At 38.8% G+C, this 71,206-nt stretch overlaps 4 protein-coding genes across 6 annotated transcripts in view; all 4 read left to right on the top strand.

Moving 5' to 3' along the window:
• CFL2 (cofilin 2) overlaps positions 1–1,585 on the top strand; it is a 5,739-nt gene extending 4,154 nt beyond the window's left edge. Inside the window, exon 4 of the mRNA XM_058849436.1 lies at positions 1–1,585. This exon is cut by the window's left edge and continues 1,991 nt beyond it. The gene's annotated coding sequence lies outside the window, so the exon portion shown is untranslated.
• Positions 1,586–21,629: 20,044 nt separating this feature from the next.
• SNX6 (sorting nexin 6) lies at positions 21,630–51,409 on the top strand. Of its 2 annotated transcripts, none has more exons than XM_058838852.1 (14): positions 21,630–21,690; positions 21,851–21,898; positions 27,386–27,490; positions 29,233–29,343; positions 30,903–31,024; positions 33,004–33,127; positions 34,371–34,466; positions 35,711–35,816; positions 38,243–38,318; positions 39,599–39,638; positions 40,773–40,859; positions 41,744–41,903; positions 42,947–43,032; positions 49,587–51,409. In XM_058838852.1, the coding sequence occupies exons 1-14, from the start codon at positions 21,685–21,687 to the stop codon at positions 49,638–49,640; spliced, it is 1,221 nt and encodes a 406-aa protein (XP_058694835.1). In that variant the 5' UTR covers positions 21,630–21,684; the 3' UTR covers positions 49,641–51,409. The 2 variants fall into 2 exon arrangements, with proteins under 2 accessions (XP_058694835.1, XP_058694827.1); XM_058838844.1 differs by having other exon boundaries at positions 21,639–21,690; positions 21,848–21,898.
• Positions 51,410–51,610: 201 nt separating this feature from the next.
• Positions 51,611–56,704, top strand: EAPP (E2F associated phosphoprotein). Its single transcript, XM_058838863.1, has 6 exons — positions 51,611–51,767; positions 52,238–52,419; positions 53,050–53,148; positions 53,489–53,612; positions 54,432–54,554; positions 56,087–56,704. The coding sequence occupies exons 1-6, from the start codon at positions 51,694–51,696 to the stop codon at positions 56,349–56,351; spliced, it is 867 nt and encodes a 288-aa protein (XP_058694846.1). The 5' UTR covers positions 51,611–51,693; the 3' UTR covers positions 56,352–56,704.
• A 4,740-nt stretch (positions 56,705–61,444) lies between these two features.
• Positions 61,445–65,833, top strand: SPTSSA (serine palmitoyltransferase small subunit A). 2 transcript variants are annotated; one of them, XM_058861462.1, is made up of 2 exons: positions 61,445–61,810; positions 63,259–64,577. In XM_058861462.1, exons 1-2 carry the CDS (start codon positions 61,670–61,672, stop codon positions 63,358–63,360), a joined length of 243 nt encoding a protein of 80 aa, XP_058717445.1. In that variant the 5' UTR covers positions 61,445–61,669; the 3' UTR covers positions 63,361–64,577. The 2 variants fall into 2 exon arrangements, with proteins under 2 accessions (XP_058717445.1, XP_058717451.1); XM_058861468.1 differs by lacking the exon at positions 63,259–64,577 and adding an exon at positions 64,584–65,833 and having other exon boundaries at positions 61,590–61,772.
• Positions 65,834–71,206: the final 5,373 nt, after the last annotated feature.

The following is a 71,206-nucleotide window of genomic DNA, read 5'->3' as shown; positions in this document are numbered from 1 at the left end:
GTTCTATGTAGACTAAACTTTAGTAGAATTTAAGTAAAAAGGCATGACCACTGACTTACTAAGTGTATTAATGAGTCTTGGTTTTGTTCTACAAAACTCTCCTTTCAGGTACCTTTTAAGATTGCGAAGTAACTGATGGTATGCATGTTGTCTAGATTAAAAAAAAAAAAACCACAACTTTTTATTCCTCAAAATAGTCTATTTCTGATCATTCATGTTGTATGCAAAGCCCACTTTAATGTAAAGATATTTGTGCTTTATGTTTAACTTGAGTTCAGTACAGTATGATGAAATTATCTTTTAACTGATTTTTCACAAGGAATAAATTGTTTCTTTAGAAAAAGCCAAAATGGAAAATGTAAAATTTTAATAAACCAGTTGAATTTTCATTCTAGACAGTTAACTTTTTTTTAAGGAGTATCGTGTTTCAATTTGTTGTTTCTCTCTGCTGCAGTCTGAAAAAATGTCTGTGGCTTCTTAGTTGAATATTATAGGTTCCTTTTTTTTTTTAAACTAGCTTAGGTGTATATTCACTCAGTCCAGCTAGCTATGAAATTGAAGCACAAACTGTCTTTATGTAAGATTTCTACCAAATTAAAGTTTTGGATCCAAAAGGATCAGCCTGCCTTCAGTTTGTTCTGTAAATGAATGACTGACTGACTGACATGAGGTCCAATTCAGATGGCTTGCTTTTAAAAAAACCAGACAAACAAAAAAAAAAAAGAAAAAAAAAAAACAATAAAGTGCTACAGAACTGTTACTGTTTGAATTATGAAACAAATGAGAGACAGCTGGCATCTGTTCCAAAATGGTTTGTCAGCTGTTGTTTTCTGTCATTATGCAAAATGGTGAGGGCCTCATTGTGATCGAGAAGTGGAGGAAAATCCTCTCAAGTTGAATATCTTCTGTGTATCTCTGTGTAGATGTGACTTTTGGATATCTTGGCTTCAGTTATTTTATTGATAAAGAAATGCTAAATAAATTTTTCATGAGAGTAGCTTGTGCAGAAATGGCATTTTTCTTCCAAAAAAATATTTCAAAGCCAGCAGTTTTGTTTGATTTGGTAAATCCTGGAAGAGGTATAGATAGATGGGTTTGATTTCTCTGAAAAGGGACATCAATCCAAGACTAGAGTGTGTGAGGTTTACACTTGTGGCGATTTTAGAAGTGCAAAGCTTAAATTTATATGGACTTGAGTGTAAAAATCACTCATAGTCAGATCATGAAGTGTAATTTGAGTATGCTCAGTTAAAACCCAAAGTGTTTTGCTAAGTGGAAGAGTTTTCCATTAGCTCTACCATTCCCTCAGAGCAAGTGATGGAATACAGCAATTGCCACAATTTGATAATAAGCTTTACTCTCTTATGCCAATTCCAGTATAAACCAAATTTTCATGTCTGCCTATTTTTTATAAACTTCTGTAAGTTCCCTTTAGTTTGTGGTGGCAAGTTAATGATTGTAGAGTGAAAACACGGCACTAATGGTGGATCAAAGATCATCCATGTAGCACCTGTCTGAGTATTGAATTTCTTTGAAATATTTCTGATTTTGAAAACCTGGTATAAATAAAATTAATTTAAATGTCTTCCGTTGTTGAGTTTGTTTGTGTGCTAGACAGCACCTACAGTAATTATTTTCTTCTTGTCTTTGTTCTGGGAGCAGCCCAGATACTGTGAAAGGAGAAGTTGTGGAATACCTGGATTTTTGTAACAGGTTTCATCTGCTGCCCATTCAGTTCAATATCCAACTGCAGCAAAAGCCAGCAGCAGTGGCTCTGGAGATGGATATAAAGAAATTTTTTGTGGGTTAGTTCTAGATAACCTTTTTCTTTTGTTGGATTCCAGCTTGTGTCTAGAAAATTAGATGGCTTTTATATAGCAAATGTAAAAAACTTATGTTCACACTGGTGACTTATTTCTAATACAGGGAAGAAAGTGAACTGATGTGGTGTGAAAAAATTGACCCCCTGAAGAAAGACCAAAATATTACCATTTTGGTATCAATGGCATCTCTCTTGTTAATATAAGATTTCTTGGATCTAGGAATATGTTATCTGGAAAAGTTAATTTTGTAAACAGCTGTCAAGAAACAGCTTCATTGGATTCTTGGGAGAAGGCAGGCTTTTACAGTGTACATTAAAAAACCCTTTACTGTTTACCTAACATAAGCCTTCTCTATTGCTGTGGGAAACATACATAAAAACATGCATTAAAAAAGAATGAAAGGTCTCATTCTGAAGTTTTTAAATAAAAATTACTGTTTAGTTTAAAAATGTTCTGCTTTTACTAAATTCATATCCATTGCTTGACCCTATTTTGGACATTTCTCTGCCTCACCTCCCATGTGGTTAAAACAATCCCTATACATCTTACTCTTCCTTGCATTACTTACCTATGCATTCTACTAGTAACCTCTGAAAAATAAATATAACATTAAAAATTAAAGTTTAATAGGAAGTTCAAACAGGTGACCTAATTTAATGATTTCATAGATTTTTATTTTTTTTTTTACATTGTAAAGCTTAGAGAAAAAATGTGCTAATTGGAGGTACTGAAAGTAATTTTGATATTCCTAAGATTCTGTGATTGTCTTTTTAATAACTCATTGTAGGTTAATGTTTCTGTTACCAGCTTTGCTTCATACTTAGAAAACTAATGATTGGAAAATAAACTTGAAGGTGCTGCTGATTATTTTTAGAAGTTTCTAAATGTCAGTGTGGATTATAAAATAATACACAAACTTCGATTTCCCACTGCTAGCCTAATTTTTATTGTGTGTACAGGCTTAGAAATGTATGTGTAATCATGCCTCTCCTCTTCCACCTCTTTATTTTTAAAAACAGCTGTGTCACTGCAAATCCCTACCATCTGCCCACTGTCTTCTGTGGAGGTTTACAGACAATCTCCACTTGTACCTTTTAGTATCTATTTTTTCCCTCTCTTGTTTGTGATTGTAGGAGTTTGATTTAGAAAAACTAACCACAGTAATATTGTGCTCCTTGGAACCTTTTCTATTATGCAGAAAGTTGAAAGCATCAGTTAATCTCTGGTGAGCACAGCTGCAGGGTGTACATTGGCTTGAAAAAAGAGATGTGATTTTGAGAACCAGTTTAGAGAGCCTTATTTATGTCTGCTTCCTCTTAGTGGCAGCACTGCTTTCATCTGTGACCTTCTATTAAAGCTGATGTGAGCGCTGAGCTTTTCTTCCATTTTGGCTGTTTCAACAGAAAATGGAATGTGCTTGTAGCAAACAAGGTGCAGAGAAGGTTTAGAAGCAGCAGTTTTTCATAGAGACCTGTACATCTGGTTGGGGGGGAAAGGGTTACAGCAAAGGATTTGTTTCCTTTTAATTTCAGGAGAAGCTTGCAGCTGTAATGACTGGGCTTATGTTATCTTTTTCTCTGCCTGAACATACTGATTCCACAGTCTCAACTGTCTCAATGCTTTCATGCAATGAAATGTGAACACACAGCTCTTTATCAGTGAAATGAGGTTTACTCCTACAAAAACCCTGCTACAACAGTGCTCTTGGTTAGCCATGTCATATGGAGAGATGCACCTAAGCTGCATCTGAACAATCCTTAAAAATTGTGTGGGTTTTGATTGCACCAAATACAAAATTAAGCTATCACACAGGGACTGAGGATGAACGGGTGTAGTTCTTTATTAGGTGACTGCAAGTGACAAATATAATTCATGGTCATGTTTTTGAATCTTAGCCCTGTTATTTAAGCATGACTTAAGGATGAAACACTTCCCAGTCCACAGAATTTATTGCCTGCATAAATTCTTTTAAGCAGCAGTAGCATAATTTTAGCTCTTCACTGAATATGCTGATGCAGAATCTGTCACCTGAGGGTTTTTAGTCGTCTGCTTAACAAAATCCTTTTGTAGCGCTGCGTTATTGCTCTGCATCCACACTTCAAATTCAGTTCCCAGAACTCTCCTTCCAAGTAACCAGAATTCCTAAACAATATTTATTCTGTGTGACTAAAGTAGAAAGGCATCTAGTAGAACACCCATAGGAAACAAATGCATGGTATTAGCCTGCGTGGCCACTGAACATGTTTGGCCCTGCATGCCATCTCTGACTGTTGGGTTATTCTGATGAAAGGTCAGATCATTCAGGTTTGTGTTGAATAGCTCAACACAAAAAAATTGTGGAAACAGGAAAGAAAGTTTTCATTTTGCTCAGATAAAGACTTTACAAGATGGTGTGATAACTTTTTGAATTTTTCTTTTTACTCTCCTTAGAAAAACACCTGGCTTTGATTTTAGCCAGTTTTATCAAATTAGTTCGACAGGTGCATTGATTGGAAGTATCTTCAGGACAAGCTATATTTTGATATATAACCTTTTGATAATTCTGGTAGTTGCTTTGATCTCATTATTTTAATTCAGTCACTTCAACTCCATTACAATTTAAACTGCCTAGTGTTCAGCACTGCCAATGTAATCTCACAACATAGCTTGAGGAACATTTAAAAGTCATTATCAAACTTAGTAATAATACAAATCAATTTTATTTATTTGTTTTATTGGACTAGTCTCAGTTTTGCAAGAATGATGACAATTCTCTTAAAGTTAGGTGGTCTTCCAGGGAGTTCCTGACTGAACACCTGCCATAGGTCTTTGTGATAAGATGGAAGAAGTGTTGAAACATTCATATTAGAGCAGCTTGCTTTGCTTTCTTGCATATCTGGATGAATTCCCTCTCCTGGGAGATGTTGAGGTCACTGTGGTGTCAATATTTAAAGTATTTCACCTTCTATTTCTGAATAGAATGAACAGACTGATATTTCAACTTCTTTCTTAGGGTAATACAGTCAAGGATCTTATCTGTGACTTTCATTTTTTTCCTGATTACCAGAAGGGAGAAAAGAATGTGTCTCATCTCACGGTGTAGCATAAAGCCAAAACGCACCACTGCAATTACATACAGGCATCATAATTGCTTTCAGCTATTGTACCTTTTTTCAGGTATTGTACCTGCAGGTACAAAATGCGACCTTCTCAAATGACTTGTGCCTGGTCTTGGAAAACTCCAGAAAAGAGCTGTGGTAAGAGAAAATACAAAGTTGAGATACTTCTAGTAATTGCTTTGTGCACACCAGATTCAAGAAGCATGTGCCTGGCTCTGTGTTTATCCGCAGTTATTTTGTGCACGAAGTAATAATGACACATAAATATATATTTAACACTAATAGTAATTCAGAATCTTATGTTAATTTAACAGCTGTCTTCTGTAGAAAATAGTGAGGGTAAGATTTTACCTTGTTTGGTTTTTTCGAGGTTTTTTTTTTTAGCAATGGTATTAATAACCAGTATTTCTTCTGTAATAGCAAACTGTGGAAATGTGAGAAGAGTTATTTCTCTTTGCATCAGCATGTTACATTGCGTGCAAATACACATCCTCTCAGTTTCTTCTCAAAATAGGGTTTGGATCACATTCAACGGACAAGAATATAGGATTTTTGTAAGTCACATTTTACAGTATTAATGTGAACATGCCCATAGTTTTTTTTTTTTGAGCTATAGGATAAAAACTTTTAATTACAAAAGAGCATATTTTGGGAGAAAAAAATAATAACTTTTAAAAGCTTATATTTTCTTCTTTATTTTTTATTCCTGAAGTTACTCATTAGGATCTATTTTTTCCTTTTTGTTAGTTTTTTGGTTTTGGTCTCACTTTCCCCACACTCCATCATGTTTCAGCTTAATACTGGATTAAATAGTTATCCAAGGAAGAAGGTGTCATATACATAACATATACATTTTCTGTAGGAAAGAGTAAACTGTTTGCTTGACCCAGTTTTATGGAACTATTTCTTTCTACAGAGATGGGATCACAGTCAAGGAAGAGGGACAAATGGTTTTGCTGAGAGTATTTAGGAGCACTCAGTGGGAATGAGATTATTATTGTAGTGCTTAATCCTGAAATAATCATACACCACCTCATCAGCATTGCATCAGCATCTGAGAGACATAAATATTCCAGCTACTTTGTGCTATTAGTCCAAGATCATTTTCTATTATTATAAACTTGGAGGTCTCCAGATATAGAATATTTCTACCTGCGATCAATGTTTTGATGTTTTCACAAACATCTGTTGTGTCTTTTAAAAGGAGTTGAAAGTAGAAATGTATTTCTGAAGAAATACATCTTTTATGGGTCTGAAAATTAAAGTGAAGGTTACAGAAGCAATCACTTCCATTAATCTTTTTTGGGGGAATTCCTATAATGTTATCAGGCTTGCTTTTCCATCTGCTGGGCACATTATGAAAGAATGCACAGAAAGGCTGTTATGGTAACATAGTATCTGTTATCACCAACATTAAATGAATTTAATGGTAGTAAAGTTACAAGTCATGCTGTATGCAAAAGGAATAAAAAATATTCTCAGATTAGAATTTGTCATTTTCATAAACAGTAAAATTTAGTTCCCTTTGAACAGGTGTAAGTGTTCTTCTGTGTCTTTGTTTCTCTGAAGATGAAAATGAAAAACCCGAGCCTTTTCCCTGCCTTTGATTTGCTCTGTGTCCTATCTCCTCCAAAGCATTCTCCCTGAGTTACTGCTCACCTGCTTCCTCTAATCTTCCTATTTACCTCACTTACCTCCATTTCACTTCCTTTCATCACTTTTTTTCCCCCTGCTAGTTCTGATTTCCCGTTCCTTCATATTTAGAAGTGTCCTTTAGTCTTCATCATAAACAGAGAGCAAACAAGAAAAAAACCCCACAAACCAAACCACTTTTGATCTATTTTGTTTTTAATAACATTTAATAAATTTCTTTTATTAAAAACATGAATCCTTATGAAGAAATTATTCAAAGAGTAAACCTGACTACAGTTTACCAAAGTGTCAAGCAGTTTGAAATAATCTCTTGAGATGTTTGAACAGTTCCATTCTGTCCACCAGATTTAACTCAGAAATCCAGACTCCACCATTTAGATGGAAAATTGCCATATTGGGTTATTTTATGCTCTCCTCAGTGCCAGAAGCATGAAGTCTCCTTTTTTTTGCAATCATTAAAGCATCTGATTTCAGCTGTTAACTTCCATGGAAGTGGTTAAGTACTTACAGTGTGAGGAAATGCTACGGATACATGAATTTATGATACATTGCAAACTGAAGCTGTAGAAATAGTGTGAAATAAACTGTGTATCAACACAGAAGCTTGAAGTTAATTGCATGGCTCACTGGTTCATTGCCAAATGCACTGTTTCCTAGGAAAAATCTAGAAAATATCAGTATTTTAAAATGTACAGAAAACTGCTGCAAGAATTAGTAATATTACAATATTACACATTTAAAAGGTTAGATTCAATAAATCTTGAAGTAACCTTCTGTATAATCAGAAATTATATTAATACAATACCTTTTAAGAGTTTTCATCTGCTTCCTTTTTTGGAACCTTGTATTAGGCTTATTCATCTCCTTGGGCTTTTCTCTGCAGTCAGAAGCACTAGAAATTGACAGCATTGCAGTAAGAATTTATTTCCTTTTCCTGATCTTAAAAAGAAATAAAAAAATATCTGATGAAGAGATATATGAAGCAGAGCCATCTGAGGGTGCTATTTGACAACCTAATGAAGGCTCTTATGACAGAAGTGGGATAAGAGGGGAATTCCTGCAGATCCTGAGCTAAATGCTCTCTCTCATTTCTGCCTGATCAGGCAGTGAACTTGTGAATCTACTTCTCACTTACTTTGGAAAAGTGTTGTTGGTTTTTTTTATTTTTTTTTTGTTTGGGTTTTGTTTTTTTGGTTTTTGTTTTTTGTTTTTTTGCTTGTTTATGGAGGCACAATGCCTGAAATGTTTCAGATGTTTCTGAGAATTGCTTTGGTCAGCACCTGGTATGCAGGGTGTCCATGGAGGAGCTAAACTTAGTATTCATTGAGGTGCTGGAGTGGGTCCAGAGACAGGCCGTGGAGCTGGGGAAGGGTCTGGAGCACAAGTCTGATGGGCAGCTGCTGAGCCTGGAGAAAAGGAGGCTCAGGGGAGATATTATCACTCTCTACAGCTCTCTGAAGGAGGAGTTTGCAGCCAGGTGGGGGTGGGTCTCTTCTCCCAAGTAACAGGGCTAGAGGGAATGACTGTTTCAGATTGCACAAAGGGAGGTTTAGATTGGACATCACGAAAATTTTCTTCACCAAAAGGGTTGTCAACCATTTGAACACACTGCCCAGGGGAGTGGTGGGGTCACCATCCCTGGAAGAATTTGAAAGATGTGTAGATTTGGTACTTGGGGATGTGGTTTAATGGTTTAGTGGTGGACTTGACATTGCTGAGTTAACAACGGGAATAAGTGATTTTAATCCCTTCCAACTCAGTATATTCAATGATTCTATGATTTTATAGATGATTTTATGATTCATGACAGCCACCATGCTGCTGCATGTTGCTCAGTGTATTTCCAGGTGATGCTGGGCTCCTGTGTTATGTATATCCTGTACAGTAAATCCAGCACTTTCAGGAAGAATTGAACATTCTCTGTCCGTATATCACACAGCTGATGTGTATACTCACAATGTATTTAACAAAGATCAAAACTGTCAGATGTTTGGGTCTCTGATAGGTAATGAATGATTCTGACTTCATCATGTTGTGTCTTAGCTGGCAAACCTAGGGTCAAAATCTGGAAATCCCAATGATCACTGGCATCTTAGCTTCTTCTTATGCACATACTTTAAACTGTGTATTCTTCAGCACTCTGACTCCTGTAGAGCAGCAGTGAAATTCAGTCCATCAACTCTCAGCTGCTGATCATGCAGCACACGACACATAAAAGCATTTTGGTTTTTAATTTAAGGTAAAATTCAGAGTTACACTACATCAGATATGTATGCCTGACTCTAGCTCTTGCTTCCTCTCTTCACTCCTTTCAACAGTGTTCTGACCACCCTTCCCCCGTGAAGATCCACAATATGAATTGACTGAATTCCTCAGATTCTGAAGTTGTGACTACAAGCTTTCAGAGGCTGGGAATCCTGCCATGCCATAGTGTTCTGAAGGGTGTAGGCAGGCATGCTCCTTGTACAGCACAGTCATTGAGCCTTGAATATCTAAGGGCCAACACTTCTATAGAGTTTGGGTTTTGCTTTGTTCACTTAATTAGTGAGAAAAACTTTGTTTTTTCAGCTTCATTTTCCTGTTAGCATTCCAGATGAATTGTATCTAGTGGTGTTTTAAGTGGGAAAGTAAATTAGGAATTTAATGTCGACTAGTTAGAAAACAAAAATAACAGGCAAAATAGCTCACTTGGAGTGTTTGGAATTCAACCAGTGCAAAAATAAATAAAGTTGGAGGGAGTTTTTGTCAGGATTGATGTAATCCAAGCACTATTAGGTGTAGGTCCATTAAAATCAGCAGAAGTTAGAAATGCTTATTAGAAGTTCATTACTGGAATCATTAGAAGACTATGGTGTGATATTAATGGCAGCAGGGAAATGCACTGGGTGTACAATAGTTGAAGCCAAACATTTTACCAGCATTACGCATATTTCAGAGCATGCAACACAGATTTGCAGTTTTAAGCAACAAAGACAAAGAATCCAGATTGAAAAGCGATGGGTCTCAATATATACAAGTAATGCAGGCATGGTTCTTTTAATCAAAAGGTTATTCTAAATATGTATTATTAATTAAACCTAATAGCACTCACTTTTTCAATGTATCAAAAGCGATGATAAATGCTATTGTCATGTGGTCATTTATATCTATTATGGCCTTTTCTGGATCAGCACCTATGTACTGTCTCTGTTTTCTTTGTATACCCACAGAAGCACTCCTAATTTTTGTGAATTTAAGTTCAGAGAACAGTATTAACATCAGGGGCCATTTGTAAGGCAGAATCTGGACTCTCCTGTCCCAGTCTCCCCAGTGGCCCAATGTAGTCAGGGTACTTTAAATGTGACTAGCACAAACTGAGAGCACTAGATTAAGCAGAAACAATGCACAGCGCAGTCTTATTGCCATATTAATTAACAAATGGGTGAGCTCCCTCCATTTTTTATACAAAACTGTAAGAAAAAACATTAGGAAATCATCCCATTATGGAAGAAACCTGAATTAATCTCTCTTGTGACTAGTTATAGTTCTAATTCACATGTTAGTGCCCTAACTGGGTCTGAGAACTCCAGTCTCTGTTTGCACTGCAGGTTAGGGGTTTTACTGGTGCTCCTGTGTGAAAGCCTGGTCTGTTGGCCAAGACTTACCCTTTGACACTGCCAAGGTACAAATCAGTGCTTTAACGCACCCTCACACTGAATGCAGCGTAACTTTGCACCTTGAAGGACAGTGGTTACTGGTCAGGGTCTTGTTTGCCTCTATACAGATATTCTATGTTTATTAGTGATTATGGAGCAGACATCTAGAAATCAGACCCAGTGATGTCTGTGTCATATATCTCATCCTGTCTAGCTCACTTTGCACTTTGTAGATTCAACTCTTAGAGATCATAACATGAACATCTCCACATCCACATGCCTTACTCATGTTATTTGTCTGTTTAGTACTTCTCTTTATTAAGCTGGGTAGGTTTTTTTTGAAGAATCAGATTCAGTTGTCAGAACAATTCTTTATTTGTTTTGATGGCTTAACACCATGAAAAATGATGGCTTAAAACCATGAGTTTAATTTAATTCCTTCAGGAATCATCTCCTGATCACTGTCTTTGATCAGAGGTAAATGTATTTTTCTCAGCCTAAGCTCCAATGATGAGATGCCAAGAAATATTTCCATGCACTCACAATCTGGAAAGTGAGATAGGCATCCCTCTAAGTTACTGCTATAAAAATCAGTTACTGCTGTAAATTCAGCACTCCACATGTTGCCAGGCTGGCAGAGTGGACTCACTGAACAGGTCAAAGCTTCTTGGTTCACTTCTCACATGGGAATTGCTTGGTCTTGTGTGTTGCTGAAGTATAGGACTCCATACAGCCAAAGGTACACAAGTTCACAAGGTACCCATATTCCAGCTGTATGGAGTTCCACAGCACCCGAAATGTCAGCCAGTCTCACCACAGAGCCCCATGCCTACAGACATGGTACAGGTCATGATTCCATACAGCACATGTGAAAGCTTGCACATTGTTTTTCTATGCAAATCTGCATGACAGAGAATAGAGAACCTAATCCCATCCGATGGGGCTTTCATTCCAATTACTGGCTATTGTTTACAATCAAGCCATATTTCCCCTCTTCCTCCCCACTCCCTCCCCACTCCCTCAAATGTAACAAGTGCAACTTAATTTATTTTTTTCATAGTACTATGATGGAGACCATGTTTCAGAATCCTGCATTGATGCCTTATTTTAATACTAGCCAAAATATATTCTTGGGCATTTTGTTTTGTACTTGTATTGTTCTTTATTCAGAAGAGCCTTCCCTTGCCCCCCCCCCCTTTTTTTTTAATCTTCTGATGTTATATTATCTTTTATATGTTCACACCAAGATATTTCTTTCTTCATCCCTTTCACTGTTCTAGCAGCACCTCTTGGTACCTGGTCCAGTCTGAATCTATCTTTTCTGGACACATTCGACCAGGCTTTAACACTACAGATTATGGAGATACTAATGCACTGCTTTCTCTGCATCAGAAGATCCTCTGCCTTCTTCCATAGAAGTCTGATTATATCACATGACTAGTAAATCTAATTCTTTTTTCTCCTCTGCTCTCACAGAAATTTCTTTTAACCAATTATGATCATCACTTTGCATTATTTCCTAAAATTTCCATCCTATTTCTGTTACTGCAGTCCTCGAGGTTGTGAAGGTCTTCCTGTGTGAGACTTCAATCCTCTATCAGAAGTACCCTCCAGTTTTTTGTTTTAGCAGTTTTCACTTGCTCATTTACTATTTTTTGTGCCAAGATCATTAATGAGAAGATTAAATAAGATTGTTCCCAAAGTGAATCTAGGAAACTCCATTAATAATTCCCCTTTCTCCTGACAGAAGACTCCTCTTCAGTCAGTTTCTTATATGCTTTACAGTTCATATGTTAGTCTTGATTCTCATCTTAATTAATATTATAAAAAATACCTTTAGGAGTACAGCAAGATTAGGTCTAGAATCTATCTTTGTAAAGAACACAAAATCATTTTATCAAACAAATATATCCAACAAGTCTAGAATAACTTATCCATAAGTCGTGTACTTTCATCCTACTTCTGATTCTTCTTTATCTTTTAACCAGGGAGAGCTCTGTGAAAGTGACCAACCAAAGACAAGAACAAAGGATATATAAAGTGGAGGAGTCACTTGAAGGGCACTGAGTGCTGCTTGGTGATGGGTTGGGCATCAGCCAGTGGGTAGTTAGCGATTATATAGTGCATCACTGTTTTTTTTTTTTAATTTGAGTTCTACTTATTTCTGTTATCTACCTTTTCATTGCAATTATTACTATTATTATTCCTCTTATTATTATTTAATTTAAAGTATTAAATTGCTCTTATCTTGACTGTAGTGGGTTTAGCAGTGGCTAAAATCACCAGCGCACCTACTAGAATTATTTACTCATTTTCTGCTGTGAGATATGAATTAGGAGGGCAAAGCAGGCTCAAAACTTAGATGGTATAAAGAAAACTTTATTAACAGAACTATAAAAATAGTAAGAAGCAGAACAAAACGTTCAGAACACTTCTCTTCCTATCCCCACAACCTCTTTTCTTTCCCAACTGACAATGTAGAAACAAAACCTGGGATTTTCAATCAGTTAACACCTCTATATTAGTCTTTCATCAGTTCTTGTAGGGAGAGGAGTTTCTCTCACCAGGCCATGGAGACTTCTCCACAAGAAACAGTTCTTTCATGGCTTTTAATTTCCACAAATAGCAGCCGCCCAGAAAATTTGCAGTCGTGAAGTTTCTCCCATCTTTCACAGCCTTCCCACAGCTGCATTCATGGGCCATGTCAACTTATGGGGTACTATTTTAAGGATGAGCTGTTCAAAAGCAAAGGTTCTCTTCATGTACCTCTGGGATCATCTTCATCTCTGGGAAAAGGGGTCTTCTTCTCCCCCTGGGGGCAAAGGGTCTTCATCACTCTCATCTCTCATCTCTCTGTTCAAGCTTCTCATGGGATCACAGCTACTTCAATATCTGCTTTGCTTCATTATGGATGCCTCTGCTGACATCTACAGTTTGAACATTCCATCCCCCCATACTTTTTAATGAATTAAAGGGGATATTCTAGTGCATCACAGTCCATCTCCATGGCCTTACCAAAAGAATTCCAGCCAAGACTAAGGTATCTCCTCATTCTCCTCCCATCTGAGACTTCACTCCTTTCCCTGGTGTCTTCCTGTTGTTTCTCTACGTGTCTTCACTCTGTCCTTTTCTCTCACTCGAGAGAGGATCAATGTTTTGCTAGTTTAATCTGTGCAGTGAAAGTGTTATTATCTCGCCAGGCCTGCGGGTAGTCATAGGATCTCTAGCGGGCTGATGAAAGTTCTTCGGGGCCGCGCTGGGGTGACTCTAGGATCTCCGGCAGCTTCTGCTGAAAATCTGGGAGCAGCAGGAGTTTCAGCTGAGCCGCAGCTCGGCCTGGCCGCGCTGGTGGGGGAAGACCCGGCCCGGAGCTGCTCCCGGGGCCTGGCGGGCCCCACTGGGCGGGGCAGGGCTCGGTGTCAGCGGGGTGGGAGCGGCCCGGCCCGGCCCCGGCCCCTGCGGCCTCCGGGCCCCGCCCGGCTGCGGCGGAGCGGGGCCGGTCCCAGCGGCGCCCCGTTACCTCTTCACAGCCAGAAGCAAGAGAGAGATTTCCCGGGCTTGCCCATCTTTAAAATGTGCAATTCACAGAGGCGGACCCAGCTTCTAAATGGTTTAATAGGAGGTCAATTGTCAGACCTAGCCAGCTATTGGTTTTTGCCGGGCACAGAGGAAGCTCTTAGCAGCTTCTCTCAGAAAAATTATTTCCATGGGTGGCTTCTTCCCTTCTCACCAAATGTCAATTAATGCAAAACCAGCACGCTCAACCCTGTGGTTTTACCTTTTTCTGATTCTCCTCCTGGTCCCACTGGGGTGGGAAGTGGGGAGTGAGTGAGCATCTGTGTGGTACTTAGCTGCCAGCTGGAGTTCAGTGATGACAACGAGCTTAATCCAAACTGCACCCTTGGTTGTTTTACATTCAGCATCTCCAGATCGAGAGAACCGGCCTGTCTGGAAGCATGGGCTGCAGCTCGAGTGCTGCTGGTCACACTGTGGAAATCAGTTACTCAGTGCAGCTATTATCATCAATCTGCACATCTTGGCTGCTTGCAGTGAGCACCATCAGTTGAGTCAAGCTGTCTCAGGAGATGTTAACTCAAAAGCAGACAGCTGGAAGTAAAACTGCTGTGAAGCTAAACAGTGAGTGCTTTCTGTGGCTGCACTTTAACCCATGCCTCTTACTGCAACTGGCTGTCCAACACAATTTAAAATTAACAAGCATCTGCATCTCCACAGCTGTTAAGTCAGAATCAAGAAGGTGATTGGTTGGCCAGCCAATGTCTGTGTAGACCAATTTCTTCTTTTCTGACTATCCCACAAGTCCTAATGCCTCTGGCTCTGCAGATACTACGTAGAAAGGAACACATTTTGATGCAGGAGTTTGAGACCATAAATGAAACATAGGATGTGTCTTAGGGTGGCTACTCCCATGCAGCTGTGCTGTAATTTGAATGGCACAACAGATTTACCTGGAGATGGAAGCAGCTTTGCTTTTGAGTCAGAAATCGCCATATTTGAAGAGCTGTTCCTGCCATTAAATAATGCATCAGATGACTCTTGGTTTAATGCTGCTTGATGGCATCTATTGAACTAAGCTTTTTCTCTAGTAAACATTTCAGAAGTAACATGTTTGGGTTTTTTTCTAGACTTATCTTTGATAATTTTGAATGAGACCACTTTGGTCAGAAAATCTTTAGAATGCTAGCTGGGTAAGGCTTACCTGATATGTGCAGGAAGACAAAGAATACGCAGTGTTTGGCTGGCTTGTGAATGTTGCCTCAAGCAGAACACGTTAGTGGTCATCATATCCTCTCACACTGCAAGTGATGCCCTACTACTACTGGCATTCAGAGGAAGCATTGGTGTGGGAAATGGAAAAATGGAAAATTCCACAGATGCTGAAGGGTTCAATCTGCAGCCTTGGAATGAACTCGGATTAATGTAATGATAAAGGTACAGAAATATTAGGTAGAACATTATGTTCCTATAGTTATAAGTAAGAATATGTCTTGAGTAAGTAAGAAATTATGTTAAGTAAAATAGTGTGAGGTTTGAGCTGTAATAATGTGACTTATAGAGTAGGCTAGGGATCTAGAAGCTATAATAGAGGTGTGTGTATGAATATGTGACCTTGTCAGCTTAGTGGCTAAGAGATAGACGCAGTGCAGCAAAATTAGGCAAAGGTGATAGGTTATTAAGTAGAAACAAGTTTCGTGTTAACTGTCTATTGGACCAAAATGTTATATATTGCTGTGTGAAGAAGAAACTTGTGACTTCCTTGAGCTATGGCTGACTTGTTGTTCCTCTCCAAATCTCATGCCTTCGAGACTGATATCTTATTGGGCTTACTTGAGTAATAAATCATCTTAAATAGCATGGTGGTCCCATCCCTCATTTTTTATCTTGAAATACTCTGAAATCCAAGGTTTTCAGAGGAGAACTAAGAAGTGTGTTGCTTTCAAGAGTGCAACAGCAAAAAACAGTGACCAAGAAGCCAGCGAGGAGCAGAATAGGAGAACAGAAGACTGAATCTAATGCAGAGATTAAGAAGAGACAAAAATGGAATCAGCTGATTACACAGAGGATCTAAAGGTTTGGGAGTGAGGGGAAAGTAGTAATTTTGCAATAAACTAGAGAGAACAGACTACTGCTCCCAGTCAAGACCAAAAGAAATTGGGGTATAGAATGGGGTGATCCAACTAAGAGAAAGGAAGAGACAGATTGGAAGGAGAATAAGATATTAGGAAGGAAAAATGTTAAATATTAAAAAAGAGGGGGAAATAATCTAAGAGGAAAACAAAAAGTATTAGGATAAAAGGAAATATGATAACAGGGAGCAAAACATTAGTAGTCCCGAACAATGCTGATATATACTGAGTTAGCCAGAAAGTGTCATTCAGTCTGTTCTGACAAAATAAGCAGCACTGTGCAGCCCTTCCTGATACCCACTATTGTACCAGTGACAAGACATGACAAGAGCTGCTTTGTCTTCCCTGCCTGGTGCTGCCCTGCTGGGGCAGAGGTGGCCTTTGAGGAATGGTGTGTATGAGGTCAGTCTTAGCAAATCTGCTTTTTGTCCTTCTTGGTCGCACTTTCATCAACAAGGCCTTATTTATACTGAGGGGTTTTTTTCTATTTTACTATTTCCTAGCTGTGACAAGCACTACTGTAAATGGACTTCTGGCATTTTTACCTTAAACTCACCTCAACATCTGACACAAAAAGAGTAATAACACTGCTTTGGAGAAGTCTCCCATAACACTCTTACCAATGCAGTTACTGACTGAGGGTTAAGACTACTGTGAGGCTGATTTCCCAAAGCATTTTTATTGCCCTTCACAGCACATGGATTAAACCAGGCAGCTCTAAAATTAAAAATCTGATAATCAACATGGGAAAACAATCTCCCTGTTTTCAGCTGTCATGTCATTGAAAAGGTTTTTATTTTTCTGTTGTAATAATAAATTTTGTTACAGTAAAGAATTAAAGAATTTTATGTTGTACTTGGTACAAGTAAAACCCTTAGTCTGGAGCAAAGGTGAGGCAGGAAATTTTGGCTTTCTCTTAAAAAAAGACATTAAGAATTGGGAAGAATGATCAAAAAGGAGTCTCTCAGATTGTTCTCTGAAGTACTCCATGTTTCAACTGGTTTATAAAGAAGAGACTGCAGTTTAGGAAAAGAGATGAGTTCAATTGCTTTAAATCCAGAGTAGACAGCTGAAATGCTGATCAGTCTGTGACTTGTTTTCTAAATGTTTCTATGCATCTCCGTGAACCAGGGAGGGGAGAACTTCTTTATAGGCTCATTCCTAGAAAATCCTATAGGAGCTATGAGAGATGTAGGCTCCTTTTGCATCCATTTGTAATGAAGAACTTGTGCAGATCAGTGATCACCTACAATCTGTTACAGAAATATGATGATTAAGTTAATAACAGCATGCAATCCAAAGAAGAAAAAAACTGTCAATATGGTCAGAGCTCAGAATAAGTGAATTTTAACAGTGTGTACTGCACAATATATTCTTCCCCTTACAGCTTCTTGGTGTTAGTTCATGGCACTGGTGAAAAATGAGGCTTTAGATAGGTTCAACTTTCTGCATCAGTGTAGCTTTATATGGACATTAAGTCATTCATAGCAGACAAAGACAGTGTCTATAATACCATGTAAATGCATTTTAAAAAGAAAGAATTTGATTCTTTCCTAGGGAAGAAGTGTGATAAATTGCACTACAATATACCTGCATACATATAGTCCACATCTTGCACAAGGAGGCCAGGATTTTTAAGACTTCGGAGCGAGCTTTTTCAGGGTCCCTGGAGTCTGAATAGAAACCTACACATCCTTATTATTTGCATATGTCCCCATTATTCTTTGGAATTCACGGAAGACTATTCCACACTGAGAAACAGAAATTTTTTTCTTTTCTTATGGAAATTACTATTCCTCTGGGTATCTAGAAGTTACTGAGCCGTACTAAGCTATGTTTCTCTTTCTTCTGTATAATATACAATTTTCCCTGTCCTTTTCGTCCTATATATCACATCTTCTTTGTGGTTCTAAGGAAATATGATTAGTTTGGTAGCAATTTTTTGCTGTAAAATGATCTATCTCCATAACAGGTAAAAACCCTCTATTGCTAACTGACCTTTTGAGACAGGTTTTATAATAAGGTTTTGAAGCCTTTTTCTTGTTCAGCCTTAACCTTCTGAGAACACTACACTTAAAACCCTAGTTTTCCACAGCAATAAAAGGTAAATATTGATTAATCTTTTACAAAATGTAATTATTTGCTCTGTCACAAAAAAGAAAATTGCCCTGCCATAAAGCTTTAATGATATGGTTCCTTAATACAGTTTCAGTTAGCATCAGTAGAGAAAAGTTAAATGAAGTATGTAAGGGAATAAAGTATTTTCATCTCAAAGACAAAAAAAAAAAAAAAAAAAAAAAGGAGAAATCAATCTGTTACTGAGATACAGGAAAACTCATCCTTATGACCACAGTTTGACAGCAAAATGCTGTATTTGAGCTTCACATGAGCATGTGAAGTACATGAGGTAGTTTGAAGGAAACTTTGAGTAATTAGCTTTAGAAAGGGAAGTCGAGAAACTTCTCAAAAAGAAAAAAGTGCACGAAGAATGGTTTCTCACACTTGAAAAGAAATACATATCAGCTAATGAAATACCAGAACTACAGTTCCTGCCTGTATCAAATGCTTGCATTCATTGAATCACTCCATGATGAGTCATCCAGTGCAGATAGTACTACATGACATGATGCCATGGAGTGGGAAGACTTAAGGTCTCCCCAGTGATTCTCTGATAAAAGCCGGATATTTCTTAAATTGTATGGCTTCTGATTTCCCAGGGATAACATGCTCAAACACAAAGGAAATGTTACTGGTTGGGTAAACCTCGGCCGAAAAGAATTCCGAAAAATATGTATATAGCACCATCTACTGACATTATGGGTGTTTGCAGGTGGTAGTGTTTTAAATATCTGGAGACTTACGGGTTTCCGCAGCATTCCCCTAACTGGCACGGGATCATCGGAATCCACGGAACAAAGGTTCCTCTTTGTATTTACAGCTCTGTAAACTCCAGATAATGCTGACCCTTGCCTCACGGGCTTAGCAGCTGATAATGAGACTGAGAAAACATGGCACCTGAATAGAAAAAAAATGAGGAAAAAAGGAAGGGAAAATGAGACCAAAAATGAGTAGCTGAGTCAATGTGTGTCCTGGAGCAAAAGAATGATGCTGCTAGTAAAGGGACTAAGTTCTCTAGATGTCATTCGAAAGCCCCAAGACTTTCCTTTCTTTTGGCTTTGAACTGCATTCTCCTTTGGGCCATCCCTACAGTTTATCAGAGTCAGTGAAACTCAGTGTTAAAAGAGCTTCCCCCTCCTTTATCCCATGTAATTTTCCTGCTGGTGAGATAGGTTGACAGGAGTAAGGGCCTGCTTGAAGACCAGAGTTGGTGTAGACAGCCAGGTGTGTGCAGGTGTGTAGGAATGCAGTCATACCAAAGGACTGTCAGATTGTCTCAGTTACAACTGGTAATTTCATTCTTCCTGGGTTATATTTAGTTCATTGACTTATTATTGTTATGTAGACATAGAAAAGAGTGTGCAAACAGCCAAGATGGAAATTTGTTAGGTAGGGTGAGCTCAGCTGTCAAAGGAAACTGCTCCTAGAGCTGCAGAGCAGGTTTATTGAGTTGAGTCTTGACAGAAGAGCACTGAGAAGAGGTAATACTCTTCTCCCACCTCCTAGCCAGGGTGTCCCCATGGCAGATATGATCTGTCTCAGCTGCTGAAGCAGAAACAGCAGGCAGCATGCACTGCTCTGCTAGAGGGGAGGAGCATGGGGAGAAAAGTAGGGCAAGAGATGGATCTGGGATAAGTTGATCAGGGCAGGATGAAAGATTAATTCTTTTGGTATCAACTTTGGCATCAACATAACACTGCTGCTGTTTTGGAATATCACAGAATCATAGAATGGGCTGGGCTGGATGGGATCTTAAAGATCACCTAGTTTGAATGCTTCTGCTGTGGACAGGGACACTTTTCACTAGACCAGGTCCCTTATGAGCCTCTGTGCCATCCAAAACTTGACCAGACTGCTCCCAGAGCCACACTGGAAAGCTATATAACTTCATTTTTTTACAGTCAAAACTGAGATGGTCTTCCTGTGAGATTCATACTAGCCAGCTGATCTACTTAGCTCTCCCCTATAAGAAAAAACATATGTTATTATTCCTCGTGAAGCACTTCCTCAACCTTTTGACCTGGATTCTTTGGTTCTGATAAAATATATCAGCAGCAAATAATATATATTAAAAAAACCAACTCAATCTGTCTCAGTTTTTTTTTTTTCCATAAAAATAGATGTTTGCTGAGTGGAATGGTATACAATACTGAACCCAGACCATCCACAGAACAGGATACTAATGCAGGTGAACCCCCAGAAATCAGTTTCTTGTGTGACTTTGTTTACCTCTTCAGAATGACAAAGTTGGTGCTTCACCAGGGGTCACATACTCTTTCTCCATACTTTATAAAATATTTTTATTTCTCTTGACCACAGTAATAAGTCAATATTTTGGATGATGTTGCACATGTCTGTATCAAAACAGAAACAAGCTGCATATGTGAAGATTGTTTAAAGAACAGCTTTTAAAATTACTTACAAAATGCATACTCAAATACCTTTCTCCATACTAAGAACAATTTTTAAGAGATTATTTCCTTTTCTGAGTCCTAAAGCACCCTTCTAAGCAGTGCAGAGTTCAGAAAGCATTATCTTCACTTATCTTGAGGCTACATCAACACGATGTCTCAAGGTGCAGTTTCCTGATGGCCTTATTCCACCTAAATACACGGTGCTGCTGTGGCAAGCAGTGCTCCTGTCCCACTAGTGCTTGTAACTAACTATGGACTTGGCTAGGGAGCCAGCTAGGGTGGAAACCACGAATTTGTTAGTCTTAATTTGCGGGTGGGCTGGTGCCCTCCTGTATGTCAGTGCAGGCCCACAGGAGTGCTTATGTCCCCACCTGCCCGCATCCCTCGGCAACACCGAGATGGGAGGGAGTATGCTGATCGTGAAGCCCCACCCTGAGGCTGTTTCTTGGCCGTTCTGTTTCAAAAGACAAAAATGCAGTCTCAGGCATAGACTCCATCCACGCTTACACGCGCTTTAGTGTGCGAATGCTGACCTTTCCCCTGTCATTAGACGAAGGGGCATTTAAAAGCTCCACTCCTTAGTGTGAAATAGGCAGCTGTCAATCGTAAATCACGTAACTTTCCAACGAATCGAAGCCTCTTCATTTCTCGCGCTGTCGTTGCACGGTTTCACACCCCGGCTCGCACAAACGTACGAAGGCCGTCTCCCGCGAGCACGCCGGGGAGCAGCGCAGAGCAGCGCAGAGGCACTGCCGTGCGGACGGCGCTGCGGGGCCCGGCTCTGCGGGGCCCGGCGCTGCGGGGCCCGGCTCTGCGGGGCTCGGCGCTGCGGGGCTCGGCTCTGCGGGGCCCGGCGCTGCGGGGCCCGGCGCTGCGGGGCTCGGCGCTGCGGGGCTCGGCGCTGCGGGGCTCGGCGCTGCCCGCGGCGCACCCTCCGAAGGCCCGGCTGCTTTCACCTCCTTCCACCGAGCAAAGCGGCCGCCCCGCACACGGGGCAGGCCCAGCACCCTCAACACCCACACGCCGGTACGGCAGACCGTAACAGCGCACGGCCGCACGGCGCAGCTGCGACACAGGCAACCACCGCCCTGCCCGGGGCCAGCCCCTCTCCCCCGCCTCGCCCGCAGCCGCCGCCGAAGCGCCGCCCGGCGCCCTCCCATCCCTCCACCTCCCTCCCCTCGGCGGCCGCTCCCTCGCGAGAGGCTCCGCTCGCCGCCGCCGCCCCGCCCCGGCCCGCCCCACGCACCGCAGCCCCGCCCGGCCGCGGCTCCGGCGGGCGCAGAGCGCCGCGAGCAGCCATGATGGTGGGTCCGGGGCGGCCGCGGAGCCGGGCCGGGGCGGGGCAGGGCGGGCGGCGCGGCCGGGCACTCGCTAACCTGTGCGCTTTGTCTCCCCTCAACCTCCCTGCCGCCGGCCGTGCCCCTCCGTGCCCCCTGCCCGCGCCGCCGCCTCGCCCCCAAGCAGGAAGGCTTGGACGACGGCCCAGATTTCCTCTCGGAGGAGGACCGAGGTGTAAGTGCCGCGGGGAGGCGTCGGGACCCCGGCGCCTGGGGCTGGGCGTGGGGGAAACGGGGTCAGCCCCTCTTCGGGGGCCTCCGGGCGCTGCTGGCCCGAGCCCGCCGCGTGGGTGTCGGAGGGAGGCGGGATGATGGGTGGCGAGCGTCCGGGCTGGCTGGCTGTCCGTCCGTCCGCCCGCCAGGATCTGCTCCTGGCACAGCCTCCCGCTGATATCGGCGTCTGTGTTGCGTGTGCTCTTCATTATTCTGTCACCCAAGTTTTGGAAGGACAGTTCTTTCATGCTGTTGCTGGAATAGCTTGGCAGGGGGCTGTGGCCGGAGATGGATGTTCTCTCCCTGCGGCCCCCTCCCGCTGCACGCGCCTGGCGGGGCCGGTCCTGCCCAGGCTGACCAGCCCTGGGGATCACCCCGTGCCATGGCCAGCCGCGGTCTAGGGCTCGGGTGATGCAGTCCTGTCCTCGCTTCTCCCTTCAGGCCCGGGGGGCTCTCCCATAAATAACAATGGGACATTTACATTGCAGACACATAATAAACTGCATAATAAACTATTGAAAAGAAGTTCTGTTGTTGGGACAGGATGCCACGATTACGTTTCTTACTGAGAAGACCTTTTTCTCTGCCTTCGTGGTTCTGGCCTTAGTTTCTTTTCTGACTGCTGTATCCATCTTTCTTTAACTTGCCTGCCTCACTTAAGCAACAAATTAGCTAACCTACTAGAATTTAGTCAGACTGATTGCCCCTGTCACTTGGTATCTTGAGAAAGACCAACTGTGAGCAAGGTAGGAGAGCAGCTTCAGGGTTGCTTAGGTTCCCTTGACTTGGTGGTTATTGAAGTGACTGTATATACATAATATATAGTATATTACTAAAAATACAAAAATCTGAGGAACACTGTGTTGGTATAATGTTTTATCATGCACACCATAGTCAGATGTTCAATTCAGTGCATTTTATGTTCCAGTTTATGGCCAGTAATTTAAAAAGTCGTTCTAATATTCTATCAGGCCAATTCTGGCCACTGTAAAGCTTTCGTCTTTAGCTATACAGCTATACAGCTACTTCACTAAGAATGTCGGATAAAAGAGAGAGGAGGTTGTAATTGTTGTCCTTTGAGTGTCTTCAGAACAAGGACTGAAGAGCTTACTAACTGCGGAATTTTATTTACATAGGTTGTCCCTGGAACTTAGGAACAGCCTTTGATGCACACAGTTAAGTTGCCTTAATCTGAAGGTGCAGGTAGAGCATAATAATGCAGATCTGACCTCCTGTGAAACTTGTTTGTTTGTCTGGTTATTAGTTTTCCCTCTAAGACTACAGGTCGTTAAGAGTTCACAATGTAATTTGAAAACCTTAAGAAATCTCTTAGAAGTCTCGTTTGTATGTTTGTACTGTACAAACGTACTTTTGTTTGTACTGTACTGACTTAACATCTCAGTTGGCCAAATCCAGTCGTTTTTTTTTTTTTTCTCCTGCATCTTCATCCAGTATGGAAGAATTAAACTAGAACAGTGGCCTTCTCCTTTCTCTAATATTTTTAGGGTTTCTTATTTTCAATCACTGATCACTGTGAGGGTTTAATTTTTTCCTGTGGAAATGCCTGGGATTGGAACACAGGTTGTCATCTGCATGATTTTGTTTGTGATATGGGAAATTAATCAAAAGCAATATGGCAGTCTGTTCATGAATGGATTTGCTGGGCTTTAATCTTCAAAACTGTACTACTTTTTTTTTTTTATATAAATTGAAGTAGTAAAAATAAACATATTTTCAAAAAGTGATTCCCTAGTTCTGATTTGTTGCCTTTCTCTGTAGTTAAATAATGAGTAGGTCAAGCCTTTATTTGAAAGCATGGATGGCAACTTCTGTTTGGAGTAATCGAGCTTTTGGTTTTGAAAATCAATACTCTTGCCTCTGTTGAATTTAGATATTGCTGTGATGACTGTACTTCTAATGCTGCAGGAACATGTTTGTTGGCTACAGTTGAGTTAAGTTTAACCTTGGGGTGATGGGATGAAAGAAGGCTGGAATTTATGCTGATGCCACACAGAAGAGTAATTCTCAAACAATGGTGTTACACCATATGGAGCCTTTTCTGGAGAACTGTAAAACAGCACTGAGAATCATCTTTGAGGAAATAGCAGTGGGTGGTCTGTCAAAGGAACTTATTATAAATGGTCTGCATAAAATGAACTTGTGGGAATTGCTTTTCTGAATTTCATGTAGGAAATGGCATAGGATTGAGTTTGTTTGGTGTAACTTGGGTGCTCTTGGGATTTCTGTGCTCTCTCTAACATAATACGTGCTTTCAAAAGTGGTGTAGTATTGCTCCATTAGTACCGCCTTGTGTATTTTATATCTATATAAACTTTAGCTGACAAGCTAACACTCATTCAGTGGAAATGAGCTATCCTTTGGAGCAGGTCTGGAAACTTAATGCTGTGAAACTTCGAATAATACTGTGTGCACTTAGAAAGCTTTTGTTGTAAAGGTATTCTTTGTTGCCTTGCTCTGGGTATTTATCTGCCTGTAAAGAACTAGCTGAAGAAAGGGTCCTTTTACTCTAACATTTTTGAAAGAGCTTAGAGCAGGGAAGTTACTGTTAATGGATGACATTACCTAGGAATGTAACACTTGGTTGTTTCCTTTGTCTGTACCAGATTCCTTCCATTATCATTTGAAGTATAATTGATCCTTAAGTTTAGATGTTAAATCCTCTCCTTGCATTGTATTCTCATTTAGTACTGTAACATGGCTTGGCCTGGGTTTTGGCTTCTGGTGTTTTCTAGACCCTTTGAACAGAAAGAGACTTTCTTGGTATAGCATAGGAAACTGTAAAGTAATTAAAGTAGGTTTTGTTTTGCAAGTTGTTCAGCATGGATGTAGATTACATATTTAAGCATAAAATTGTTATGCGATGTTGTACGTATTAGACTTGGAGGGGGGCAAGATAAAAAGGGACTGTCCTATCTCTATTTTTTCCATACTTTAAGGTACTTTCATTTCAGTTTTCATCTTTATCAGACTCCAATGTTTTTATTTTCTACTTTCTTTGTGACTAGAAAACCATCCATTGGTAGCAGTTTTATTTTGGAAGTAGTGATGCAGAGTTTGTTTAAGTTTGTGGTGTGATGATGTTGTTTGTGAATTCAGTTTCCAGTAATGCAATGTGAACCGCTTTGTCACATGAATACATTTAAAGTCCTTCAACTTTCTGATTGTCTTTGACACCTTTCATAAATGCTTCATTACCATTGCAGATGAAAACATTCCCTGTTGGCAGTCAGGCTACATGGCATAATTTAACATATGATTAAACTCTTCAAAACTGTTACAGACTTAACTCAGTATAAATCAAACAAATAGTCCTTTACAGTTGTATGTCATGGGTGAAGTTGTCATATTTAGTTCTTAATTTTCTCAACACAGATAGGACTTTTGTGTCTGAAGTTGGGAATGGTGCATATGACCAGGCTGCACTGCACTGGATATGCTCTAATGACAAACTTGATCAGCTGTTATACTGAATTTTAGAATTTTGTATAGTACTACGTTTAAAAGAAATAAAAGGAGATGCAAAAGTATTTTGGTAGAGATATTTGTGACATGTGAAAGACTACAAAAATACCATTTAGATAATCCAGATTATTTGCTGAGATTACTCAGTCTGTTAATGTATTCTGGGGGGACCGGAGAAAAATAAACAGTACCCCAGACAGTGTAACCACAAAAACCTTTTTACACGCTGAAAAATGTGGTGTCATGACATAAGGGAGACATTGGTATGTCATTATATTTTTCTTTCCTAAATTAGATGGTAAGCACATTGGAAACTCAGTAGGAGCTAGGAGATTCTGCCTCTGAGAAGTGATCTGCAAGGAACCATTCCGTGATAACACGCCTTTGTGTGAGGCAGTGACCCTCTAAACCTTGGGAAAACAAAACAAAAAGCAATGTCTGAATTGCAGTTGTTTTAATGATTTCCAACTTCACTGTAAGGAAAAGTTATTACTACTTGTGTAAGAGCTATTGAACTGTTACATTTTGCTTACCTTAGCAGAATATGCTAGACTACATGATTCTGGTTTACTTTAATACACTGATTCTAAGATCCATGAGTCTGGTTGCTGCTACGTAGGCAAGAATTGCCCGTGCATCCAGGTTCACAGCAATACTAGAGCAGGATCTGACCACTGTGATTTAAGATAAAGGTAATTTATGGAAAACGAGATGTGACGGTTGATGCTTCTGTCCTAAAGCTTTTCCAGTGCCTCACAGCATTACCTTCAAATCTGCTCATGTGTAACTTCTGTACTATGTATTATGGATACTTAAAGCATTTTTGTACTTAAGTATTGACTTAAAAATGCAATCCTGAAAAAAATTATGGCGAAAAAGTCCAAATCTTTGTATGATAAAGCATTTTTTATACTGTAGAATGGGATATTTGTAGAAAAAATGCAGCATCAAAGAAAACACCATGTCTCAATGAAAAGTATGCCTTGTGAGCATGATGTTGAAATATTTTTCACAATGTGATTGGAAAAGATTTCAGGGTTAGCCTTAGTGCTTGTAAAAACATTCCAAATGTCTGTTGGTCATGATGATGAAATTGTCATGGGACAAATTCCTCTAGAACAAGGGTGCAAGGGTGAGGGGACTTGAATTTCCAGTTGGGCTCTAGATGAGGTTGCACCAAGTACTGAAGCCTTGAGTCTGGTTACTGCCAAATTTTTTTTTTTTTTTTTTTTCAGTGTGACTGGAATTGTTTTGTGAAAGAGTTCAGGTTTCATGTCTTGTAGAAAAAAACCGTGTATTCCTTGCACTTTTGCTGTTTCTCATGCTCATTTTGAAGACATCAAAGTCTTGGGTTTGAGTTTTTTGCTTTGGGGTTTTCAGGAAAATATTTCCAAGAAGACTTAGCTCTGTGAAGTTCAGGATATTCTTTTTAAGCATTTTCATTATGTGATGAGATATGTTGAACAGAAGACTCGTGTAAGACAGTGCAAGTAAATCAGGTCTATAACTGCTCTTGCTTCTTTGAAATATAGAACCGCTTTTCTCCTTAAAAGTACCTTTCCAACGGTTAATATCTTTATAATTACCTTTACAAGTATATTTACTTAGAGCAGCATGTCATTTCAGAGGAATGGGGACAATAAAGAGAAAAACCTGCCATACTTGTTGCTATCTGTAAATGTACTTTGTCTTGAGCATCTCCATTACTAGCAAGTTAACAATCTACAGAAATGAAAATAGTGCACTAACAAGGAGTACTGTAAAGGAGATTATTATTTGTATGGCTGCTGGTAAGGAGTACTGGAATTTCTTTTTCTGCTGGAAATAATCCTTTAATGTTGGAGGGTTTTGTGATCTGTCTTCAGCATTGCAGGATCAGGGTTCATTTCAAAGGAAGATTAATGGAAACACAGTTTACCTTTTTTTTTTTTTTAATTTTAAGCTAAATATATTTTTCTTTCTTTAGCTTAGAGCAATAAATGTAGATCTCCAGACTGATGCTGCTCTGCAAGTGGATATCTCAGATGCACTCAGTGAGAGGGATAAAGTGAAATTCACAGTCCATACAAAGGTAAAAATCTGGGTTTGTACATGCAACAGTTCTTAATTATATATGAAAGTGAGTTTGCTTAAACTGATTGTTGAAGCAAAGTGTAACACAATCCAAAGGAAATGAGAAAGTAGAATTATCTCATGTTTACAAGACTGTGCAGCTGCAGTGCATAAAAAAAAGATGACTAAGAGTTAAAAAACTGTTTAGAAGAAAGTTATGTTCATTTCTTTTTGTATTGATGTGTTGTCATGCCATTCCCATGCCTATTAAATTAGCCTAATTGCAGGTAGAATCTTTAATATACATTAATATACTTCAGTATAGGTTTTTAAATTTGATTAGATCTTACTATAATTTCAGATTCTAAAAACATATTTTGTAATTGTATTACATTTAGGGATCATTTTTAATTACTGCTGTTTATGACTTTTTTTTATGTTTGAATGGTTATTGATTGTAGAGTGACAGAATAATTAAAGTTGAATAAAATATCTGGACATCATTAATCTGAGCTCCTCCCTTACTCTCATCATTAAATTAGAGTGGACAAGAGTACATTGCTCAGGATTTATCCATTTGGGTTTCAATTACAGAACCATGGAATCACTTATGTTGAAAAAGACCTCTAAGATTGAGTCCAACCATTAATCCAGCACTGCTGAGTCCATTAAACCATGACCCTAAGTACCACTTCTTACAGGTATTTTAAATACCTTCAGGGATGTTTGCTCAACCATTTCCCTGGATAGCCTCTTCTAGAACTTGACAACTCTTTTGGTGAAGAATTATTTTTTAATATCCAATCTAAACCTCCCCTGGTGCAACTAAAGGCCATTTCCTCTTGTCCTGTCACCTGTTACTTGAGAGAGGAGACCAACTCGCATCTGGCTATAGCCTGGTGTCAGATACTTGTAGAGAGTGATAATCAACTCCTGATTTTTCTTCAGACTAAACACCTCCAGCTCCCTCAGCCACTCTTCATCAGATTTGTGCTCCAGAGCCATCACCAGCTCTGTTGCCCTTCTGTGGATGTGTTCCAGCACCTCAGTGTCTTTCCTGTCATGAGGGGCCCAGAGATGGGCACAAGACTTGAGGCGCAGCTTCACCAGTGTCCAGTACAGAGGAACAGTCACTTCCCTGGTCCTGCTGGCCATGTTATTTCTAATACAAGTCAGGATGCCACTGGCCTTCTTGGTCACCTGGGCACAACTGGCTCATGTCCAGCCACTGTTGACCGGTTTCTTTTCCATGGGGCAGCTTTCTAGCTGCTCCCCCAGCCTGTAGCACTGTCTGGGGTTGTGACCCAAGGACAGACCAGGCTCCTCACCTTGTTGAACCTCCTACAATTGGCCTCAGCCCTCAGATCCAACTGGTCCCGGTCCCTCTGCAGATCCTTCCTGTCCTCAGGCAGATCAGCACCTCCAACCAAATTGGTGTCATCTACAAACTGACTAAGGGGCACTTGGTCCCTTAATGCAGATCATCAATAAAGATACTAAACAGAACATGAGGATTAAATTGATAAAGATATTAGACATGTCTATGAGAGCAGACACTCCACAACCTCTCATGGCAACCCATGCCAATTGATTGCTAATTAAGATGAGAGTAATTACTGTGGTAGGAACTTTTGGGGACATTTTTGTTGTTCCCTCAAGGTTTTTTCTCATGTAGTAATGAAAAACTTTGTGGTTTCTTGTTGAGCTTTTCTTCCTTCCTACCTCCTTCCCCCATAATTCTACCTCCTTTTACTCTTTCAGAGTTCCTTACCAAATTTCAAACAAAATGAATTTTCTGTTGTCCGGCAACATGAAGAATTTATTTGGCTTCATGATTCTTTTGTTGAGAATGAGGACTATGCTGGCTATATTGTAAGTAATGGTATTCTTTTGGTTTATATGTGCTGTTTTCTGTGGGCTGAATCAAAACTACTTGAGACTGCTTTTAAATGCAGTGGAAACTGCAGGTGTTCATTCCTTATAAAATGAGATCAGCTTCTCTAATATTTAATTTTATGCAATTACACAAAATTAATGGTTGAAGCAATCTTGGAAGAAAGCTACAGTAACTGTCATACTTTCTTGCCCTTTACTCCTAAGAAATGAGTAGTTTAATTTGTCTTTAAATATATTTTTATGCCACTGTGTTAAAAGTGTGGGAGAGAGTTGAAGTGTATAACTTGGTGGTATTGTTTTTGCAAGCTAATGTTTAGCTTGGTTACAAGTTTCATGTTGCCTTTGTTTTAGCTGGAATGGCAGAGTAAAGTAATTAGACTTTTCGAGTTCTCGTTATAAAGATCAGAATCATTCTTTCCATAAATAAGAGGAAGGAAAAAATAATTTAAATGCCATGTAGAACTACAAGGAACCTCAAGATATATAATAACTTACAGTTTGAAGTTAATTTCAGGTCTTCCAGGAACAGAGATCTCAAAACAGGCACCGTATGATACTGCATATTGAAAATGGTGCTGCACTTCATATGTTAATTGCAAATAGGAATATTTGTCATCTTGATATGAAAGTTAGGTATTTGTTTTGTGTTTGGGGGATGTTTGCTGATTCAGAAGGTAAACAGATATTTCTAATTGATTAGTGGGAACATTATAATGAGTATAATCTGTGATGGTCATACCATTCTTGACCTAGTCTTTTCTTAGTCAAACCAGCTATTTGAAGTGACTAGACCTTCAGTGTGGTAATGACTAGTTTCAGATGATTTACTGTCAAGGTGCTGGATTTTATTTTTTTTGTAATGTGCTAATGTAATGGGCCAATATCAGTAAACTAAAATTTAAGCATAGTTAGTTCTGTGTTCCTTTCCTGGCACCAATTCAGATTTAGTTTGACTCTGGTGTTTTCTCTTTCAGTGTTAATGTACTGTATTATAAAATTAACCTAGAGCCTTGTTGACCAGGGGCTTTGTTATTTCAACACATATGTCTTTAATGTCAACAGTGCTGCAAGAAACAGCTTGTGCCTGCAAACAATAGGGAATGGTTTTCTTGGTTTAAAGTTTTGGGGAGTTAGACATGGATGGTGTGAAAACAGTTGTGGAATTCTTTTTTTTTGTCTTTAAACAAGAAATAATCCTTACCAAATAAGCTAAACCAAAACTAATTAAAAAATAATTATTTCAAGTTTTAAGCCATTGTCATGGGAAATGAAGTATTATTTGGTTTCTGCTGTAATTAAACTGAAGCCATTAGTTAATACTTTAGTAATCTTCAAGGACACTTGACTGAAATTGGTATAGTAATGCAGCACGTATAACTCATGAATGAAGGACTTTATCCAGAAATGCTGTAATGAATGATGAAAGAGAGAAACATGTATTAAAAAGCTGCAGGCAGTCTACAGTTCCTGTACTGTGAATGGGTGTTGTTTGACTGAGAAAATGAGAACTTAAAAAAAATTGGATTCAATTCCAGATTCCACCAGCACCACCCAGGCCTGACTTTGATGCCTCCAGGGAGAAACTGCAGAAACTTGGAGAAGGGGAAGGATCAATGACTAAAGAAGAATTCACTAAGATGAAACAAGAACTGGAAGCGTATGTAGACTTGATTACTACTTTATTAATTTATTTATATTCCAAAACTTTTAATGCTGTTTTCTGTCCCATGTTTCTGATTTCACTGTAATGGTTCTCTGTGAAACATAGACTTGAGAATCCACTTGCTATCTAACCAAGGTTAATCTTAGTGATCATGATCAGTGCCATTAGGAAAATTGTAGAAATAATTCTGTGGAAGATCTGAACCAGGAAATAAATCAGCTTGTCCTTAAGCATTCTTTTATAAGAAATAAAGTACTTAGATCCTGTTCTTTACAGAGCATCTGCAAAGGGAGGAGATAACCTCTATCTTTTTTAGTTCTAGTGTTCCACTTTTTATAAGTCTAATGAGACTTTCAGGTTATACACGCAGTGATTTGGAGTAGGGAGTTGTGCATGTGGTTGGTACTGTATACATAAATGCCAACCTTTTGTTCCCCAAGAAATATGAAGATTACTAGAAAATTCCTTTTTTGACACTTTTTTTTTTAATTTTTGTGCAAGGAGAATATACTTCCTGAAAATACTATTTTCCCTTACTATGATTTTAATTTATATTGAATTAACTGCTCTGAAGCTTCTTGTTCCATATTGAGTTGCACAGTGAAGTTTCTCCTTGCTTCGTCCATTTTCTTTATCATGCATTCACTTCTTTGATCTTTTTCCTGTCATTGGTTTCAGTTTTCAAGTGTATATTTACGCTGCTTCTTGACTGCTTCCATCAAGAGCTCTGAATTGGCAAGAAAAGTACATAGAACTCTTAGAACTGCTGCTTTCTCTCCGAACTTCAGCTGCTGTGAGCAAATGTCTTAAAAAGCTCTGTATTAGTGATATGTACAACATAATTTATAGCAGAGTAGATATACACTTCATATGCAGAAAACTGGAAATTAGCAGAACACTATAGATTTTAAAGAATCTGGTTTTCCAGCGGCCCTGATCATGATTCTCTTGTGGTCTGGTTAGGGGTTGGATAACACAGAAAACTTTGGGTTTCTTCTACTGCCACCTCCATCCTCTGCATCCTCCTTTTTTGTCTTCACTGAATGACTACTACTCTCACTGAGATCAAACATCTCCCAACACTGGCCCTGCTGGTTTGCTGGTATGTAAATTTTAACCTCCTTGCACATAGTGGAAGGAAAAGCATTGATTATAATTTCACTGTTTGACCTCAGAATGGGAAAAAGAGCCCTTTCCTCATTTTCAGATGAGTTGCATCTTACTCATTGAATTTGCAAAGCACAATGAATTCTGGCAAACTTGTATTGATAAGAGTGCCTTCCTCTTTAATTAAATTGCAAGTGAGTAATTGCTTTGAAGTTGAGTTGGCTGAACTGGGCAACTATGTGATTGTTGTGGTTAAATGTGTTTTTTTGTTGTACCTACCAAATGCAGCTCTTAATTTCACTTTTAGAACTAATGAGAAGCAAGACATCAATGTAAGCTTTGGCTCAAAAAGGCTAGGTGCTTTAACATGAAATAAGACTGTCTAAACTGCTAACAAAACTATGTGAACGTACAAATAAGTAAGGAGGGTGCAAATGGGCAAGGGGATGGAGATGGGGAGGAAGGAATTTGCGTCTCAATACACAGTGCCAAGGGACTTTAGTCTTAATGCCAAGTCTTTACCTCAGTTTCTTGATTTTTGGGGTGCTGGGGGAAGGACAATTAAATGAGGTTACACTTTCAGCGAGCCAGTGTCTGTTAGCTAACCATAAAAATTGCAGTGTATTTTGTTGACTCTTCATTAAAGGTCTCTCTGTAATGTGTTTGGGCTTAAAATTTCTCCCTAGTATTAACATTGCATTATTTATTTATTTATGTCTATATCAAACACTGGAGTAATAAACTCCATTATATTGGTTTGTAATTTTGTACCCTTACTGAGGATCTCTTAAAACTGCTCACTAGTTTATCTCAAACTTAATTGCTTCGTATGAAATTCTTATGGCTGTCTTATTTCTTGTTTTTAGTGAATATTTGGCAATATTCAAGAAGACAGTTGCAATGCATGAAGTGTTTTTGTGTCGCGTGGCAGCACATCCTATTTTGAGAAAGGACTTAAATTTCCATGTATTCTTGGAATATAATCAGGATGTGAGTATTGAAAACTGAATTGCTGGCGAGAGAAATCAAGATGTACTTTTATGGTAGGATGGAAAATTGATTAAGAGGGAATTACCTCCTGGAGCAAATTATATCAATTCCTTCATGCCAGACATATTTGTATTGTAAAAGTTAGAAATTAATTTAGTCTGTAGAAGTTCATTTGCTGCCACCTGGGGAACCAAATGCACTATATACTCTAACCTCAGCATGAAAAATATTACTGGAAATCCAGTATACTTTGGATTAAAAAGATGAGCTTTTTGTGGTGATTTCACTTAACAGTATACTTTTCTACTCTTTGTATTTTTTTTTTTTGTTGTGGGGAAGAATGATGCAACAAAATGGAACACTAATTGTTAGGATTTGGAACTGTGGTGTAAATTTTATTGCTAACAAAATTAGAGAGAATTTCTGATGAAATGTTCTGATAAGTAAAACCTTTTTGTTGATGATGTGTGTGAAAACGCGTTTAATTTTTTTTTTTGATAATTAGGCTAGTATGGCTGTCCCCATGTAACATACTGAATTGAGATAATGGAGAGTATTTTTGGATTCATAACTCTTTGGTGTTGGAGACAAACAACTATTGTTTGCTCCCATTCTCTGAAGAGTTTCGGTTACTTTTTAAAATTGCAGGAATCAACATTGAGCAGAAGAAATTATTACAAAGACTGACTCAACTGCATACATACTTAATTCAAAATATGTTACAGAGGTTTCTGTGTTGCTTGATGTAGAAATGCTTACAAGGTTCAGGCACTCAGTTTACCTAAACTGGGCGAAGTTAGATGGACAGGAGGAGTGTGAGGAGGGTTAAACCAGCATTATCCTCTGGAAGTCAAAGATCTGTCATTCACCAAAGAGTGAAACATGGTTATATTAACTATCATTACATCAACTCAGCAATACTGTGCATGAGAAATACTGTGTTACTGATAACTAAAATGTACACTGTACATTTGGTACTATCTGCAGGTGCTAGAATGTTGCTGATCTTTATTTATTTATTTCCCCCTAGAATGGTATTTTAGGTGATAAACAATCTAGTAAATGAGGTAGTCTTCATTACAAGGTGTTGTGTCTCCATTAGTGCAGAGTATAAGAATAAACAGAGAACAAGAAAACTGTTTTAGGTGTAGCAAGTAGGGGTATGTAGTTCTATTTAATTTTTTTTAAAGCTTGTATTGCCTCCAGAAAATGAATTAACTTGATAAATTAATTTGTTTTTCAGTTGAGTGTTCGTGGGAAAAATAAGAAAGAGAAACTTGAAGACTTCTTCAAAAATATGGTTAAATCAGCAGATGGTGTCATTGTTTCAGGAGTAAAGGTAATTACTACTTAACATAGCAAGATTTAAAATGTATTAACATTGTTGTCACCTTTTTTGATGAAGCACAATTTTACATAGGTACAAAATGGGATTTTTATCTAATTTAAGAATTAGTGGCAGACCATGGCTGAGAGCTTGTGGCCTGGATACAAAATAATTGAGAGCTTTCTTGTGGGCTTTCTGTACTCTATGAGTTTAAGCACCTATTTTTGTACATAGATAACTGATAATCTGGTTGGGTTTTTGTTGTTGTTGAGGCCTGCTATTTTATGTAGTGGAAAGGAGAACTAGGTTTGAAAACTGCTTCTGTTCAGAGGTTACTAATGGAGTGAATTTTCTCAGTGTTTGTAGAATCTATCTACTGTTTCAAAGAGCAGCAGTAGAGGTTATATTTTTTTTCCCAGTAGATGTAAGAACGTGAGGGACAAAAAAAGGTAATGAAAATTCAGTTTAATTTTTACTTTTCCAAAAGCTACAAGGTCACTTCTATAGCAAGCAGAAATTCTGCAGAGGATGATTTTTAATCTCTTTTCTTGATTGATTGATTGATTTAGTAGCAATTTTTGCAAGAGTTAAAAGTTTCTAGGCTTAAAATCTTGGTTTTTTGAAACTGCTGGAAAATGGATATAACCATGGATTAATTATGACTTGGAGAAAAATATAAAGGCCAAATAACTTCCAGTTTCATAAGAACATTGTTCAAAGCCCATGTTTTAGGTTATTCCATGGTATTGAGCATCTGTGTTATTTTAGAGGGTTTTTAAAAATAAGTATAAACCAATTATCTCAAATTATAATACAGACAATACTAACATTTACCTGTGTTTACAAAATTGAAAGAAGTCTGTCATTAAGATAAGTGTTCTGAGCTAGGAGTTCAAATCATCTTGTGTGAGACCACAGCCTCTGTGCTACTGGGTGACTTTGATCCCTTCTCCCCTTTTTCTAGGTAGATTACATGTATTCTATTTTTCTGTCACCCTTGGTGACCCTTTGCTATTCCTTCATGTCTAGTTACGTAGACCTTTAGAATGCTTGTTGCTAATTCTTACTGATTTATTAATAAAACTTAAGATCATGATATAAGTGGAAATAAATCAGTTCATATAAATGGTGCTTTAGACAATAAAAACAGATGCATTTCCTGCCACAGCAACAGTGAAATGTGAAAATTTACTCTGAAATTGCTCTGTAGAGTGTGGGTGAAATCCTGCTTTTTTAATTGTTCCCTTTTTTTGTAGGATGTGGATGACTTCTTTGAACATGAGAGAACATTCCTTGTAGAATATCACAACCGAGTCAAAGATGCATCTGCCAAATCTGATAAAATGACAAGATCACATAAAAGTGAGTTTTTTTCCAGGGTGAAAATAGTACTTGAGTGTACAGAAGTTGTTTGTGAGGAGAAGTAATTTTTAGTTTTCTTTTTGCATGTGAAAAGTGAATTTTTCCAAGTGTAGCCTTCAGAATGTAAAGAAGTTCAATCCGACTTTCTAAGTTTAGGCTTTGCTGCAGTAGACTAGATGGAGTAAGAACAGCCTGGTGCAACGCTGAGGATATGTTGATTCTTCATGCTGTCTGCTTGAAAGAAATACACTTTAAGTATTAATAATTTTTTGAAGTCTGACTTTGTCATTTAGGTGTAGAGGTGAGTAAGATGGCAGTGCATGTGATTTTACTCCTAGTGTAGTTGTTCTTGGTTGAATGTGGTTGATTCCACCGAGTGCAATCTCTTGGCAACTGGGCATTGCATTTCCTTGCTGACAAAGTTACCTTTGCACATAGCAAACTCTGTTTGGGCCAGTTGTAGACTAGGTTTCCATTTTTTAACTATTTAGAGTGGAGATAGGAATGTGTACATTCAGTAGCCTGGTTTGCAGGACCCCTTTTCTTACTGAGACAAGAGTTACCACTTGCGTATTGATTTGTCTTCGTGAGCTGAGTGCTAGCTAATGTGATTTCTGAAAGCTCTAGAAGGTCTTCTCAAGTGCAGTTCGTTTATTTGAGAAAATGAAAAATCTTTGGGTTAGGACTACTGTGTTTGATTTAGGATTACTGTGTTTTGAGAAGCTCAGAAGGAATTGACCTGTGTTGCCCTTGATTTTTTCTGCCTAGATAAATCAAAATTGATCTTCCAGATTCTGTGTACCTCCTTGAAGTTTAGGTCTGATTTACAGAGACTGTCCTTGCTGTCTACAGTACTATTTATGAACTACAGTTCATACAAAACCAGGTCACAAACCTTTTATGAATCTCTATTGATAAGATCTCTAAAAGGGATGTTGGATGAGATGTTAAACCAAGATTTTTCTGAGTTCTTCAGATGCTTCTCTTGCCATTGTATGAACACTGAGTCTTTTGTAGTTTTAGTATCTATGCTAGGAGATGGAAAAAGTCAGTTATGGCTCAATGAGCTAAGGGAGCCCTGTGTCTGCATTCAGTTCCTGCCTAAAGTGATTTCTGGTGGTTTTGGTTGCTTTCTTAAAATGAGAACTGAATTTCATTCACGGTAATGAAATGTCAAGATTTATTTACAGCGTGAGAAAGGCTTTTACATCGGTTGTAGAACTGGGAAAATCCTTTGAAATGAGGTTGTAGAGGATCTGATGGGAAAGGATTGATCAAACTCATGACAAAGCTTCATTGGTTTCCAGGCTCAAATCACATATGATGTTTATTGACAACTTCTGCCAAACTGTGAATTGGGACAAATGGCGCCTTTTGAAATTGTGGCTGGAGGAGTAGAGCAATGACCTGGGAAACCTGTTTTGGAAATGGGCAATCTGTAGTTTATGGATAACACAATCAACAGAGAGCTGCAGGGCGTGCAAAGACACTGACTTGCTATTTCCAGCAGAAAATCCATTTTGATGTTGAAATGGGAGGAATAGAAGGGGAGATTAATTGCTTCTTTAAACCGTTCTTCACTGTAACCAGCTGCATTGATGATGTATGAAGTAATGAATTATGTGGAAGCTTGACCCTGTCAATCTGTTAAGGTTGTGTTAATTAAGAAAAAATAATTATGCTTAAAGGCATGTAAACTTAAGAAATAACAAACAAATACATTTTTCTGTTCATTGCATGGGTCTGTTAGTTTTCATCATCCATTGAGCTAATACTTAGAGCTTTTTAAAAAAGCTCTGTGTGCAAAAATTTATTTTTTATGTTGATTATATAGCAATACCTCACTAGTATGCAGCCTTCTTAAAAATATTGCTTCTAATTTCATTGTTTAAAGTGATTTGACACTAATGCTACTTTAACCAGTGACTGCTTGTTGAAGAGGTAAGGGTTTCCTAAAAATAGGGATGTGCTAGAAAATGTGTTGCATATATAGTGCTGTATTTTTGGTAGTTTGGGGTTTGTAGTCAACTGCTCTCAAGCACACAGACCTTTTGTTACTGCTGAACTGTGATATTATTTTTTCCAAGTAGTTCTAAAAGAAAATTTAAATTCAGACTTTAACCATTGAGTTTGTACATCTTCCACCAAACTAAAACCTAAAAAAATTGCACAATAAATTCACCTAACACGTTCTAATTGCATAAAATACACCTAGGTAAATTACAGACTGTGCAATTTGGTGAAAGCACTGTTTTTATTGTGTGAAGTTATCCTTTCTATTAAGTGATGTGATCGCAATTTTATTTCTACTTATGTATTAAAGCATGTCCTTTTAGAAAAATACCTATTTTTGAAGAAAGGAATTTCAGAATTTTCAGAAAGAAAAGAAATGAGTTAGTAAAACAAGTGCTTGTTTGTTTTTCTAGATGTGGCGGATGACTATAATAGAATTGGTTCTTCATTATATGCATTAGGAACACAGGACTCCACAGATATATGCAAGTAAGATATTGTTAATAACCTACGGGGTAATTTGCTGTATAGCAGTCTTAATGGTGACCTGCTGAGATTGAGCTCCTGTTAGGAGAAAACCAAAATTTATTACAGCTGTATCACATTTAAACATTTTCTTTTCTAGTATTTAATTTCTTTAGCAGGCTGCATTCAACACTTTTGTTTTAATACTCATCTGTAAAAAAATGCTACTTTCTACAGTCTGTAGAAAATTGCACAGTTGAGATGGAAAAGTCCTCACAAATAAGGAAAACACCACAATTCTTTCACCATTAAAAAAAAAAAAAAGTTACAAATGCTTTGACATATGCAGCAAGCACGGGTCTCAGTCTGAGTATATGGATTTTTTTGAGTGTACCAACATCTGGAAAAATAGCTCTGCTGTTTTGGCAAGTTTACTGCTCTTAGGAAAACAAAGGAATCTACAGAGTTCCCAAAACTTTAGAAGGGTGTCTCTATGTACAGATGTTTGTCCTTTAATCTTTCAGTGATTTGCTTGAAGATGAAGCAAATAAAACTGACAATAAAACTTAGTTAACTAGTTTAAGGATGTCAGTGCTTGTCAACATACCCACATAGTTAGTTAGCATGATGTTGGTGTCAGTGTGACGACAGGTAGGAGATGAATATGAAAGTTAACTTTCTAATTTATCTGAATTGCTGTGATATACTTTTAAATGTGCTGATAGCTTATATACCAGATACTTTGATGACAGTATTGATATTTGTTGTAGTCCATTAGGGTGTGTCAGAAATCACATCTGTCTTCTGTCAAAATAGTATAATTTGACTGTAATTCAGTCTGCTGTAAGACTGGAGGCTTGTATTGTCTCCTGCAATGGAGATGTTGCCACACTGTAGCTCAGCATCCCTGAATTCCAAGTAGGACATATGTCATATTTACTGTGTGAAGAAAAGTACATTCAAATTTGTGTACAGGACACTTGATAGTAGTATAAGACCATTGACCAGAGTGCTGGGTTAATTGGGGTTTAATTCACAGAAGCATAAAGAATCCTTTAGGAGCTGAGCAATTATTCTTTACTTAAAAATATCCATCTGTTATCCTTTGTTTGTCCTTTGCCTTTCTTAGATTGCAGTTCCTACATGTTTGAAGTGTGAAACTAGTACGTTCTGAGTTTTATGAATTAAAATTGTAAGCAATGCCTTTGCAGTCTTTATTGCCAGACACAGACTATAGTGTGAGTTCTAGAAGGCAATTAACTGTTGAAAACAATGTTGTAATATGAGCTGTTTTCTTTCCACAGGTTTTTTCTGAAGGTGTCAGAGTTATTTGACAAAACAAGGGTATGTAACTATGAAACAGACATCATGTGTCAACAAGGCATTAATATGTGGATTCATATGGGTGCTTCTAGATGGAGCATTTAAGCAATGTGTAATATGGAATGAGAAAGAGTAAGATTTCAGTCATGTGTTTTGTAAAATGAACCTTCGGACTCTTCAGTCTACTAAACATTTATAGGCAGTCTGCTGTAATACCCTTGTAAAGCTGCTGTTCCTCTAAAATAGACAGAGATTTTTCGTACTTGTGACTGGGAGTCACAGAACTTGTTAAGGGTAAAAGAAATGAAGAAATTGAATCCTTAATCCAGAAAAAAAATGCTGCTTTTTTTCTGGAGCCAAGATCAGTTTCTGCAATTATTTGACTCAAAAGTTGCATATTCTTGTAACCAGTTTTTCAAATATCTTCTCTTTTGCCTTACTTGTTTGGCTTGGTAGAGAGAAGATGTATGCCATGTATCAGGAAAACTTCCAAATGAATAATATGTGCATTTCTAAACTGAGAATTGTATCTGCATTAACACATACTTCAAAAAAAATGAACAGAATTACTTGCTTTGACTCAAAATGTTGCATTTCAGGAATTATTTTAATAAAAATTAGGGTTTTAGAAATGCACATGCAGACTCTAATCTGTCTCAAATGCAAGCCAGTATTAGTTTATTGGCTTTTTAGACCATTTAGCACATGCAGTTACACAGTTAGTCTGCAAAGATGCCTTAAAAATTTGTTTTCCTTTGATTTCAACAATAACATAAAACTGCTTATACAGCTCTTAATATAAGTTCATTTCGCTACATTTTTCTAGCATATCATAAATATAATTGCTATTGGGAAAAAAAGCAGTTTTAATATAGAAAGCCAGTTATCAATTACTGCTTGCAGAGTAGCTTATTCCTTACATTTTAATACAAAATACTAATACTGCTTCTCATTTTGCATCTTTAAGTACCCTATATTTAATGCCTGATTTAGTTTTAGAAAAAGACTATCTGTTGTTGTACTGTATATTTTACATTGAATTAGTATCATACAAATTAAAACCCAAAGTCTGGATGTTTTTAAGTTGATCCTTCTGCTTACTGTTTTTTTGGTTTTTTTTTTGTTTGATGGTGGTGTTTTGTTTTGTTATTCCAGAAAATAGAGGCTCGGGTATCTGCAGATGAAGATCTTAAACTTTCTGATCTTCTGAAATACTACCTTAGGGAATCTCAAGCTGCTAAGGTGAATTTATGCATTTTTGTTCAGTGAAGTTGTGTTTTTTTAACATTAAAAAAAAAGGAGAAAGTGATATGGGATCATCAACTCACAATATAGATAGATTAAAATACTGCCACCTCTAGCCTGCAATTTTTCCCTTAGCTGTAAAACCTGTCTCTGTTGAGTATAAGGAGTAACAAAGCAGTTGGTGATGTGGGACTGTGTGGAACTGAGTGAGCCACTTGTCAAGGCCAAATCATACAGTAACGAGAAACAGTGGAAAGGCTGTTTGCAGCATATGCATGCTTGTAATTGCAAGCAATTCTGCTTTTTGTTAAATATTAAAATTGGGTATTCCATATAATCTACTGGTGCTGATACAAAAACACACAGGCTGAATTTGATATTCTGTGCTTCCAGAAAATTTCAATTCTTACTGTTGTTTGATGTGAGATGATTAAAAAACATCACAGGATGAGCAAGCATTTGACAGAAAATGTCTGTAGTTAGAAGATCACGAACTGTTGCACAAAAAATGTTACTACTGTTTCTCGGGCTCTGTGTGTATTTCAAATACATAATCTAAATGTAGCTTGTTTCTAATCTAAGAAGCTGTGAAATTTCCCATGATTCGCCTTCTTTGGCTTTTTGGACTATGATCTAAGCCATCTGTTGCTAGCCTCTGTCAGACAAGATGGAGATCAAACAGTATTATGTTCGGGATCTGATCTAGTATGGACATTCCTGTGACTTACAGGATGAAGTAAAGTGAATGCAAATAATTTAGTAAGAACTGAAATGCAGCAAGAAGGACTAAAATTAATTAGATTTTTTAAAATTACTTGGAATATAGTAAAGTCCTTGGGTAGAATCTTATAAACTCCATACAACCTTTGTTTTTTTAATAGGATCTCCTATATAGAAGATCGAGGTCACTAGTGGATTATGAAAATGCTAATAAGGCACTGGATAAAGCAAGAGCAAAAAATAAAGATGTGCTGCAAGCTGAAACTACTCAGCAAATATGCTGTCAGAAATTTGAGAAAATTTCTGAATCAGCAAAACAAGGTATTTGGGTAGTCCTTGATCCTATGTTACTACTTGAAAATTAATATATTGTAGTATGCCATTAATGATAATAAATGTAATTAATGAGAATAGATTTTTGTACCATTTTCTAAGCAGGTATATGGTCTTTTAATTATTTTTTATTTTAGAAAGTTCAAATTACATTTTTCTTTGGTTTCTCATAGCTCTGATAGGTGGAGCAGTCTAGGTGCAAATTACTTGTTACGCTTTTTTTTTTTTACATAAATAAGCTAGGATACAAAATTACAACTGTTAGCAGTAGTAGCAAAAAAATATTTCAGTGTTGTTAAAATTCCCCTTTTGGTTTTATGCTTTCTTTTGTGAAGGCACCAATCTGTCACAGATGTGATAGTACATTAGAGAAGGGAAAAATAATGAAATGATATTTCACTGAATGACAGAGTTAATCAAGAAAAGGAACCTTATTTACCTGTTACTTTTCTTCTGGAAACTTACTGTCTTTTTTAGGTTAATACTTCAGTGAATTAGTAGGTATCTGACTCATCATTTGTGGCAGATCTGTTCAAGGTTTAAACACCACACTCTCCTGTTTTTATCATTGAAGAGTTGTTCAAGCCTGTAAATCTGGTTAATGATTCCTAAAAACGAGACAATGGAGAATGAGTGATCCTCTTAGCCACAAGAGTATATGCAGAAGGCATACTGTTGTTCATCCTAGTTTTAGCTTAGTATATTCCCTGTAGACTTTCAAGTATCAGCCTTGAAAGAACAGTGCAGATGGAATAAGAGAAACAAGTGTTAAAAGCATCCACTTGGCAGTCTATATTCAAAAGAGCTTTGTGTCCACAAAAGGTTACGTAGAGGTGAGGAACTGCAGTGATGGTTTCCTTTCTTCCAACTGAGTTGCAGTATTTTTGAGCCCAGAATGTGCTGAGATTAAATGTGAGGTTTTTCTTTTTTTCTTCTCTCACCCTTTACCTCTTCATCCTCAAGGAATGTCTTTTAATAGTTGAGGTTACTAGCAGGGATACTGTTAATGAGTCCATTTTTATTTCCTATAGAACTGATAGACTTTAAGACAAGAAGAGTTGCGGCATTCAGAAAAAATCTGGTGGAACTAGCAGAACTGGAATTAAAGCATGCTAAGGTAACTGTGATAATTTTTAGCCTATATTTCAAGTAATTTTGAATATTATATGCTTGATTAACCAAAATGACTACAGTTATTGCATGATACACACTTCACATTCAGGAAGGTGAATTTTAAGCTAAGCATTGTCCAGAAAGATGAACTTCCTTTAATAACAGAAATTGAAGTACAGCTCAAGTGTCTCTGAGAGATCGTTATGCTTGAGGTGCCTTTGGGAAACTCATGTCATGGAAGATAATTTTGCCTTCAGTTTTATGTTTATTTGTCTGTTTGATATTTACAGCTGCAGAATTTGAAAACTTAACCTATTTTTAAAACTTTCTCCTACCATTTCACTATGAGATAGGAAGCAGTTTCTCCTCTTAGCCAGATTTTGGACCTTGATGTATAGGATATTAAGCATGAGATCACACCGGCCTGTCTGGTATGATGAGCATTCTGTTTGAACCTTTTTGCCTTTAAACTCTAAACTATTATCAAAAGAGGCATGTTGCAGATAGCCTTCTCAGGAAGATAAATTTTTCTGGAAAAAGAACTTTTTAGAGGCCTGTACTGTCTTCAAATTTCAAAATGTATTTGATTTCATGGATGACTACAACAGTCTCTTAGTTGAACAGTCATATACCTGGAGGCAGCTTTCTTTTGAAAATCAGTTCTTTAGCATTTCTCTTCAAATCTGAAACTGCATTGGTTAGGAAGCTGTGAATTAACTCAGAATATATCTGTTGAAAGAACTTTTTAGGAGGTGTAGTGCTTCTTTACACTCTTTTCAGTAGTGTTCATGGTGTCATTCTTCATTCTGCTAAACCCATTGCTTATAAAATCAGTACACTGTAAAAAGGGTTGTTTGGGGGACTTTTTAAAAAAAGATTGTTGCAGGTGTAAGTTCAGTTTAATGAGATATTTATATATTGCTGGTAAAGCAATCAGTAGTGTATGGAACACATGACTCCTTTTTCAGATGAACAGTCCTTACTTTTAATAGTCCTAACAGTCTTACTTGCAACAGTTTTATTGATTTGCCATATTGTGCTTTAGTAAGGGAATGCTTCTGTCCTGCTTCAATCATTGACTGTTCATCATCTCTTGTAACTGACTCTTGCTGAAGTCTCCACACGCCTTGAAGTGGAATGCTTAGACAATGTCTCTGTCTTCTAAAGTATCCTTAAAGAATCCCTTTTTTTAACTATGCAAGTCACAACGTTGGAGTAATATTCTCTTGAATTTTGTCAGCTAATAACTGCAGAATACAGGGGGAAAATGCTTAATTTCTGTAGCTTTCAACTTGATATGTGCTTCCTGTGTCCTCAGTATTCCTTGAAGTGCTTTAAGATTTTTAGCTTTAGTTTGTTGACACAGCTTGTGTTTTACAATGCATTTCTTTGAGTAGCCTGTCTGTGACTTGTCTTGTCTTAGTAATTTTACCAACAAAGAGTCCACGAAGCTGTAATAGAAGCTTTCAATTGTAGTTCTGCTTTTGAAGATCAATTTTTTTTGCTGACCCTTTTCACCTACTTCATCATGGAGCACAACATTCACTAGACAGTTTTGAATCTTTAAAGCTTTACCATAATAAAAGGTCATTTGGACTAAGAATGATAAATCTTGAAACATTAACAAATACTGTAACCTGTTGAATGAAAGGATGTTTCGTTTCTCGCTAGGTTTGAAAGTTCCCTTCTTTCAATGCTCCTGTTTCATATTTGAAACAAGCTAAGCTACTACAGATGGATCAGTTCAGTTGCTGTTTTTCTTTCTGCAAATTATGGGTTTGATTATTACAGAATGTACAAGTACAGAACATTGTATTTTTCAATATTATATAATGGGGAATGTTCTTATTAATGCAATAACCAGGGTATTTGAAGAGAGTCTTATGGATAGGTTTTTATTAGTCTGTATGGAGTATTGAAGGATTAAATGGTTTGGTGGACACTTTCTAGGTTTGTTCCATAAAAGGAAGGATGGAAATACTAAAATACTTGTTTGTTGGGTTTTTTTTTATGTAATATTGTGCCCTGATGGGGCAGAGCAATGTTAGAGGAATATGACTGAAATACAAATCACTAACAGTACTCACATTTCAAGGACTAGGTAGCTCTGGTTTTGACCGGGCTAAGCTGGGCTGTTTCTAGACATCTAATCTCTCTTGAAGTACAGCCAGAAGAGTAGAAGCATAAAAGAAAGTTATGTTTTTCATGTAGGCAGTCAATTAATTATGTCAGATCAAAAGCCCCCTGCTTCTAGGTTCTTGGCAAAATACTTTGCCTGATACTGGCAGTCTCTGTCTCTGTGCCTTGACACCTACTGGAGGCAGATGTGAAGTTTTGGTAACAACAAAATGGCAATTGCTTGGTCAATCGAGTGTGGAGCACAGCACTGACAAAGTTCATGACCTGTTACCCAAGTCTAAGTGCTTGATTCCAGCAAAAATGCTAAGTAGGGAAGCAGTCTGGGGACAGAAGATACCCACTGTTGAAGCCTTTTGCTAGAAGTCTTCTATTATGGGTTTTCTTTTTCAGTAGTGAGTGCCTCCAGACTAGATGCCATGCAGATGCATCTGTTTCTGAATCAGTCTAACTATGTGTCTTTTGGATTTGGAGCTCCCTCACACAAAAAATGTGGAAGTGAAATGTGCTGTAGTTACATGTAGCAGTGAATGCTGAACTCACCTGAGAAGCTCTTGTTGAGGAATTCAGACACAATGAAGGCTGCTGCTTGACTTGCTGTTTAAAGTTACTTGTTCTGTGTGGAAAGAAAAACACAAATATCAAAATACAGATGTTGCTGCACAGAGGAAATCAGTGACCAAAGAATTGAAAGTTCTGAGGCACAGCTTGCATTTTATGAGCTATACCTGCCTGTAGCTCTAGAAGACTTGAGGGCCATAGGGAAATAAACTCAGTAAAACAGGGACACTTTATATACAAATTCTAAGTAAACCCTCTCTGCCAAGTTATGTTCATACTATTTCCCTATAAGATAGTACTTGGAAGTATGATTAATATCCTCTTACCCTTTTGAATTACAATTCAGGACTTTTGAAATAGCTAAAAATCAGACTGTGGGTTAAGTTTGCTTTAAGTTGATGAAAGGGCAGACTGCTGCCAGGAAGGATGATGATACATGACTCTTCCTTTCCCTTATGTTGGCACAATTACGTGTGCAGCTGCATAGTAAGAAGGAGCTGAAAGTTGCTCTGGGTTTTCATACTTTGTCTTGTTTTCACAACATCGCTTGTATCAAAACACACAGTTTTGGCTGGAGGGTCTGGCAATAAAAGAGAGCTGCCTTCTTACCAGCAGCAGTACCCTAGATTTATTTAGAATAGCTGCCAAACTGAAGCTTTAGATGATCATTGGTCAGTGACCTACTCTAAACATATTGATGTTTCTTTTTCTGTGGCCATTCTGGCTGATTATCCCCCTAGGTAGTGCTTAGCTTCTGTTTTGCTAGCTCTGTGTTTCTTCATGACTTAGTGCAGCTGTAGCTAATGTAAGACCTGAATCAGTGTTTGGCCATTTTGATGCAAAAGCTGCATTTGGTGTACTGTTCAGTATTTTAAATGCTTGGATTTTGAGGTATTCATGTATTGGAATTCATGTTCAGGGAAGGGAGGTTTGACAGCTTGTGAAACTGCTAAGATTATAATCATATACTTGGAGCATTCTTGTACATCTAGAGTCTTTTGACATATGAATTGTAACTAAGACAGCCACTTCCTTCACATAAATAAACAGAAACATACATTTTCCTCAAATATTAATATATACACGCTTGCCTCTCTGGGTTTTCTGGAAAAAGAATTTGTGTTACTAGCAACAGATACCTGGAACTTACAGAAGAAGGAAGTAAGCAAAATGCAGTGCTAAGGGATTTGCTGAAATGTTTTGTCAGTAATTCTTTCTTTCCTGAAAAGGATGTTTCTGTCACTGTGGTTCTGCCATTAGTTTTAATATCTTCAGCTTAGGAGTGTAAGCTGGCAAGAAACACTTTTCTGAATCTGAATATATTGAACTTTCTCAAGCTATGCTGATGTAAGTGAAATATGTCAGATACTGCAGCCACAAGGAGTAATAGCTCACAGCTTCTATTGTCCTTGATTTATTATAATACAAATAAGGTGGTTCTTGTGAACTTTGTAAATTTGATCTAATGAAAATGAATTATGTGCCTATTTGGAAAATTTTAGTAGACTGACTGGCTTAGTCTGGAAATTACTGAGGTGTAAAGGATGTTGTGATGGTTTAACCTCAGCTAGCAACTAAAATTCAGAAAAGTGAGAAAACTTGTGGGTTGAGTTAAAGACAGCTTAACAGGGAAAGCAAAAACCATGCACACAAGCAAAACTAAACAAGGACTTTATTCAGTGCTTCCCATTGGCAGGCAGATGTTCAGTCATCTCCAAAAGAGCAGGGCGCATTATGTGTGACAGTGACTTGAGAAGACAACAGTCTGAATGCCCCTCTCTTCCATTTTATTTTCCCCACCTTATATACTGAGCATGATGCCATATGGTCTGGAATATCCCTTTGGTCACTTGGGGTCACCTGATCTGGCTGTGTCCTCCCCCAGCTCCCATGCCCCCCCAGCTACTTTTCTAGCATGCCAGTACAAGAAGCAGAAAAGGCAGAGTAAGAGCTGTTTGGCAATAATGATGTCATCTCTATGTTATCAACACCATTTTCAGCACAAATCCAAAACACATCCCCGTATTAGCCACTGAGAAGAAAATTAACTCTACCCCAGCCAAAACCAGCACAGATGTCTTGGTAACATTTTTTTTTTTTAGAGTGCTACATAATGGTCTGTCAATTACAAATATACCTCATGCTTCTGCAATAAGATGGCCAAAAGATTATTGTCACACTTCAGTTACAGGTAATGTGTGCAGTCCGTAAGTGTCCTTCAGATTGAATTCCATTTGAAGACTGAAGACTTCAGACTGAAGTATTCCTTTCAATTCATTAGTTCATTACAGTCAATAATCAGCTTTTCAGTAACAGAGACCTTAAATTTATGAATCCTTTACACCACAAAGATGGGCCACCAAGTCCCTATGTATCTTGCTTATATAGAATTTGTTCATGTCACTGAATTACAAGCCTTTTAAAAAATAGCTTGTGACTGTCCTCTGCCAGTATAGACATAAAGAAACGAAAAAGCTGTTGAAGCTGGAACCGAAATTGCTGTCTTCTGGATAAGACTGAGAAGGATTTAGTAGGCATAACTGGGAATCTGCTTTCAAGGCTTTAAATCAGTTAATTGCTTAATCTGGATTATAAGAACCTGAAGGGGGGCATAGAATTATGGTTTACCTTTTGGGGCTGAGGGATGAATGTCTTGCTTATCTATCACAAGTCACTTGGAGTGGCTTTTAACTGAAAAAGTAATTACAAATTTTTAAGGACTTCTGTGGACTGTTTTATGAAAGGCATGCAAATCACAGATACTTACACGCTTTTGTGTGTCTGAAGGTTTCTCTATATGTTTCTTTCTTGATCCAAAAAATTTTTTGAGAAGTCAGCAATTTCTTCCATGTTCATAACTGGGCATTCAAACTGCTTTGTTCCTGCATTTTATCTGAACCTGATAAGAATTACTCCTAACACTGTCAACAGCCCAACATTTTTTTCTTACACAGAGGTTTCAGATTTGGGAACAAACGTAGTACAGGTATTTCATAGTGAATAACTAGTAGTTTAAAATGATGTAAGCATAAATTAATGCGCATATGAATTCTGGGTTGTTTTGGTGGGGTTTTTACTGCAAAGTAAATTCTGGCTTGTCAATCACATTTGCTTAATTGACAAGGGTATCCGTTCTCTAAATTCATTCAGATACCTGAAAACCAATCTGTATATTTTTATGGTAGAGACAGAATGCTTTAAATAAGATTAAAACCTGTGTTTGGAAGGAAGGCCAGAGCTTGGCTTAGAGTTGAGTTAATGTTCTAATAATCACTTCTGTAGCTCCAGCTGTAAAGGCTAAACTCAGTTTGATGGCTTAATCACCTGGCTAAGCATGTAAATCAGTCTGCTGTCTTACAAGGCCTCCTCCTAGAGCAAAGATGTCAGCTCAAATGGCTGCTAGAAGCGAGGAGATTCCGAGTGCTATGAATTGTTTAATATTTGTTGGTGTATATAGTATTCAGTGTAACACATGAATATTTATACTTTGGGAATCTCATTCTAGAGACAGAGAAATGGTCCTACTATATAAAATATTTTAAACTTTGCCACTGTGAATTTCATTGCTAAGAGAGTGCTCTGCAGTGAATAGATCTGTGGCCTGATTAGACCTCTAGGAAGAAACAGGAAAGAGTATTAAATGCTTATTTTTTAATCTCAAATTGGCTGTGTTTATTTCCATGACGCTATATTCCTACATTCAAAAAAGCTTCTAATACACAAGTTACACATATTTTTCCGTAAGTTTAAAACCTGTCTATTCCTCTTTAGTGGTGTCATTGCTATCTAAAAAAACATTGTTCTGTCACAAGCTTAAAAAAAAGAAGACAAATGTGGTGATATTTTTCTTTATTTTTACAGGGTAACTTACAGCTTCTGCAGAGCTGCCTGGCAGTGTTAAATGGTGACACATAAGCTACGTTCCGTCCTCCCACTAACAAGGGCTGCCCTCCTCTGGATTTTGTTTTCATGACTTTAAATAGGCATTTACAGTTCCCTGGAGAAAACTTTTGACAAAGTGCACATAAGCAAGCTTCTTCTTTCAAAAGAATTAAACACCTGAAAGTAGCTCCAGACTATATGAACAGCATACTTGTTATACATACATATTCATGTTTATTTAATCATTATACGCTTTCATTGTTCAAAAACCAAATGCTCGGGTTTTGTGAAAATAGCCAATATAATAATGTTCATGTTATGAATACTATGATACGGCTGCAATCTTATTTACCTTTGTAAGTAATTTCTGAAGATCACCATTTGAAGCACATTGTTCAAATGGCCTAAGTATTACCATTAGATATTTGAATATTGTTACTATAATGGCATTGTATACACTGTCTTAGTTTTTTTTTTTTTCCATGTACTTATATCAAAGAACTTATCTTTTTTTCAATTGTGAACATTTCTTAGAAATTTTGGAGAACTTTGTGTAACCTTTATAACTATGATTTAAAAAGAAAAGCAGATGCATTAGTATGTTTGCCTTAACTTGTAGACTAATCCAATTATTGTAAAATAAACCATGAAATCAGTGATTTTTCTAAAATGATGCAGATACTGTATCATCTATAAGCTTAGTATTTTCTAGTAAATTAGATTAATTTTTTTTTTCTTTATTCATCATGTAAAAACCATTGACTAAGTATTGGATTGGTCTGACACTACTCGCCCAGTACTTTTTCACTTGCATTCTCAGGTTTTATCTGTTTGTCTGTGACTTTCCTCTCCAGTGTACTTAAATTGTTTTGAGCTTGGTGGCTGACTCTGCAATTTCTTTGGCAGAAATATATTTGAGAGAACTTCCTGGGTTTCTTCTAAGAAAGGGGAAATAAAGTAGCAGAAGGGAGTTCAGAAGAAGGTGCATAAAATATCAGTGAAAAGTAATACTGCCCCACTGTGATACAGATAAAATGTTTTACTTCAGGAAAAAAGTGAAGGTATCCCCTATAAAGGAGTGGAAAAGGATCTCATTCTGCTAACTGGACTTAAGATATAGACTATGAATCCAATATTGTTAGTTGTATTGATTGGTCTCCTTCCTTGAACTATGACCTTTTCCAAGCGGTGCTGCTATGTTGTGTAATTTCACGATGTCATAAAATTAGGCTTTACTTGATGAACTACTCTTCACAGTGGGATTGCTGCTTTACAAGCAATATATGCTGTTTTTAGGCCTTCAGTGGAACAGCAAAGTTTGGGTGAATGGTACGGCTGGAAATTCAGTTCAGCGTAAGTCAGTGTCTCTGTGATTACAGATGCCCTGTACTGCCACACAGGTGTGTTTGTTCTTCTCAGATACGGTGAATTGCACAGTGTAGTATACTTACCCTACTGCCTTGCACATCAAAGGCAGGGAAGTTTGCATTGTGCTTTGATTCATGTACCCATCACCTCAGGCTTCGATGACCAGTGCCCAGTGGGTCTTGGCAACTTACCTAGTACAGAGAGTATTCCTAGCAATGCCTACTACACTAATACTGTGCTGTTCATTTTCTAGATATAACAGGTATAATTCCTAAGGAACTCATCTATAAATAGACTACGAGGGACAACAATGACAATGTATATATAGCTAACAATATTGTAAATATTTTAAGTAGGATGTGGGAACAGTTTTTAGATTAGTCCTCGCTGTTGAGTGTTACTAGCTCATTAAATTTTTTCCAAGCCTCTTGGTATTGGGTGTGTCTCTTAAAGATCTGACTCTGGATCGGTAACTCTGGAATAAAGTGCTTCAAACATGACTCGAGGACTTACAGCTCCAAGGAGAAAAGGGAAAAGACCCGCCTACCCGCTTCTCGCTGCGGGGCGGCCCGGGGGCTGCCGGGGCCCCACTCTTGGCGGCGGGGGCGCGGCCGGGCCGGGCCGGGCCGGGCGGGGCTCGCCCGCCGGAAGCCGCCGGGGCGGCCGGAAGGGGCCGGGCCGGGCCTGGCTGCGGCAGCGGGCGAGCAGCGGCGGCGCCATGAGCCGCTTGCGGGAGGAGGATGATCCGTACGTGGTGGAGGAGCCCAGCGACGAGGAGCGAGCGCTCAGCAGGTGCCTGGAGCTGCCGGCCGGGGGGTGGGCTCGGGCCGGCGGCGGCGGGCCCCGCTCCCCGCCTGGCTTGTGCTGGCCCGGGCGCGCAGCGACAGTGGCTGTGCCAGGCCGTGAGTGGGTGTCGATCCCGGGCTGCCCGCGGAGTGCAGGAGGATCGGCCTCACGTCGGAGCGGCGATTTCGTTGAACCGGTGTAATTAAATTTCTGACCGCCCAGCTCCCTGCCGGAGCGAGAGCTGCAGGGGCATTGTGGCAGGCTCCACGCAGTCGGCTGAACCTCCTTTGCGTTTAAACCAGAGTTTTAATACCCCTAAGCTAATAAAGTGTTTTAATATGTACATTGCCCCTAAACATAGAAGTGATTTCCAGTGCACCCACACAATTCAGATGGTCGTTCTCCAAGTGTCTATATCCACTATATATTTTAGCCTATTTATAATAATTAGGTGTGTACCACTTAAATGTTTGTAGCTCAGAGGATGAGGTGGATGTGCTCCTACATGGCACTCCTGACCAGAAGCGGAAGCTGATAAGGGAGTGCCTGACTGGCGAGAGTGAGTCTTCCAGTGATGATGAGTTCCAAAAGGAGATGGAAGCAGAACTGAACACCACCATGAAGACTATGGAAGGCAAATGGAAATCACCTGAAATGGGTAAATCATGCTTAACATCTGCTTGCATATGAAATCATGAATTATGTGTTAGTGGCCAAATCATCTTTAGGTTTTGGTTGTATAGTTAAGAATACGTAGCAGTATTTACATCACTGCATCCATACAGCACAGAATAGTAATTTTCGTGCAGAGTGGCTGCTTGGCAGTTTGTCTAGGTATTTTTTGAACTTCCGTGGGCCTGAACTTTTGGGGGACGTTTTTTAATGAATTTTATTGTAATCAAAGTTTGTGAAATAATGCCACACTTTTGTTTCTTTCACATGACTAAAGATGTCTTGTGTGTATGACATAGGGCGGAGACAGGTATATTTGATGTGATGTCCTCTGTGTCTAAAGGGAGTGTTGGGAGAAACTTCGCTTCAAATGTTATCTGAGGTTCATCTTTGAGGGAGAGGGAGCAGCTCTGCTCTGAGAATGCCTGTAAATGAAGTAACACAAGTGATGTGAATGATAAGGGTGTGGGAATAAACTGGGAGGGCTGTTACTTAACACACCCAGGTAGAACAGAGCACTCTGGACAAAGTAACTTGAAAGTAAAGGTTTGTTCTGGGCTGTATACTTTCTCTCCTTGTACTGGGGTGTTCTTACCACTTGTAATTTCATGTGTAGGTACTTCCTCAAGTACTGGGCTGAGTGGATCTGCCAGCACTTCAAAATACTATGATGACATTTACTTTGATTCTGATTCAGAGGATGAAGATAAAATAGGTAATTGACAGAGGCAAGAGGAGGGCATCTTTATAGTACCACTTAGTCAGATCGTGTAAAATCCTCTTGGTGGAGGGGGGGAGGGGGCGGGTCTAGAGGCTGTTTGTGAAGGCAACATTTTTGAGGGGAATTACCAGCCTGTATCATCCCAATGTAGTTCCTGCAATTCTATGATGTATCCCAGTGTAATGCTTTGGGGTTACACTTGAAGGAGAGATGAGCCAGGCATTTAAATTTCAGTTTAGATTTATTGCAAGGATGGAAGATGAAAATTGGAAATTGTACATTTTGATAATTTGTGTTAGATGGATGTAACATGTTCTTGCACAAATTTTTCCAGATACACAGGATAGCCGGAAAAACAGAAAACATCAGCAGCGTCAGATTCTTTCCAATGATGAGCTGCTGTATGACCCAGAAGAAGACAACAGAGACCAGGAGTGGGTAGACTCACAGAGGAGAGGGTAAGTAACCATAAATATTTGAATTGTATGATGCTTAACATCAATTGAAAATTTTAAATGAAAATGGTAAATGTAGAGAAAAAGCCAATGCTGTCAAATCCATGCAATGTGACTATTTTTTATATATAAATGTAAAGCATAAGAAACTTCAAATCCTGTAAAATGTTTTAGGTGTATGTAATGGAAGTTGAGTCTTCAAAACTACACAAAACTTTTAAAATCAAGATTTCCAAATTCTGTAAGCTAGTTTTGTCTGTAGATCTCATTTAAACAACCATGCTGTGAATTAAAATGTTGCAAGATAATTTGATTGCTGATTAATATTTGCTCCTGATAAATACTGTATTTCTGGTTTTGGAAAACTTGAATTTAGCGAGCCACAAAATGTTCAGAGAAAACAGGAACAATAGAAAGCTACTTTAATGAGGGTTTTTTGAAGTAGAAAAATGGTTGTTGCAGCAGAAGTAAAATTTTCCACTTAAATCTGTTGAATAAGATAATGAATGTTGCCTGCAGACATTGCACTTGGGATACCTACTTAGTCAGAGGAGCGGGTTATTAGGCACAAATTCTCATGCCAGATTTGTATTTGTCTCACCAAATGAAAGTATTCTGTAAATCAAAAGATACTCGTATGTGTTTTCCCCTCATCTTCTCATCTGTGTTTTTTGAGTTAATGCAAATGGTGTCCAGAAAGAGCCAAGTATTAATTTGTGTATTTTAATGCAAAGAAAAGTTTGACATTGAGTTGTTATGACAAACAGCAAGAGCATGTAATTTCACTTTTTGTCTCCGCTTCCTCCTCTCTCAAATTGGTAGGTACCGTAACCAGAGAAGAGTAGTGCCACAGCAGTGGCAGGCAAAACCTGCAGCTGTTCCAAATAGTGATGCTGTTCTGAACTGCCCTGCTTGCATGACAACATTGTGCCTGGACTGCCAGAGGTAACAACAGTGAACAATAAGGGGTCTTCTTATAATTTCATTTTTTTGGTCAGTAGAATTCTTAGTATATTCAGTTTGGTCTATGGATTTTTATCAGCTCTGTCTTGTAAGGTGGCCCTCATAAAGGGAAGGCAGGTAGATGTGAGTCAGATCTAGGGTTAGATGCTGGTTTGTAAGAATGATGATCAGTTTAACCTGCAGTGTGGAGATGTGGAAGAATAGGGTAGAATGTTAGCATAGTGGAGAAGGTAAAAAATAAAAATAATCTTAAAAAATCTTTAAAAATCTTAAAAAAATAATTGTAAAGACTCAACAGGCATTTCAGGCAGATTGGGGATTTTAGAAATACCTATCTATATATATATCTTGGCTTGATACTTATAGGCATAAAACTATTCCAGGTTATTTTTGTCTAAAAATACCTTGTTGAAGAAGGTTTAAGCAAAATAAAGATAGTGTATTCTTAATTGGTTTGAGACTTAGCAGTCACGGTTTTGAGTGTTGTTAAATTTAAAAGTCCCAGGAAGGTATTTAGGTGAGAATCCACAGTATGTTTTGACACTCTTCAGTATCTGACTGCATTGCAGGCCTAGTTAGTGCTCCTAACCCATGCTAAGGAAAGGACTCTAGAACTGGGAGTAAAGAAGAAAGAAATTTTCTGAAATGAAGAATAAAATACCTGTCATTTATTGAGTGTTTTTGGTGATTGAGGATGAAATTCCACAGCAGCCTAAAATCATCTAAATACTGAGTCCTGTATTTCTCTGTTTTTGCTTTGCTGACTCCAATACTCCTTGACCTTGTTCTATAGTTTAGGTATTTCAGGTTCCTAAGCTGACAGAAAACTCTTTATTTTTATTGTCATACTGGTCTTTCCTGGGTTTAATCCACCGACATAGCTCAACACAGTGTCATACAGGCAATAAGCCAGCAGAATTCGACTTCTGCAGCCACTGTTGTCTTGGTTTAGGCTGCTCTAAAATTGCAGCCTGAGGGACATTGCATTATGTTGAACTACAGTACTGAATTTTGCTACATACTCCAGATACACAGTTGTTAAGACCAATGACAGCTGAAATTTCATGGATTTTTATAGACATGCTGCTTCTAGTGTGATATGTCAATGATATTATTTATAAATAAGGAATTTCAGACTTGCACGACATTTTAGGATGTCAATGCCAGTAGCTGAATCATTTACACTCACAGCTTCCTGATCTTTTGCCTATTATGAGCTATATGTAGCAATGCATAATTCTGCAGTACCAATACCATTGTACTCCAGGGTGCTTCTTGCAGCAACAGACAGTATTTTTAAAAAATGCCTTAAAAAAACAACAGATGGCTGCAGTTCTATGTTTTTATTATTTTTGTAGCTGTGACTTCTGTTTATAAAATTCCTATTTATTTGGCTGTCAGCCCTTTGGCATGTTACTTTCTGTCTTTAATCCCACTTTCAGGGATGGTAACAGATTTCTTGGAAGCAGAGTTGTATGAATGGTATGACTTGCATTTTCTCCCCTTCTCCATAGACATGAATCTTACAAAACACAGTACAGAGCAATGTTTGTGATGAACTGCGTTGTTAACAAAGAGGAAGTACTGAAATACAGAAAGAAGGTAAAGAGAAGAAGTAAGAAAATGAAGCACAGCAAAGAAATTGGCTCTACACAATCAAATCAAGAAGAAGAGGAAATATACCATCCAGTATTATGTACTGAGTGCTCAACTGAAGTAGCAGTAATGGATAAAGATGAAGTTTTTCACTTCTTCAATGTTCTGGCCAGCCACTCCTAATGTGCAAATGCAGGGGGAAAAAATCCTGTGCTGTTTTTAAGAGCATGGGAAGTGTTAGAAATGCAGGCACACTCACCTTTTTTAAAATGCGGTCTTATTAATTTACATTTCCATCTGAGAACTTTATAATGGTTGGACTTTTTGCAAAGTTTATAAAAGGCATACAGTTAACTGTGTGTATATGAATGTATACTCTTCCCACCATCAGGCGGTTGCATCGTTGGGAATTAAATATTTTGTAAATACCATGTAAGATCTGTATATTACAATCATTCCCTGTATATATACTAGCCATTCCTTATCTCAGTGTGTATTAGAACAGCTTCTTGGAATAAATATTTTATAGTAACTGATTTTGCATAGCTGCATTGCTTATATTTATAGCAAGGGATAAACAGCATTCAGTCAGATGTTTGATGTCATTAGTCTGTTGTTCTTTGTAGATTTGCACACGTGGTCTGTGTTTTACGGTTTTACCCCAGCTGGCAACTAAGCCACACACTGTTTGCTCACTCCTACCACCCTCTCCCCAAGTGGGGAGGAAAAAGTTGGACCTGCAAACCCATGGCAAGAGGACCCCACACTAGAGCAAGTGTTCTGATAAGAACTTGTGGCCCCGTGGCAGACCCATGTTGGGAGCAGGCTGGGCCTGAAATACTGCACTCTGGAAAAATGACCCACATAGGAACAGTTTGGGTAGAACTGTTGCTTGCCTGTGGAATGGATTCATGTTAGAGAAGTTAGTGGAATACTGTCGCCTGTGGAAGGTGCCCTACACTGGAGCAGTGGCAGGAACAATGGGTGATGAACAGACCCTAACACCCATTCCCTGTCTTCCTGAACTTCTGGTGAGGGAGGAAGCAGAGCCCAAGAAGGAGAGTTAGGGGAGAGTGTTTTTAAGATTTATTGTACTTCTCATTATCCTGTTCTGATTTTGTTCATAATAAATTCAATCAATACCTCCAAGTTCAGTGTGTTTTGCCCATGATGGTATTTGGTGAGTGAGCTCACCCAGTACTTAACTCATGGACCTTTTTCTGTGCTTCCCCCATCCATTTGCAGAGGGGAGTGATAGAGCAGCTTTGGTGGGTGTCTGGTGTCCAGACCACCACAGCATAACTGCTCACCACCTGTTGACTGAGAGCCAGCTTGTCTTGAGCAGTGATCATCTGCATTCCAGGTAACTCTCCCAGTTTATATACTGGGCATGACATTCTAGGGTATGGAATATCCCTTTTCCCAATTTGGTCACTTGTCCTGGCCATGCTCCATCACAGTTTTTTTGTGGAGCTCCTCACTGGCAGAACATGAGACACTGAAAAGTCCTTGACTTACCCTAAGTACCACTTAGTGTTTTGCCAGTGAGCAGGGTCAGAGACAGACACAAACAGGCACCAACTTAAGGAACAGTGTAATTTACTATAATGCAAAACTGCAAAGAATCACAAAAGTATAGGCTACACAATGCATGTAATCCTTAGCAAAGAATTACAAAAGGATAAGCAATGCACGTAATTGTTACTATGAAAGAATGCCTACAGTGATTAAGAAAGCTACATCACTAGTTACCCTAATACTTGGCCATCATCCAAGTCCTCAAAACATCAGCTGTGGGGGGAAGCTGTCACACCAAAGTACTGTAGAGCCACGCCCAGCAAAGGAACTCCAGTGCCATGTCCACCTTGCGGGCAATGAGGCTCCCATGACTTTGCTGTGAGAGTAGCCCAGATTTTCTACTGTTAAACAAGCTGACATAATTTCTCATTTCATTATTCTATTGGCTTTTTCCTAAAGCCTCACCAGGGCTCCAGGAGGAACCGAGGAACCAAGGGAGTAGTCTTTGATATTATACTTCCCTAATAAGACCTTACTGGGTTTCTAGATATGGAAAGGCAAATATGTGTTTTGCCAATAAATGAATACATGTAACAATATTTCATTAATGAGTGAGTATATACATAACATTTGACTGAAATGTTCATCTAGAGGTTAACTTTGGCTCAGGGCCTGTTGTTCAGGCCTCAGTCAGGGCCTGTTGTTTGGGCCTTAGTACTTAGCAACAGCCAAAACATCACGGTGTTCATGAGAACATTATTCTGACTAAAGACAAGCTACTGACAAGAATATTAACTCTGTCCCAGCCAAAACCAAGACAGTCTGATAAAGAATTGTCATGAGATTTGGATTTTTGGTTCATTAAGATCTCAAAAAAATTTCTTTATACCGAGTGGAAGATAATTTTGCTGGCATGGACTGTTCTGCCACTGATCATATAAATCAACATGCATAGTAATGCCTAGTAATACAGATAAATGTTGTACATGTAAATATGTATATGAAGAAAGTACTGGACTTTATTGTCCTTTTTCCTTATGATGATAGATTTCAAGAAGAAATTTGTAGTTAGATCTATTACCATAGAACTAGTTTGTATGCTTTTTCTGTTCCTTTAGCACATTTACAGCTTTTTAATGGAAGCAAAAAGAGCTTCTTCTACTTGGTATTTATGTCTGTGAAGCACTGTATTGTCAATACTGGATTCTTCCCTGTCTTCATTCAAGTGTGTCCCCAAGAGGCGAACCCTTGCTTTTTATTTGTAATTAACATCTCTTATAGCCTGATATTTTTAACTGTTCCTTGAATGGGTATGCCTGAAAAACAAAAAAAAACCCAAAAAAACCCCAACTTTGTGTTTTTTCTTGTAATAGTACTAGGAATAACTAGTTATATGTGCTTTAAGGAATTGTCAGAAATATTTGAACTTCGGTGGTAGAAACCTGAATAACATCTTTTGTGCCTTAAATTATAATAAACTCTTGGAACTCTTTGATTACCTTTTGTAGTCCCTGGTGTGGTATTTTACTGATCTACACACACTCATTCTATGCTGTTACATGAGATTAAGAAGAAATAAACATGCTGGTTCTTCTGTCAGGATTACATAAGAAAAACAGTGAATTACTATTTTCAAATCAGCAGAAACTTAACCTCTACTTGATAGAGAACTGTTGATGCAGCTGCTGAACATGTGGTTGGTCAGTATGATGTGCATTCCTCTGCATATGCAACCTATGAACAAAATGGAGCTCTACTGGTTCTGAGGCTTGGGGCATGCATGAGACAAGATTTCAATCTCATCTTTGCTACCTACATTCAGACTCATTATTGAAGTATCTTGCAGTCTTAGATAGCTGTGGCATCACGTGAAGTGGGATAAATTCTTACTGTGTGCCACAAGCCAAGAGGTGTACACAGGAAATTTTGAATGTACGAAGAACTGTTTCTTGGTAGAAGTGTGGAGGCACACATGTAGTAGGGAATATGGTCTGTGCTCTAGACCATGCTGGCCTCGATTTACCTCTCTTCACATTCCAGGTGAAACACAAAAGTTCTCTGTAGTGTCAGGTTAAGAATGTTTGCATTGACCTGCTGGAAACATGAGCAGGTGAGAATGTAGTTCAAGTGTCAAGGGCTCAAGTGTCGATGTGGGTGGTATCAGGAAAAACAATTACTTGATGACAGTCCCTAAGCAGGGGTAGAATGGAGCTGCTGAAGGAGGGGAAACAATACAGAGGAATAATGTCCATTTCCATAAGGGGCTAACTAGAAAAAAACTCCAATGAGTATGCATCACACCAAAAAAGTGTGAAGGGCCACTTACCTGGTGGGTTAGGGCAGATGTAGGAGATCTTGAAGCTGACATTCATCTAGGCATTAACTTTACTCTCATCCCTGGTCCTTTCTTGCTGCTGCATTTTGCTTGCCTTACCACTTGAATTGCAGAGCATCTTGTTATAGGAACAGAGAGGACTGACTGGACCCCTTTGCTCTATGTTGATACTGTTCCTGCAGCTTTGAATGGGAGCAATGCTTTAGTTATGCTGAATACCCCACTTGTCCTTGAACTTGGGACATATTTTTACAGAAAGGCACCTTTCATGATTACCACCATTTACTCAAGCAGCAACACCGACACAGGACTCCTCCACCAGCAACTGCAACAAGCAACAGCAGACTTGGATAGTGGCAACAGCTCCCACAGCCAGTTTTGTTGGGATATTAACATGTGTGAATGCTCTCATTTCTTCTAGTGTTCAAATAAATCTGCATAGATGTGTCTAAGTGTCTTCAGGGTAAATCAAATCCCATTTCAAATTCCTGCCACACAAAATAGTGCAGTCTTAAGTTTTCATTGCCAGCTGCTTTTCTTCTTCAGTTATCTCCTGGTCTTGTAGTTGTGATTTGTAGCTGTGTAAGTAACGCAAATGTGCATTCTCCTGTGGTTGTATTTCCTTATTTTTCATTGTATAAATAGCACAGATGAAGGTAGGGGTGTGATGGCTACAAGGACAGAATCACGTTGCTCAGTAACATAATTGCAAATTGATTTACTAAGCAGAGTAAGTACAGTGGGTCAATTCCAGTTTCTAATCTATGTTGTGCACACTTGGAATGTGTGGTCCCAACTGGTGGCCTGCTTCCAGTGCCTGCAAGTTGCAACACATGCTTTGCTCGTTTAAGGTGCCTGATAATTGTGTACACCCCCTTCCAGCAGGCTTTTGACACGTGCTTTCTACAGTGCCAGCATAAACTGCCAAGGGCCTTCCTAATCACACAGTCCCAAACCAGTCTCTGGGAATTTGTCTTGGGCCAAACAGCAGTCACGGCAGGGGTGTCACACACCCTCTAGTTTCTGGCTCTGAGTGCCTGAGGGTAGTGTAACATTAGGAACACTCACAGTAAACATCTGATTCATCACCTCTTTTTTTTTTTTTCCTATTCATACGGATTAATCTTGCCAGAGCTGGCCTATCGTAAGGTCGCATTTATCTGAGCCACGTTTTTGGGTGGGCTTTACTCTCCGACAACTGAGAAGCTGAAGACTCGTGCAGATCACTTTTAAAATGTCTCCCTTAGGCCCTGCCAAGCACAGGCTTTGGCTCTCCTGTGATTCCCTGAACGTCAATTCAGATTAAACAGGATGACAGAAACTAGATTGCAGCACCGTCTATCTCCTCGGTGTGACTCGGGCCGGGAGGTTACCAGGTTCAGGGTCAGCCGTATAATTGAATCATATCGGGCCCGATGTCGGCGTTCAGCGGGGAGGGCCGGGAAGCGGCGTGTGCCCCGCCGCTCTCCCCCGTCTGGGGAGCGCCGCCGGCGGCCGCTGCCACCCCCACAGGCCGCGGCTCCCCTTTGCCGGTGGCCACGGCCTCCCGGGCACAGGGCGGGGCCGGGGGAGGGCTGTCCCGCCTGCACCGCCCCCGTCTCCGCTCGGCCTGGGCCCGGCGTGGGGCCGCTGGCGGGCGGGGAGCGCCATGGCGCTGGGCTCGGCGTGGAAGCAGATGTCGTGGCTGTACTACCAGTACCTGCTGGTCACCGCGCTCTACATGCTGGAGCCCTGGGAGCGCACCGTCTTCAGTATCCTTCTGCCAGCCGGGCCCGGCGGGCCGGGGAGTGTATGTGCGGGGCCGGGGGTGCGTGTGCGGCGCCGGGGCTGTGTGTGCGGGGCCGGGGCTGCCCCACGTCCCTGTCGCGCTGTGTCCGGCGGCGGCTCGGGAGCTGCCCCGAGGCCGCCGGGCGGGTGTGGCGGCTCCGCCGGCCCTGCGCGGTGCTCGGGAGCGCCCTGGCCGTGGTCGTGCTGAGGGCGCTGCCGCCGGCGGGGCTCGCTGGGGATGGAGGAGAGTCGGGCCGGGCCGGGCCGGGCCGGGGCAGCCGGCCTGAGGCGCCGAGCGCGGCCAGAGCCCGCGGCGGCCAAAGGAACGGCAGTCTCCGCTTGGGACTGAGGCTTGACCCCTCCTTGCTGGCGGGGACTCAGCTCCTCACCCTTCCAAACTAACATCCTGCCCGGCCTGGGAATAATCCTCACTCTGCTGTTTCGCATGCTGTGTCCGGGCGTCTGGTAGCCTAGTCCGTTTCCTCTCCGGCATAAGTTTATGTCTTTGGAGTTACGGTAGTTGTGTCTTTTGCACTGAAATCCCGAGCTTTCTGTTAAGTGCCTTTAGTGATTTCTTTTGTATTTTTGCCTAGAGGAAAGTAAATGTGCATGCTGCAAAACCTTGCAAGCCCAGGCTTTCACACTGCTTTGTCACATGGCTTTTATTACATGGCATTTTAATCCTCAAGCTGGTAAATTTGCTTGGCTGTTTTAGAGCAGAAGAACTTGATAGATGCTCATGTAAAGGCATCTCTATAGAGACTATTTATAGGTTTGCTTCTTTACCTGGCCCTTTCATCCAGGCAGTGCATTTTCTTAAGTATTGCTGTGGCATCACAAGTATTTTTCTCTGAAGTGTGACTGTTTTGATCTTGACTTAAAATGATGTCTCAATACGAGTGACCCTAAGCTATCTCCAGTTAATGCTCAGAGGTAGAGAGAGAAATTCATTAAAACATTAACATAGAGAAAGGTATAAGCAGTAGCAAGAAGCTGCTTTTACTGAGATTCTGCTCAGTTTTGTAAAGAAACTCACATTTGTTATGTACAAGTGGTTGCCCAGGTTACAGTGGTGTGATCAGTTTTTTTTTTCCCTGTGTCAAGTCAGTAGAAATGGAGATTACTGGATAAGAGAAGTAGTAAGTTCTTATAGAATAACTGTGCACAGTTTTTTCAGGTAGGGGTTCTTATATTGTATTCCATGTTAGCATACCTTCTTCCTTTTATGCCTTGCCTGTATCACTAAGGAAACCTAATTTTTGTTTTCCCTGCAATTATAATTGTTGTGAATATTTTTTTCCTTTTTATCTTGTGCAAAATATTTAAGTAAATGAAAGTATGTTCATGTTTACTTTCATAAAATGATCATATTGTAATTGCCACCTAATGTACAAATGTGGCACAAGCATTGCTTCTGATCTCAGATCAGCAAAAATGCTTTTGTTCTCAAACTGAGTGCTTTGGCTGTAGGTGGGTCGTTTCTGCCAGGTGCCGTATGGATGCAGTGCGGACACGGTGGCCTTGGGAGCTAATGGTGTGTGGCTGTGCTCCAGTACCAGAAGTGAGCACTGATACGGAAATGTGGATTTATGAGTTGACCTTCATTTTAGTATCTCTTACTGTATAATCCTCTGGGACTATAAATACTCCAAGCAGCTCTAACAGGCGCACCTCGTACCTCTGCTGTGCCGTGGGTGAGTCGCTCATGGAGTGCGTTACGCCTGTGCTGTGCAGACTTGATTTCAGGAAAGAGCCGAGCACAAGCAGCTCCTCTGGTTTCACCTGTGGAAACTGAGTACTGCTGCCTGGCGTTATCATCCTTGTTAATCTCTCTGTGTTTTATAGTGTTTCGGGCTAAGTTTACTGAATCTCTGCAGGTAGCTGGATGAAATCAACAGCTGTTTATTCATTTTGTGTGCTTTTGAATTTCTGAAAATTTAACCTTTCTGAAACCATAATCTTTTAGTAATCTGATGCCAGAATTTGTTTATATAAAGCTTCAAAAGCCATAGAATTTGTTTATATAAAGCTTCAAAACCATAGAGCTTTACAAAAATCCAACTGTACTTTATAAGCTATTGTGTCAGTTCTCTATATAAGTTTTACAAAAGTTCCCTGTTAGTTCAGCTAATAAAGTGGTTGTCTGCACATTTTTCAGCTGATAGCTTCATGTGAAGTTTATTTTGCAGTGCAGTCTCATATAGTAAAGTACTAATGAGTGTGTTTATTTAAGTAAACACCATGACTCAAAGCTATGCTAAAACTCTGAGGCTTTGTGAATGAAGTAGTTAGAAAACATCTAATGCTGTCTGCTTAAAAAGGAGGTCATCCACAAATAAAACCAGTGTTATTCAGTAAAGCTGCTCATATTATTGTAGTTTTGTTTTATTTTGGATTTTTGGGGTGCTTGACTTTTTCTGCTTGGCTGAATGGGGCCGGCTTCTGCAAGACTTGCTTAACATCTGAGAAGATGAATGTGAAAACATGTGTTTTCTCAGTGCCCATCTGAGTTTTCTGTTCTCCATCACACTTTCCATGCTCTGGCCTGTCCTCTTGCTTGACAAGGCAGTGGATAACTGGCAAGGCATCCTTTGCAGTTCAGCTGATTGTTCTACTAGCATTCTGTTTTTCAGTGTTCAGTTATTTTGTGGTTTATAATTACTGAATATTGTTGATCGTGTCTTTTTCAGAAACATAATGCTAAAAGATAGTAACCACTAAAGTTTGAATGCTATTGTTTGTGATGTCTTGTGCGGTTTCTATTTCAGATGCATTTTTCCTCAACTGTAATTCAGATTCCATGCTAGTTTCCATTGTTGGAATGGCGCTGTACACAGGCTATGTGTTCATGCCTCAGCACATCATGGCAATATTGCACTACTTTGAAATTGTGCAGTGATGAAGATCGTATTTTCAAGAAGTAACTGGGCATTGAAATCTGGTCCACAAAGAAGAATGAACCTCTTAGTTTTACCAATATTTCTACTGATGTCTGAAAGACACAATTATGACTCTGAAGACTAGGAAATTGGATAGGTAGAGCAGGGACCTGAGATGTCCCCTGTGTTGTGTTCATTCCCTTTAATTTTACAAGATATGCCCTTGTATAGTAGTTTTGTCTACTTTAACATTGTGATTGTACTTTGATATCAGTATTTTCTTAACTTTGTGACAGTTTCAATATTGCACTGTGAAAGCTTTTCTTAATTGTAATTTTGAGTAAATCTTAATTGCCTTCTATTTTTAATCAGAAAGTCATCTTATTAAATGGGGCTTAAAGCTTTTGCTATTGTATGGTATGTATTTGCCTGGATATTTCTATTAATGCGTTTTGTAAGAAAATACATCTAGATTCATATTAGAGACATGGATATATTCGTTTAATGCTATTTACAAAAGTTAGTTTGTATGACTGAACTCAGGTGTACTGTTCGCTGTCCAAACTTTGTTCAACAGTATATTTGTGCATATCACCTGAATTTGGAATTAGCAATTATTTCAAGCATTCTGCCTGTTGCAGGAGGGAGGGGGAGATGAGGTATTGAAGCAGAGTGAAGCCTCGTTATGTCTGAAGTAGTGCTGTGGTTCTGGGCGCTCTCTGGGTGGGGTGGGGTGGGAAATGGACTTTTCTTTACTGGCATTGGCCCACATATGGCTTTGGGATAGCACTTTAAATCAACCCTGTTTTTCTAGCTACCAATTCACTTTTACAGGATGCTTTATTATGTTCCAATGGCTATGGTTTTTGCTGATTTTCACTCAACAGTATAACTATGTCTAGGTTTTCAAAGGGTTTTCTATTGCTGCTAGTGTTCCAAACATGTTTTCGCTACAAACTACCAAAACATAGGGATTTCAAGGGACTTGAGTTACAACTACAGCAATAAGTAGCTGAATACTTGGCTGAAGTCCTGTCTTTTTTTTAATAGGGATTTTTTTCAGTTTTGTATTCTGAAATGTAAGATGGTGACAACTTTCCTAAGTGGACAGTTTTTTTGTTGTTGTTTAAAAAATAAAAGTTTAAAAGCAGAGCTTTGATGCAAAACTTTCTTGGAGAAGTTTATGTGTTTCCTAGTGCTGCTTGCTTTTCTCATAACTTTCCAAAAGTGATACTTGACCAAAGAACTGTGATTTAAATGGCCCAGTAATAATTGGTACTGTTACGTCTTTTATGCAATTGTCTGTTGACATTTGATGTCAATTTGTGTCAACAATTTGTGTCAATTTGTGTCTACAATTTATGATGTCAACAGACATTTGATGTCTGTTGACATCATAAATTGTAGATGTGCAGTATCTATAGAGATATTTTCTTTCAGATTTATTTCATTTTCTCAAACATACACTCATGAGAAGAGAGTGTTTTTCCTTGTATTTAAAAACTTCATATGTATTTGATTAAAAACCCTGTTGTTGTTTTGGGAGCTAAAAACAGTGAGCCTTAAACTTCTTAGATGAACCTGAGCTTTACTGAAGCTAGGAATCTAATTCAGTGCTTTCACTTCTTAATAGCTGGCTGACAAAACATGGGTAGGTTTCTGGGATTGTGTTTTTTATTTTTGGGTGGTGTTTCATTGTGGTTTTATTTAAATGTATCCAGAGATGTATGTGAACATTTTAAGTGTATACATTGAGATAATGATAAGTTAACGTACTCTTTTTGAAGTAACAGCATACATCCAGTCTCTCTGTGGATTAAATGGATACTTGATTGTGATGTTTCTTTGCAAACTACCACCATGATTGATAACCTCTTTTTCAGTAGTAGATATGTTATTTCTATGAGGGTGAGAAAATCCCTTCTGTGTGGTGGCATTAGGAAGGTTAAGCATGATTTTTAATTTTGGAATGTTTTATAAAAGGCCTTTGATATACTGACTTTTATTAGCTATCTGCTTTTTGTTGAGAAAAAAAAAGTAACCATTAATTTGCAGTTATTTGTGTTATGTTGGCTTGATTGATACCATACTTGAATTCAATTTGCTCATTTGAGTACAGTCTTTTCCAGTATTTCTTTTAGTATAAATCAAGAATCTATTAGTCTTGGACAGTTCTTTTTAGCTTCTTAATACTTTGTTAAAAATGGAGTAATTTCATTAATAAAATGTGTTTACTGAAGTTTAAATTTCTAGAAGAAAGTTTTTGCAGTGTGTCCTTCTGTTTAGATTGAGCTAGTGAAGAGATGGTTCAAGTGGTGATAATTACAAAGCAGAGCTTGCTTTTTTAAAGTAGGGGTATTAGTAGGGATTTAATTAATCATGATATTTAAATAATGATAAATGAATCAGAAGGCTACCAAGTTGTTTCCCCATTGCAGTCTACCTTATTGTTGTATAAGCTGGGGGATCATATCCTCTATGCTAGAACCATAAGTTTTTTCTCTGCAAGCTGGATGTCGAAGGCAGTTCAACTATCATTTGGAGGTAGCTTGTCAGCTACGCTTTTGTTCAAATATGTTGATAACAATTGAGGCATTAGTAGATAAAATTGGAAAAAAAATTGTGATAAATGGAAAAAAAATTGACTTGCAACTGGCTGTATGTTAATGTTTTAATAGTAATAGCTCTTGGGCTTTAGATTGTATCATTAGAAATAAACTTTTAAAAATGCATTAGGTGTGTCATATAGCAGAACTGATAATTCCAGTTTTTGAGACAGGCAGGCTGGGTCAGGGTGACTCGCTGTGCTGGAGGCCCTGGGGCTCCCAGAGCCAGCTCTGCAGAGGCTCCTTGGCTGCCTCTAGGGATGGGTACTGTAGAATTATTTATTACAAGCCTTTGCAGAAGGAGCTGCTCTAACCAAAACAGACATTGTATTGCAGGATGTCAGGCTGGAGCCAGAAACAGATCCTGGACCTAGTAGTGTAATGTAGTGTAAGTATGGTTTGAATCAGTTATATATTTTTATATACATATATATGCACAAATGTTTTTAAAGTATGCGTACATATATAAATACTGTATATTTCTTGTCAGAAATTATTACATAGCAATTAGCTTGGAGACAGAGGCTGTGGGGTTTCTTTTCTGATTTCTTTCCCATGAAGGAAAACACCAGAGAATCCTAAAGCGAGTCTTTCTTTATGAATTTTTACAAGAAATATATTTGTATATCCATCAATATTAAAAAGAAGTAGGTGTGAAAGAAGCATAGCACTGTAAAGGGGAATCTTGGGAGATAGATGGACATTGTGTTACTGCAGACTGGTGCAGCTGGTGTGGTATGAAGCATTGCCTTGTTCCATTCAGGTGAAGAAATGAAGTGTGCATTAGAAATGCTGAAGAAGGGGTACTTGCTTGTTGACTAACAACAAATGAAGGTTATATTGAGGTGAAGAGACACAGCTTGAAAAGATTGGGTACCATAGGCTGTGCACAAAGGTGTGGACATAGCAGTCATCCTGTAAAATACCAGAGCTGTGGACTCTGGAACTGGCACCCCGATAAAGCTTTTCAGTGCTAGAAGTTCCTTGCACCTGCTTATTTGCTCATGTTTTCTACAACTGCTGTTGTAGGAAGACAGTTTTTCCCTACTTGCTGACAAGTTATCCTGATACCAGTGTGGTGCTTTTGTCCTTTTTTTTTTTTTTTTTTTTTCCTAGAGAAAAGAAAACTAAAACCTTTGTGCATTGTTTCTCTGTTTGATCTGCTAGGTCAGCCTTAAACAGTAGTCATCAGTGAGCACAGTAGCTTTTGTCTTTTCTGGCTTTTGTTTGTGTAGTGATGACTTAAGAAAATCTGGCATCATAGTCCAGAGCTGGATCTGCCCTCTCCTTGCAATGGAGAGAGATGAATATCTGGGTCTGATCTAGATTCCAGTGTAGGACTTAGACAGAAATCCCTCTGCTTTTCCTAACCTTCAGTGCATCACCACAAGATCATCAATCCATCTTAACTAGCACTTCATGATGGAATATTAAGAAGTTATGAAGGTATGAAGGGCTCTTTCCGAGAGTTTAGCTGGATAAGATTGCACAGACCTTGATGTACAACTTAGTCAAACAGTGATCCAATTTCTGAAGTAAAAAATCTATTACATTGTTGTAACTAACACGTGATCAACACCTTTGCTAATCATCTCTAATGTATCTGTTTTTTATTTATGCCCATATCTGCAGGTGGAATTGTCTCAGCATGTCTTGCATTTTTTGTTCTCTGCAATTTGAGATGGATAGCATATCTCAGACCCAGATTTTACAATGACAAGAAGATGCACTATATAACCCGCAGAAGAACTTTGGGAAAAAAACTGTCATAGCAATGACTGGTATTGTCTTTTCTGTGAAATTTGTTTGTGTCTACTGAGGCAGAAAAGTCAAGTAGTTATAATCACATTGGAATTTAAACCAGAAATCTTCTGGCCAAGGTTTATGTTCCTTTCTTGCCTCTGTAATGATTGGCTGTTGTCCTCTCTTTATTCAAGATGTTCTTGCTGTACATACTTCAAAAAGGAAGAAACGATTGCCTCGGAACACATTGTTCTGTGTTGCTATTTAATACACACTGGTAAGGTTACGAAATTCTGGAAGATGTCTTTGAATAATATTCTTGCTGGAATAATAGCATTATCCTATTAACTCATCTGAGGAGTGAACCAGAGGCATGGATGCACTCTGAAGTTGAATATCAAGTTACTATCTAGGTGCTAGACTACTGACAGCTTATTATTTTGCTCATGTTATGTTACTAGCTCAAAGTAATAATTTTTGAGAAAAGCCTCCTGTTCCAGGATCTGAGAAGTTTATATACTTAGAAAATACTTCCTGAACTTTAATTAGAATTTGCAGATAGTTCCCAAACTCAGTATAGAATTAGTGGGTGATTATATGAAGTGGGGTGTGTTTTGTTGTTAGATTTGTTTTTTAAAAAAATAAATCTTCAAAATCCTTTCTATGTTGTAGAGTATTTCAGTAGGTTGGACAAAAAAAGTAGTGCTCAGCTCAGCTAGACAGGATAAAATATGCAGTCTGTTTGTCCTAGACCACAAAGAGGGCATTGAACTCTTGGCTTTCTAATGAAATGGAAGGGTGGGCTTCACTGGAAAGGGATCAAGGGGCTATCTGTACCCAGAGAATAAGTGACAACTTCTGTGGATATGAGGCTTTCTGGGTCAGGACACAGCTTCAGGGCCTGCCTGCACAATGTAATGGTGTCTAATGGTGAGATCACAAGTACCTTGCAGAAGGACTTGTGCCACTTCTCTGCATTTCCATGAAAAGAGAGTTATATTAAGCTATGCTTACACTGAAAAAATGTCAAGTGTTTGTGAGGAATCATGAAGAAGTTGAAGTAAAGCATAGCAGCTCTGGTCTCTGCTTTGTGCTGCATGGTGTGAGGCAGACGGACTGTAGGTATCTGCATGACATCTTGGGTTTCCATACTGCCCCTGCTCTATGTCATGTGCACATATGAGCACCAATGTTCTGTCTTACGCCTTTTGAAAGATCTTAAGAATGGTTCAGAAGAGTGACAATTGTAGTTCAAGTTTTTTGTTCCTCTTTTGCCGGGTGACTGCAGTCTGGGGAGCAGGTACAATTACACTCAGGTAATCTCTAATTTGATAGATGATGACTCATTCGTTTCAAAGCCAACATACATACATCACGTGATATACCAGTGATAAGCAGTCTTGATGGAAAACCCTCTTTTGTCTGACATTTCAGCATCATTGGAACTCTCCATAAAACTACTGATAAACCCTTTGCATTGTGCATTAGACTGGTTTCAACCACTGTATGCTTTCTTAAATAGTTTCAGGCCTAGACAAGACAGTAGATTTGTTGAGGAAACAGGGATAAGAGAAACAGAAATCTGTCCATGTCCATTTTATTTCACCTGTTGAGTTACCTGGTGTATTTTGACAGTTGGAGACTGGAGTTGCCAAGGGTAAAGCACTGAATTACATTAACAAAGGAAAATAAGACCTGGAAAGTATCAGTTGTGATACTGTGGTGAGTGTCTGCTCAGACATATGGCGTGTGATAGTGAATTTTTAATTTTTTTTTTTAAGGCTTACTTATATAAGCAAGGTGCTTATTCATGAACTAGAAGACAAAAAAAAAAAAAAAAAAAAAAAAAGAAGTGGAAATAAGTAGGCTATAAAGGAGATGTGTAAAAGCATTGCTTAGACAACCAGATGGCCCTATAAGATTAAAGGACTTGTTCTGTCAGCACAGGCAGTGGTGGATGTTCTCATACATTGACTTTAGGATAGATTCTGACACACTCTCCCACAGTGTTTGCATGTGGACCAGAGGAACTATGAGTAACATGAATGGACTGTTTGGTGGTTTGAACTGGATGGATCACTGTACCCAGATTAATTGTTCAATGTTAATTTGTAAATTGGCTAAAAGTGGAGTACCCTGTAAGGTGATACTGGGGCTGATGTTCAGTATCTTCATAGCCGGCCCTAATTA

The sequence above is a fragment of the Poecile atricapillus genome, chromosome 1 (genome assembly GCF_030490865.1).
Source record: "Poecile atricapillus isolate bPoeAtr1 chromosome 1, bPoeAtr1.hap1, whole genome shotgun sequence".
Classification (NCBI taxonomy): Eukaryota; Metazoa; Chordata; class Aves; order Passeriformes; family Paridae; genus Poecile; species Poecile atricapillus.
The sequence above is the reverse complement of the archived record's forward strand: the minus strand, read 5'-3'. Positions and strand labels throughout refer to the sequence as shown.

What these genes read in the sequence shown, in the direction of transcription:
- SNX6 (XM_058838844.1), top strand. An exon ending in GACTCCACAGATATATGCAA is followed by an intron (nt 38,319 to 39,598) that starts GTAAGATATTGT and finishes TTCTTTCCACAG; the next exon opens with GTTTTTTCTGAAGGTGTCAG. An exon ending in AGTTATTTGACAAAACAAGG is followed by an intron (nt 39,639 to 40,772) that starts GTATGTAACTAT and finishes TTGTTATTCCAG; the next exon opens with AAAATAGAGGCTCGGGTATC.
- SPTSSA (XM_058861462.1), top strand. Translation starts at nt 61,670, where the DNA reads ATGGCGCTGGGCTCGGCGTGGAAGCAGATGTCGTGGCTGTACTACCAG. An exon ending in GGCCCGGCGGGCCGGGGAGT is followed by an intron (nt 61,811 to 63,258) that starts GTATGTGCGGGG and finishes CTTTGGCTGTAG; the next exon opens with GTGGGTCGTTTCTGCCAGGT.
- EAPP (XM_058838863.1), top strand. Translation starts at nt 51,694, where the DNA reads ATGAGCCGCTTGCGGGAGGAGGATGATCCGTACGTGGTGGAGGAGCCC. An exon ending in GTAGACTCACAGAGGAGAGG is followed by an intron (nt 53,613 to 54,431) that starts GTAAGTAACCAT and finishes TCAAATTGGTAG; the next exon opens with GTACCGTAACCAGAGAAGAG. An exon ending in TTGTGCCTGGACTGCCAGAG is followed by an intron (nt 54,555 to 56,086) that starts GTAACAACAGTG and finishes CCTTCTCCATAG; the next exon opens with ACATGAATCTTACAAAACAC.